The 72,089-nt window shown below is 34.5% G+C and overlaps 3 protein-coding genes across 7 annotated transcripts; 1 reads left to right on the top strand and 2 right to left on the bottom strand.

Annotated features, from left to right (window-relative positions):
- Positions 1–7,421: 7,421 nt before the first annotated feature.
- On the top strand, positions 7,422–27,531 carry LOC120086675 (FAD-dependent oxidoreductase family protein). The gene is made up of 9 exons (XM_039043430.2): positions 7,422–8,014; positions 8,104–8,253; positions 8,771–8,985; positions 9,107–9,171; positions 10,435–10,597; positions 18,034–18,199; positions 26,624–26,782; positions 26,881–26,969; positions 27,136–27,531. The coding sequence occupies exons 1-9, from the start codon at positions 7,624–7,626 to the stop codon at positions 27,226–27,228; spliced, it is 1,491 nt and encodes a 496-aa protein (XP_038899358.1). The 5' UTR covers positions 7,422–7,623; the 3' UTR covers positions 27,229–27,531.
- A 120-nt stretch (positions 27,532–27,651) lies between these two features.
- LOC120086674 (linoleate 9S-lipoxygenase 5-like) lies at positions 27,652–38,928 on the bottom strand. Of its 4 annotated transcripts, none has more exons than XM_039043427.2 (9): positions 38,643–38,928; positions 37,684–37,787; positions 35,663–35,894; positions 34,027–34,362; positions 33,267–33,352; positions 31,370–31,459; positions 30,676–30,977; positions 28,805–29,068; positions 27,652–28,734 (listed from the first exon to the last, which is right to left on the bottom strand). In XM_039043427.2, exons 1-9 carry the CDS (start codon positions 38,785–38,787, stop codon positions 27,960–27,962), a joined length of 2,334 nt encoding a protein of 777 aa, XP_038899355.1. In that variant the 5' UTR covers positions 38,788–38,928; the 3' UTR covers positions 27,652–27,959. The 4 variants fall into 4 exon arrangements, with proteins under 4 accessions (XP_038899355.1, XP_038899354.1, XP_038899353.1 ...); XM_039043426.2 differs by having other exon boundaries at positions 34,027–34,329; positions 37,501–37,787; XM_039043425.2 differs by having other exon boundaries at positions 37,501–37,787.
- An 8,124-nt stretch (positions 38,929–47,052) lies between these two features.
- On the bottom strand, positions 47,053–56,294 carry LOC120086896 (Polynucleotidyl transferase, ribonuclease H-like superfamily protein). 2 transcript variants are annotated; one of them, XM_039043711.2, is made up of 8 exons: positions 55,845–56,293; positions 55,316–55,446; positions 53,086–53,277; positions 51,437–51,549; positions 49,824–49,940; positions 49,352–49,466; positions 49,040–49,255; positions 47,053–47,922 (listed from the first exon to the last, which is right to left on the bottom strand). In XM_039043711.2, the coding sequence occupies exons 1-8, from the start codon at positions 56,159–56,161 to the stop codon at positions 47,267–47,269; spliced, it is 1,857 nt and encodes a 618-aa protein (XP_038899639.1). In that variant the 5' UTR covers positions 56,162–56,293; the 3' UTR covers positions 47,053–47,266. The 2 variants fall into 2 exon arrangements, with proteins under 2 accessions (XP_038899639.1, XP_038899638.1); XM_039043710.2 differs by having other exon boundaries at positions 49,040–49,466; positions 55,845–56,294.
- Between the last annotated feature and the right edge of the window lie 15,795 nt (positions 56,295–72,089).

Raw genomic sequence — 72,089 nt, forward strand, 5'->3', positions numbered from 1 at the left:
TTTTTTAATACAAATATTTCAATTTTGTATCAACGTAATTAGTAAGTATGCAAATTTTTTAATTTACATCTAATAATTAATAAGAGTTAGCCACATTAAATAATGTTTGTTCATCGTAAGAAATTATTCAAAGAGGCCATCATAATGTGGCTAGTAGTTTCCTAGTGTTATATATATAAGAAATAAGTTTAAAAAGTAATTATTTACTAATAAATTTGAATCCAGATCTAAGGTTCATAAGAGTCGACTATATTGAATAACTTTGTGAAAAATACTTAGCGGTTGTTTGTACAAGTGTAACAAAAAAACCAAAAAAACCAAAAACCAAATCAATCAAACTAGTCTATTGATTTGGTTTGATTTTTTTAGTATAAAATTGGACATCTTAGTTTGTAATTTGAGAAAACAAAAAAAATATATATATTTGTTTAGACCGATTTTTTATTAGAAAAACCAATGGAAAACGAATCTAACCGATGATATATATATACACTTTTAAAAATAAACTCTAACATTAGGTATCTTTTGATATTTTGATTATTATGGTATTTATATATTTGTTGTTTAGGAAAAAGACCAAAAAGTGCAAAGAAAAAAAAACAAAAATGTTTCCAATTTATAAAAAAACGAGACAAAACTTTAATTTAAAATTAGCAAAAAGAACCCATTTAAAACAAAAATAGAAATAAAAAGTTGAAAAAGTTGAAAAAAAATTAAAATTAAAAACCAAACCAATCATAAACTTAACCAAATAAAAATTGATCCTTTGGTTTTGTTGTTTATTGGATATTGGTTTTGATCATTTTTTCATAAAACCGATTGATTTTGGTTGGTTCAAAAACTGAAAAAACCGAACTGACTATCACCCCTAGCACACCAACTTCTTAAGTTGATGTAATCAATTCAAATTCAATAGTAAACACTAGTGATGTTTGCACGTTTATCAAGTAACTCTATCTTCCCATAATTTTCTATTTTTCACATTTGTAGAGAAGTTCATCTTTCTTTCCATCTCTACTTTTCAAATTTATTGAGAAACTCTATCTTGGAACTTTACACCCCAAATACAAACTTACCTACTCTAGTATATTAACTCCACTCAATAAGCCAAATAGCTTTGTATGTATCTTGAGCTACATCAATCTTTATGCATCTCTTTCAATAATAAAGAAAAAAAAATTATTACTTTTTTCTTATAACATATTTGACATGTGATAATTTATGATTAAATCTAGCCTTGAACTAAAATGGATGCAGAGTATTGTTTCTTAAACTAGTGTTTTATCATGTGCATAAATGCACAAGTGTTTTATTAAAAAAAAAAAAAAAAGTATGTAAAATTTTTGTAATTTGGATAAAATATTATTTAATAGATCTATAGAAATATCAGCATTTTATTCCATCACCTCTAAATATGCTTGGACTTGGTTTTGAGAAGTTAAAAATCAAATTTACAGTGGACAAATAAAATAGTTTTTTTAGTCCCGAGTTTTTAGAAATATATTTAAAAAGTCCATGTACTAATAAAACTATTAAATTTAATGAAATAAATGATGAAGTGGCAAGATGATTTGGAAAAAAAATAAATAATTTTAATTTATTTTTTTCAAGAGAGAAGATGAAAAGAAGAGAGAGAGAAAAAAATTAAAATATTTTTTTTTTCAAGTCATCTTGTTACTTTATCTTTTAGTCCATTAAATATAATAGTTTTATTAGTAGAGGGACCTTTTAAATTTATTCTTAAAAACTCCGATATTAAAATGACCAATTTGAAACATTAGAGATCAAATATACCTATTCCTAAAAATTAAAAACTCACGGATCAAATAGGTTTTTTTTTTTCCTAATAATAATAATTTTGGTATACCAAAATTTTCATATGTTATATTAAATATAATTAGATAAAAAAAAAATTCTTAAATTAATGATCAATTTATTTTAACTTTTCACCATCCATTCATTTAATCTTCATAGATTTAATAAAATTACATTAATTTATCTCATATCACATTCCTAATGGATTTTAGGTTACATTTTATTATTTTTAATGTAAAGTAAAAAAATACATAGGTCTTATCATGCTTTTTTTTAGAAAAAATTATTTATTTTAGAATGATTTCTTTAGCTATTTTTCCAATTTGAAACTATTGATTTTTTCTAATTACTTTATTTGTTAATTGAAAATTCTATAGATTTTTATACTTACTTTTTTCGTTATATAATAAAATTTTTCAAACTTAATAAAATTAATTTACTGATTTGATTTCATATTATATTTAAAGCTACTTCTTATAATAACTAAAGAAAAAATCTTTGCGTCGTTTGTAAATGAAGTAATAAAACGTTTTGTTTAATAGTTACAAATAGGTACAAGGTTATATGATCTCTTACCCAAACAAAATAATACAAGCAATACATATTTCTCAAAATAGATAGATCATCGATTCTTTTCATTTTCTCAATGCATATTTAAACAATATAGTGACCATAAAAAATTAAAAAGAAATAGTAACAAAAAAGGTCTTAGTTATATATTAATTTCTTCATAATAATAGATGGACAAAACACTCTTATTCAATTTCATCAAAATTGAGAAATAACGTCGCAATTTTAAGATTCGAGATAAAGATGTGAGATGTGTCTTATTTGCAACTTGAATGTAATAACGTTTTGAGATGCTTGGAAGATTGAAGAGACTTGAAAAACAATGTATTAAGAGAATAAAAAAGAAATAATGAAGCTTTTGGTGTTGGCGAAAAATGATGATAAAGAAAAACTCATTTTTATAGAAGTATAAGTTGAGAGTTACACAAATTTTATAATACTTAGATTATTAAATTTTAATTTTTCAAATAATTTAAAAGAACAAATCTTTAAGTGAAGAAAATTGTTACAGTCTTTGAATTTCTATTACACTTATTACTAATAATTAACAATTAATTTATTGTGTATTATATTGATAGCTAATATTTTTTTAGTTATTTACTATTTATAATAAATCTTGATGGAGAAGAAACTTTTTACATTCCAATATTTAAATATCTATTATACTAATTGTTCAACTAATCATGTATTATATAGTTAATAATTTTTTACTTACCTACTATTTATAGTTAAATTTTAATGGCATGTTTTGTAAATGAGTAAATTGAAGAAAGGAGAAAAGTTAAAAATAAAAATAAAAATAAAAATAAAAAAATCCTACATCTTCACATTTTAATATACTAGTTTTCTACACGTGCAAAGTACGTGATTTTTCAATTTTATTTGATCATACATTTATTTTTTTTTATATAAAAAATCATTGAATATAAATTCAACTATGATCTAAAGTAATATTGTATTGTTAAATAAATGTTATCAACCATAATGTAACTATAAAATAATAACAGCAAGCAATAAAGTTAAAACTTTTTTCCGTATGAACAATTCTTTTAAATAAAAGTATTTAAACATGGTAAAAAATGAGTATTTAAGATTTTGATTATCTATTCTAACGGTTCTTCCAATATAATAAGTTTTTATGTTTGAAATTTTTATTTTATTTATTTTAATTATGATGTTTATTTTAAAAAAAAATTGACATTTTTTTCGTACAAATGAGAGTAGAAAATCTAAATCACGGACCATTTGATCTTTAGCACATACTAATGTCAACTCTTTTCAACTTAATTATGATAACAAAAGATATTCTCTTTAGTTAAAAGATAATCTTAATACGTATGTTTATTTATGCAACCTTTTCTTTGAAAAAAAAAACAATTTGCAATCTTTAATCAAAAGATAGAATATATGATTATCTTTAAATTTTACACTTAAGCTTTTTTTAATATTTGAAATTTAATATGTCATCATGACTAGGAAAATGTAATTAATGTTGATGTTAACGTGGGTGTGAGAGTGTGTAAAGTATTATTTTTTTATTTAATATAATGTAATTAGTATATTTAATAAAAGAATAGCAACAACATATTTAGGTATTATTAAAAAAAAGAAGGTTAATTAAATTTGTTAAGAAAATATTTTATTTAATCACATCTTATAATTATTTTTTATAATCATAAAGTTGAGGGTAACTAAAATATAATCATAAGCGAAAGAGGATTTGGAAGGATTTATCCTTCGATTAGCACCAAAATTTCTCATTTCTTTCCTAACAATGAGTAAGAGATGTTCTTATTTAACTTCATTGAAATTGAGTTATAACATTACAATTATCTCAAGATCAGAGATAAAGATATTACACATATATCCTTTGCAACTTGAATATACCAACTAGTGTGGTTAAAAAAAAAAAAATCTTATATCCCGAAAAAACCCATCAACCTATTTCAACTTGTGCGGTTTGAGTTGAGTTATTAACTTCTTCTGACTAGGTTGAGTTTAAATAAATGAAAATTTTATGAGTTTAATTGTTTCATGAATCACCTAAAATAACTTAAACTAACCCAAAACAAATCAAATTTATTATTAACTTAAAATACTTTTTCTTTTTCTTTTTTTTGCTTTTGATACAATTAGATATATATTTATTTATTTTAGATTTATTTAATTTCATTAGTTTTTTGGATAATTATTCTCCAACAACTCTTAAAAATGGGTTTTTAATGCATTGAAAAGAGATCTTACATATAAATTGAAATTTAGTTGATAATCTTAATTTAATATATGAAAATAATTAAATCAAATTTTTATGTATGAACATTTTATTTCCTTTTAAAACAAACATTTAAATAAATGATCCAAGTAACTCGGACCAACCCAACCTAACTCAACCCAAATATTTAATGGTTAGGTTAGATTGGATTCATTTTTTAATGAGAGTTATTTGAGTTTAAGAAATTTACCACACGAACAATTGGGTTTGGTCTAAAAAATCTTTCAACCTAACCCACGAACAACCCTATAATAACAATATTTTGAGATGCTTTCAAGATTGAAGAAGCTTCGAGAAGAAAAAATAAATAATGAAACTTTAAGCGTGGGATTGGTGAAGAAATTCATTTTTATAGTAATAGAAATTGAATTTTACAAAACTCTCTGAATTCTAAAACAATTAATTTTCATTTTTGAATTTAAACTAAAGGGAACAATTTTTAGAGTAGGACAAACTTTTTACATTCCAACCCTTAATTTTCATTACACTCGTTATTGCCATTTAATAATTAGTTAATTAATTACTATATTAATAATTAATAATTAATTAATTAATTTCCATTTATACTCTTTAATGTCATATTTTGTAAATTATTAACTTAAAGAAAGGACCTCATTCTCTTGTACATTTGTTAAAAAGAAAAAAAAGTAACTTAAGGAAATGACAAAAGTGTCCAAAATGTTATTGAGTACTAATATTTAAAATTAAATTATAATTAAATTTAATATCTTCAGATCTTTAAGTTTATGTTATGGGTTGAATGCTTTTATGTTTATACCTTACATTAAAGTTAATAAAATCCCTATATTTAGGACATGTTATTAATCTCAACACAATTTAGTGGATATTATACGATGGTTTGAACTCTAGTAATTATTGAACTAAAAAATGCAATAGTGTTGCTTTCTGCGTTTTAAACACTATTTCATTATTATTGTTATTTCAATCTATTTTTTAAAAAATATTTTAAAATTTAAATCATATTTTAAAAACTATATCATATATGTTACTAAAAAATAGTTAAAAAATTACACGAAGGAAACCAATGTAATTTTAATTTAAAAAAACAAAAAAATAAAATTCAAGAAAATATGCGTGAGATTAAAACTAAACTGAACCAATTAAGAATAATAATCTGGTTAGCAATTCAATATATACTATGTTGACCAAATTGTTATAATTATTTAAGTCATATTATAACTTTAGTATATAAAACTTTAGCTAGGATTATGTCTCATAAATCGTTAATTTACAACCATATAAAATAAAAGTTCCACTTTAATATTAATTAACCTAGAAGAATTATGTTACATAATACTATTACTCTATGTTTTAATATCAATTCAAATCCCACAATATGTAAAATAAAAGTGATAGATGAATTTGTTATTTCCAATTTCCAATAGCTAAAGATTTTCATTTTCAAACTTAAATCGATGAATAAACTTTGACCAGACTTAAATATTGAGATTTTAGATTAAAAAATTGTAGCAAATCACAACATAAAAAATTGAAGATATTTAATCTAGATATATTAATATATCTCCAAAATGAATAACAAACAATAGTCGAGCATTTTTTTTTACATGTTAGGTCTTGATGTTGCTACATAAAAGGGGAAGAACTTCATTTTATAAATGCGTATAAATCATTGATTGAATGAATCAAAATTAAATTATCAATAATTAGAATAAAAATAAAAAAGAAAATATTATGCTAGCATTATAAATTAATCAACAATATTTTATGTTGTTAATATCTCGTTTTGACTCATGAATTTGTGACATACTAAATTCAATAATCACAATGCAAAAAAGTAAAACCTCTAATTACAAAATAATAAAATAATAATCCCCTAAACCTCAACTATAGGCAAGTAATTTTAAGGACAACTATTATAAATTTTATTGATATTAAAAAAAGTGTAACGGCTTGATTATTTATAAATATTGTAACTGCTTGTTAAACTTAGAATTTTTAATTGCTTTTAAATCAATAATAATAACAACTCAGTGTATGATTAATTTCAAGGAATTATGTTTCGGAAATTAAGGAGTTATATATTTCAATTTAATGTAAACATTAATGTAATGACATATTTGCAATTGACCAAAAGTAAAATGGGTAAAGCATATTATGGTTGTTTTTAAATATAGAAAAATGAATCAAAATATTTATAAAATATAGTAAAATTTTATAACTATCTATGATAGAGATTGATAATCACTGATAGATTTCTATCTACTAGACACTGATAGAAGTCTATCAATGTCTATCAACGTCTATTATTGATAGTTCTAAAATTTGGTTATATCTTATAAATATTTTCAACAGTTTTACAATTTGAAATAATTTTCCTATATATTATTAGATTTTTAATCGCTTAGTTCTTACTTTAGTTTGTAAGGATTGAGTGAAATTAATGTTAAGATTTCATGAGATTTTTCCGTATAAATAAACCGTTAAACTAATTGGAGACTCAATATTTTTATAAAATATAAAGTTTACATCATAAAGTATTAAAATTTGACATCTAATTTTGCTGGATTATTTTTATGTTAGGACTAAATGATTATAGTTTTAAAAGTACGAGAATTAAATTGTTACCTACTAAAATTTTATGGATTAAATTGTTACACAACTGAGAAAATATATAGAGACTAAATAATTGGAAATATAAGATATTTAGGGAGTAAATTGGTTTGATGGAGTAAAAAGTGTTTTGGAAACTTATTATTGTTATTTGAAAAGTAAATACTCTTTTAAGACGAAAAGGCGAGAAATGAAAAGTTGATGGAAACAGAATATGAATATCCTTAGAAATAAAATAAAAGTAAAATAATGGTGGAAAAAGAGCAGGATGAGCTCGAGAATCCGGAAGCAAATCCATGGAAGATGCAATAAATCAAAGAAGACGATGCATTGTTGAACTGATCCAGTAAGTTTTCAAACGAAGAATTTCAGTAATGCTTCACAGCAACCACATGGTTTCTTCTTCTTCACTGCGTTCCTGCCCAAGTTCAACTCCTTCTAGCAGGACCGCCATAGCTTCGTGTTCTACCAGACATTTCTGCAACTTCGGATTCAATCCAAAATGGCCGCCGATTAATCCTAATCGATCGAGAAATTTGAGTTTTAGTCATGATTATGGCTACAAACCGGTGAGCTTTTGTGCTTTCAAAGATGTGAAATCTTCGTCTTCAACCTCTCGTAATGGCAATGCTTTTGAGTTCGATGTCGTGATCATTGGTGCGGGAATTATCGGGTTAACTATTGCCCGGCAGTTTCTTATCGGATCGGACCTTTCCGTTGCAGTTGTCGATAAGGCCGTCCCTTGCTCTGGAGCTACCGGTGCAGGTGAAAATGTTCAGCATGAACTGTTAATGTTGTTCATTGTTTGTCATGAACGTTTTCTTAAAATCGAAGTGTATTCGAATTGGTTCCAGGGCAGGGCTATTTATGGATGGCGCACAAATCCCCTGGTAGTGACATTTGGGAACTTGCTTTGAGAAGCCACAGGCTGTGGGAGGGTTTGGCTGAGACCCTGCGTGATCAAGGCTTGAATCCATCGGAGGAACTGGGTTGGAGAAAGACTGGTACGAGAAATGATGAAACCAATTCTTTGAATTTGTGTAGATGTTCTATATTTGGCTTCTTTCTTTCGTTCTCTACAACTGTGAGTAACTTTGACTTTCACATCATTTACATTCTTCATATGCTGCCACAAAGGATTACACATTAGGTAATTACCATTATTTTGAAAAGCACTAGCCACTAACCATTAGTATACTTGCAAGTTGCATCTATAGAGCTGTTATGTCATTAAAATGCAGGGTAAAGAGATTAGTAAATTAAGTGTGTTCCCTAAGGATCTTCTGGGTTACTTTATTTTTATAAGGAGGAAGATAAGCTCCTGTGCCCAGAAAATTCATGAAACCTGGTCAGTAAATTTCTAATACAAATTCATGGAGTTCATTTGTGCCCGCCAACTACTTTAAAGACAAGATTTTAAGTTCTTAATGCACTTTTCTCTGAAAATTATGCAGTCTTGCATGAATTGTATGCCTGACGAGTGACTTGTTCTAATTCTTATTGTTATTGTTTCTGTTTTAGGGAGCTTGTTAATTGGTAGAACACCCGAAGAGCTTGACATGTTAAAGAGGAAGGTAAAGCAACTTTCTACAGCCGGACTGGAAGCTGAATACTTGTCTGGTGCTGATTTGCTTTCTATGGAACCAGCTTTGCTAATTGGGGACAATTGTGGGGCTGCCTTTCTCCCCAATGACTGTCAACTGGATGCACATGGTACTTCAGCATTTATCCAAAAGGTTTTGTATGAAAGTATTAATTTTTTCTTTCTACCTATCCATCCAATTATGCTAGCTTACAAAGTATTAATGTCAAGCTAACACATGCCTTCCGTTACTGATAGATATGATAAACATGTAGGCTAACAGACATTTTAAAGGAAGATATGCAGAATTTTTTCATGACCCCGTTACCGGCTTATTAAGGTTTGTTTTTCTTAGACAATCACACTTGGATGTTAACAACAAGAACAAGAAATATCGATAGTACTGATAGATCACCAGATAGTTGATGTTTGGCTACGATAATAAATATGCATATCAGAAATGGTATTTTCTTTAATTAATTGTTAAACAGAAACAAATAAGTTTATGAAATTCATTTAAGAAATCTTGAGGGTCTTAAAAATGCTAATAACATCTATTGAAATAACATTTCTACAGCATAACCATTGGAGTCTCCGATGCTACAAGATTTCTGAAATGAGAAGATCGTGACCATGGCCATTAACCTGGTTAAATTTGACACGTGATAACTTTGAGGAAACAGTAAAGTGACGTTAAATGTCAAAGTAGTGGTAGAGCTTTAAAAGAATAGGAAAAGAGAGTGGAGAGATAAAATTTGAGCAGGGTTCAGAAAATATTAAATAAGTCGGTAAGTTTTCAAGCTTGCTTAATCTTTGGATTTGGTCAACATATCATGAGTTTGAAACATTAAAATCCAAACTTAGCTATTATTCAAAGAACTCTCTGACCGTTAAAGATTTGGAAAGGTCAACTATAAGTATTGACAAAATTGAGAATGAACGTTCACCTATCCTATGATAATGCCAGTCATGTTGATTCGTACTATCACTTCATTTCAACTACTACTACTATGAACTCTTTCTTTGTTTTATGGCAGTGAAATTCGTTGCTGTACTTAGAACGTCAAACCGTAAATCTTTGAAACATACTCTTATGTATATGTATTATATAACCTTGTCAAGTGGGAAGCAGTAAGGATGCATTTTCTGGAGCAGTGCAACTGTTGAGCCAGTTTGCTTTGTGCTGTTATTCTGTTATTTAGTGTTGTTTTCTTAGAGAAGAAACAGGATATTATTGAAAGAAGAAATTGGTATGAACTGGTTTTCTTTGATAATGAATAGAATATCATGAAAAATAAGGAAAAAGTAAAACAGAAGCATGCTAGTCCCTGACCACAATCAGATGCTTAAAAGCGTGATGAGCATCTCTCAATTATGTTTTATAAGATAAAGTATAGCATGTCTTATGAGTTATCTTCTTAACAGCATACGGCAAAGAGCAATCCTCATTAATTTGTTTATTCAAATATTCAAATAGTTAAAGTTACTCTGGTTTCTTGTTAAAAAAGAGTCAAAATTTCCAAAAATTCTTAACTAATTTAGATAACAAGTATTCAAATTACATAAATTGACCACCATTTCTTTTAAACATTAATTGCTCAAGGTCTGGTAGCAGTGGGAAGATAGAAGCTGTTCGGACGTCCAAGACTACATTGTACAGTAAGAAGGCCATTGTTTTGGCAGCTGGTTGTTGGAGTGGAACTTTGCTGCGTGATTTGCTCAGGGAAGGAAAAACTGTTTTGGATGTTCCCATAATGCCAAGAAAGGTGTGGTCTATAGACATAATCTATCTTTTATTTGAGATGTTGTCATACCATATGCTGATCTTCTCTGTTATCGGTTGGTTCTTGTGATTTCATACTTGTAGTTGCTTCGACTGTGAATCATTATCATGCTAGCTTGATATATATTTACCATTTCTATTATAGGTAGGTTCTTATTTTCCTCATATAGTTTCATGTTAGGTTACCGCCTAACAATAAAACATGAAGAAATACAAGGAACACAAAGGTAGTGTTGAAATTATATTTTAGCCCTAAAGGCTTTTTTGTCTTTTATCAGTCTAGGGTTTCTCATTGTTTGATTATTTATACTTGTTCCTGTATTGTGTACTAGGTATCTGAATTAAAAATAAAAACTCTTATCGTGGTTTTTTCTCCCTGGTCTAGGGTTTTCCACGTAACTCTGGTGTTTTCTTTTCTTCCCTAACTTTTCAAGATGGTATTAGAGCATGGTGATGAGAACGTCGCTGGAATAGAAGAGATTCAGTCATCGACTCTAGTAGGGGATGGAACTCCAAGAGAAAATTTTAACAGTACTGAAATTAAGGCTACCGTCAACCAATATCTACGGTCATTACTTGGACCAATTTAGATCCAACCAGCCCTAATAGATCCAGCCGTCACTGCCGTCACCCTGCCGCTGCCATCGACGACTTCAACCACGCTGCCGCCGCTGCCGTCGAGACTCGACCCTCCGCCGCTAGTCCAGCCCAGATTCGCCAAGCGTCTGCCTTCGACGTCCTCTGTGTTCCAGCCGTAGGGTTTTTTAGATCGCAACCCCGATTCCGCTCCAGATCCCGCCAGCGGAAAATTTTCAGGTCAGTCGTCTTCCCTTCCTCCAGTTTTTTCCCTTCCGGCGTTACCCAGCTCTTCCTACCCTCCGAACACACTCGATCTCATTGGTCTCCACCCGGTCTAGAACCCATCGTGTCTTCCAAACCTTCCGAATACGTCCGATATGTCGGTCTACCAGAACCCACAACACCACTTGAACCAGCCGGTCCAGCTGAACCCGGTCCAACCGAACCCGGTCCAGCCGAACCCGATCCAACTGAACCCCTTACAGCAAATTCTTGTCTCCCGCTATTTGCCCTCTGGTCAGCCAGCTCCTCCCATTGGTTTTCCCACACCGACAGAAATGATATCTTCAGGGGTCTATGGGCAGAAACAACCTACAACGATTCATGGTGGGACTGTTAGTGTTCAACAGCAACTGGCCAACCTTCAACAGCAAATTTCTGCACTTGGGGCAGCCGTTAGATCTTCGGCCAATCCATCAACAGATTTTCTACCAGATACATACCCGGGGGTTCCGTTATGTTCAGAAAATCCGGTAACTACTTACCCTACTCTACCTTTCACAAACATTATGTCTGGGTTTGTAGGCAATTATGCAGGAATTTCTATTGGCGAAAAATTTAATAGACAAAATTACTTTTCTTTGTCACAGTCTGTGAGGATGGTTCTCGAGGGGCGGCACAAGTTCGGGTACCTAACAAGGGAAATACCCAGACCAAACCCTGGGGATCCTCAGGAACGGATATGGAAGGGGGAGGATTCTCTCCTTCGCTCAATTTTAATAGATAGTATGGAGCCTTAGATCGGGAAGCCTCTTCTTTTCTCAACTTCTGCTCGGGATATCTGGGAAGCTGTTCAAAAACTTTAGTCGAAGAGGCAGAATGCTTCACGTCTTTATACCTTGAGAAAACAGGTGCATGAGTGCAAGCAGGGGACACTCGACGTAACATCCTATTTCAATAAATTATCACTGGTGTTCGGAGCCGAATTTTGGGACAAAGACCAATGCCGTCCCTGATGGAAGTTTGCTCAGAGGTCAGATTGGAAGAAGATCGAACCAGCGCTATGAATGGTACAACGCCTAATACCCTGGACTTTGCTGCGTTTGGAGTCAAGTCATCGGGTTCAGAAAATGACAAATAGAATGGAAAGAACCTCCAATTTGTGAGCATTGCAAGAAACCATGGCATACGAAAGATCAATGCCGGAAATTACATGGCCGACCTCCAAATGGCAAGCAGCGTCCTCCGAATGACAAATCTAAGTCCGGTCGAGCCTTTGTTAGTGAAGCAATTGATGGTGCCCCTTCAGGGACGAGCCAGGTGGATCCAGGTATGGTCGGAATCGGCAATATTGCACAGTTAGGCACTCCCCATTCCTTTAGTTTCTTTGTTGAGGGAGATGAATCCTGGATCCTTGATTCCGGAGCAACGGACCATGTAACTGGATCATCTGACCAATTCCTCTCCTATTATCCAAATGCTGGAAATGAGAGAATAAGAATTGCAGATGGGTCATTTGCCCCCGTTGCAGGAAAGGGCCACTTATCCCCAATTCAAGGACTGATTTTGCATAATGTCTTATATGTGCCAAAAATATCGTATAATTTGCTATCAATCAGTAAGTTAACCAAAGATTTGAACTGCAAAGTTATGTTCTCACTGGATAATGTTTCGTTTCAGGACCTGAGCTCGGGGAAGATGATTGGCACTGTCCGGCACAATAGGAGGCTCTATTTTCTTTCCGAAGATGCTTCTTTTAGGAGTTTATCTAGCACTTTTTTACTGTCTTCTCTTACTATTTCTAAAACTGATTTCTTATTATGACATTTTCGTCTTGGACATCCAAACTTTCATTATATGAAATATCTATTTCCCATTTATTTCGTAACGTGAATGTGTCATCTTTGTCATGTGATGTTTGTATCCGTGCTAAGTAGCCTAGGGCGTCTTTTACCTCACAACCCTACAAACCTTCCTGGCCCTTCCACCTGTTACATAGTGACGTTTGGGGCCCTTCGAATGTCACAACGGTATCAGGTAAACGGTGGTTCGTTACCTTCATCGATGATCACACTCGTCTTACATGAGTGTTTCTTCTTACAGACAAGTCTGAAGTGACGACGGTCTTTCAACAGTTTTACACTACCGTCGAATACCCAGTTCAATACCAAAATCGCCATTCTTTGAAGTGACAATGGGCGTGAATTTGATAATTAGACCCTTCGTGAGTTCTTAAACTCTAAAGGAATTGTCCACCAAAATTCTTATGTCTATACACCTCAACAGAATGGGGTGGCCGAACGGAAAAATCGCCACCTCATTGAAGTAGCCCGACCCCTCATGATACCTGCATCCCTACCTTTGTATCTATGGGGGGATGCTGTTCTTACTGCAGCTCATCTCATAAATCGGATGCCCTCCTGCGTGCTCAAATTCCAAACCCCCTTAGAACATTTTAAAGAATCCATCTCGTCCATTCGCCATTTCCCTGATGTTCCTCTTAGAGTTTTTGGGTGCATTGTGTTCGTCCATAATCATGGTCCTTACCAAAGTAAATTTGCTCCTAGGGCCCAAAAATGTGTCTTTGTTGGGTATCCGCTCCATCAACGGGGCTACAAGTGCTTTCAGCCTTCCTCTCGAAAGTATTTTGTCACCATGGATGTCACATTTCTGGAAGACAAGCCATTCTTTCCCGTTAGTCCTCTTCAGGAGGAGACTTCGAGTGAAGAGGCTAACACTTCCACTTACTCTGTTCCCTTAGACTTGTTTTCCGAACCTATCCCTGAAACAGAAACAAATGAACCTATCCTCCCTACAAAACAAGTGCCTTGGATAACCTACTATAGGAAGCATCTCCGAAAGGAAATAGTTCCCGAAATTGTTTCCCCTGTTGCTCCGCCGGAAGGTGTTCAAGAGTTAGAACCGGAACCGGCTCAGGTTCAAGGTACCCCTAGTCATAATGACAATGAGTATGTTGAAGGTGATATAGGGGACTTAGGCGAAGTCAGGGATGATGAAAGTGAAGTCAGGGATGATGGCAGTAATGAAGCACCCAGTGGTGCTCAGGGGACTGAAAATGAACAACAGTTGGGTATAGATCAACAGGTTGACAAGACCAATGAGATTGAGGTTGATGCTACCTTGGATTTGCCGATAGCTCTGCGAAAAGGTACTAGGTCGTGCACTAAACACTCTATGACAAGCTTCTTGTCTTACAGTAACCTGTCTACGAGATTTAGAGCTTTCACCAGCAGCTTGGATAATGTAATAATTCCAGTTAATGTGCACAAGGCTCTGGAAATTCCTGAATGGCGAGGTGCAATTATGGAGGAAATGCGGGCCCTTGAGATTAACAAAACGTGGAATCTAGTTAGTCTTCCGAGAGGTCACAAAACCGTAGGGTGCAAGTGCGTTTTTACTGTCAAATACAAGTCAGATGGAACTCTCGACAGATATAAGTCCAGATTGGTTGCAAAAGGATTCACTCAGACGTATGGAGTGGATTACTCAGAAACCTTTTCACCTATGGCAAAACTTAACACTATTCGTGTCCTCCTTTCTGTGGCTGTTAATCAAGACTGGCCTCTCCATCAGTTGGATGTGAAAAATGCATTCCTGAATGGTGAACTGGAAGAAGAGGTTTATATGAATTCACCTCTAGGTTTTGAAGCACAGTTTGGCAATCAGGTGTGCAAATTAAAAAAATCCTTGTATGGACTGAAGCAGTCCCCTAGAGCTTGGTTTGATCGATTCACCACCTTTGTTAAATCTCAGGGGTTTGTTCAAGGGCATTCAGATCACACCTTGTTCACTAAGGAGGTGTTTGATAAATGGGTATGAGTTATTGGGTTGGGTGGGTATTTATTACCCATGTTTGTTGAGCCCATAAAGAAAACCTATGGGTTATTAAAACCCCCTTTTTTACCCACTCAAAACTCCCATTTTTTATCCCCTAAAAACTAACCCTAAAAATCAATATATTTTCATTTCTTTCTCTCTTCCCTCATCTTTGCCATTTGAACCTATGGGTTATTTAAACCCATTTTTTACCCACTCAAAACTAACCCTAAAAATCAATATATTTTCATTTATTTCTCTTTTCCCTCATCTTTGCCGTTTGGATCCAGATCTGATTTTTTTTTTTTTTTTTACGTCAAACCTTTGGATTCTATTTTCATTTCTTTCTCTCTTCCCTCATCTTTTCCGTTTGGATCCTTCAAATATACTATCCATATTATATAAAAATAAACTTTATGATATGTGAAATAATAAAGTTAAGTTAGCAAGATTCAGTATATATACATACAATATACCAATTAGTAATTGGGATAATTACCTTCAATATATATACATACAATATACAATATACCAATTAATTGAGGAGTAATATGAAATATATTTTGTTAGTATGTTTTATCGATTGAAGAGAATTAGAATTATTACAGTTTTTGAAAAGAATATATGAAAAATAATATATTATGTTCTACAAATTGAGAAAAAAAATTGAGATCGTCCAGTTTATGTCATAAATGATTTGAGAAAATACGTATATATTTGAAAATTAATCAACAGTAGCAAAGCATAAAATTAAAAAATAAAAGAATGAAATAAAAAAACAAATAGAAAAAAATAGAACTAATCTTATTCACAAAAAAACTGCATCAGATCCTCCAACTCAACTCAACTCTGCACAACAAACACAGACAATAATTACCAACTCAACTCAACTCTGCAAACAAACACAGACAATTTAACTCCCTAGATAATTTAACTCTCCAAATAATAATTACCAACTCAACTCAACTCAATTCTCTACTTTTATCACATACCAAACACACCCTGAAGTCAGCACCAGGAAAAATAGTGGTCTTGATTGTTTATGTTGATGATATTATACTATTAGCAGATGATTCAGTAGAGATTGATAGGTTGAAATGACGAATGGCAGATGAGTTTGAGATCAAAGATCTCGGTACCTTGAGATATTTCTTAGGAATGGAGGTAGCAAGATCAGTAGAAGGGATCTCAGTGTCTCAGAGGAAATACACACTCGATTTGTTGAAAGAGACTGGAATGACAGGGTGTAAACCTGCAGATACACCTGTAGAAGCCAACCTCAATCTGATAGAGTCAGCAGATGATGTTCCTGTAAACAAAGAGAGATATCAACGGCTTGTGGGGAAACTGATATATCTGTCACATACCAGACCTGATATATCATATGCAGTTAGCTTGGTCAGTCAGTTCATGCAGGCTCCGTATGAAAGACACATGGAGGCAGTCACACGGATCCTGAGGTATCTGAAGTCTTCTCTTGGAAAGGGTTTGGTTTTCAAAAAGCATGATAAAAGGTGTATTGAGGCCTACACAGATTCTGACTTGGCCGGTTTTGACAGATAGGAAATCTACCTCAGGATACTGTACCTTTGTGTGGGGAAACTTAGTTACCTGGAGAAGTAAGAAGCAAGGTGTCGTGGCTAGAAGCAGTGCCGAAGCCGAATACAGTAGGGTTGGCAATGGGGCCGGGGTGGGGCGGGGGAGGGTCCCCCGTCCCCGGCCCCGTGGGGGAAATTCCCCCCATCCCCGCCATTTGAAGGCGGGGACGGGGGCGGGGATTCCCCGTTGGGGAAACGGGTCCCCGCGGGGCCCCATTCCCCATTTCCCGCGGGGATTACCCATTTTTTTCTTTTAATTTTTTAAGTTTGGGCTTGACTTTTGGGCTTAAATTTAGAATTTATATATTCAATATTGGGCTCACAACACTTATAAGTCTATAGTATACATTATAAACATACATATAAATAAGTTATTTTATATATTATAAATATATATTTATAAAATATTAAAAATCTAACTATATAAAATCGGGGTCGGGGTCGGGGCGGGGATACAGGGCTATGAGCTTGGGTATATGTGAAGAGATTTGGTTGAAGAAGGTTCTGGTAGATCTACATCAAGAAAGTCATGACTCGACGAGACTTTACTGCGATAAAAAGGTTGCCATTAATATTGCAAACAATCCGGTTCAACATGACAGAACCAAACACGTTGAGATTGATCGACACTTCATCAAAGAAAAACTAGATAACGGTAGCATTTGCATTCCTTATGTTCTGTCTAGCCAACAAGTTGCGGATGTTCTCACCAAAGGGTTATCCAGACAGACTTTTGACACCTGTGTTAGTAAGTTGGGTCTCATTGACATCTACGCCCCAATTTGAGGGGGAGTGTTGAAATTATATTTAAGCCCTAAGGGCGTTTTTGTCTTTTATTAGTCTAGGGTTTCTCATTGTTTGGTTATTTATACCTGTTCCTGTATTGTGTACTGGGTATCTGAATTAAAAATAAAAACTCTTATTATGGTTTTTTCTCCCTGGTCTAGGGTTTTCCACGTAACTCTGGTGTTTTCTTCTTCCCTAACTTTTCAAGAGGTAGTAATATATTGCAATATCAAAAGAAGCAAACATACTCATAATCCTAATATATCCATACCTAAGGCTCTCACAGTTCATTTCATTAACCTAGAACATGAAGTGATTGATTACTATTGTTGTTTTCTCTGAAATACTTTCCATCTCCTCTAAAGGTTGGTTAGGACTAAATCTCTATTTTTCATGGCAGGGTCACTTACTTGTCATAGAGAATTTTAATTCCCTTCATGTTAATCGTGGTTTGATGGAGGTGGGCTATGTTAATCACCAAGCTTTAACTTTGGCTAAAGATTTTGAGCAGAGCTCATCCGTTTCAATGACTGCCACTATGGATGTTCAAGGAAATCTAATACTGGGTAAAATATGAAATGTTGTGACCTCAATCTTAAAATATTTTAATTTTTTCTCCAGATTCTTTCATTGCTGCCAGAAAGTTTTTTCTTTCCTTCCTTTTTTATCTTTCTTTATGCATCCATGTATATGTTTGTTCTAATGTGTTCAATCTTGCTGTTCCACATAAGCTAATAGAATTGCATCATTCTATACCTTATGGTGTCTTGCTTGAAAAGTGAGGATAGTCTTGAAAATATGTAAGGAATAGGTTTTATTTCTAAAAGGATGAATTATAATGCAAAAAATTTGCTTATGGGATTCTACAAACGAGTGGAATGGCTTTATGTTTGAGGATGGTGTTATTTTTGGAGAAATAATTATTTTCTTTTATTATGCAATGACCCAATGGGTAAATATAATACAAGAGAAATTCTAACTAAGGGAACTAATTATAAAAGGAAAGGACATCTAAAAATAATTAAAAGATTTAAATTACTAATTCAAATGCAACTATATTATATAAAAATCTACAAGTTTCCCTCAAGCTGGGTTGTATATGAATACAATCCAAGCTTGGAATTTAATTCATCAAAACTTCTCCTTGGTAAGGCTTTGGTGAGAATGTTGACAATTTGATTGCGAGATAGAATATAGTTTAGTTCCACTATGTTCTTGACTTCTTGTTGACCTTCTCAAATATGCAATGCCAATCTATCTCTATATGTTTCGTTCTGTCATAATGTACGGGATTCTTTGCTAAGTTGATTGTTGCTTGACTGTCACAAAGTATTTTAAATGAATTTTGAGTTTTTATCCTTAGTTCTTTCAAAAGCTTATGAATCTACATCCCTTCACAAATTCCCAAAGCTAAAGTTCTCGATACTTTCTCCAAGTGACTAAGTTGCCTCAAACAGTAGAGTAATATCTAGATGTAGATCTTCGATCAGTTAACTCCCGAACCCAACTAGTATCAATATAAAGTTTTACCATTCTGTTTGATGACTTGTTAAACAATAGCCCATGACTTGGAGCACCTTTCAAGTATCTTAAAATCTTGTTAACAGTCCTGAAATGGTGTTCATGTGTTGACTAACAACGGTCACAGAATATGATATGTCTGATTTGATATGTGACAAATAAATTAACTTTCCCACAACCACAAGCCTTTGATACATGCCCTAGTTAACTGGACAAATCTCTTCACTTTGGTCTTGACCTAGATATGGATCCATAGGTGTTTGAGTAGGTCTACACCCAAAAGATTTCCAATCTTCTTTAGCAAGTCTAGAATATATTTTTGTTGAGAAATAACAATGCTATCTTTAGATCTTGCTACCTCCATTCCTAAAAACATATCTCAAACTTCCTAAATCCTTGATTTCAAACTCAGTTGCAAGCATCTTTTTCAAATTAATGATCTCTCATAGACCATTTCCTGTAATAATGATATCATCTACATATACAATCATGATTACAAATTTGTTGTTTGCAGATTTCACGAATAAAGTATGATCTGCTTGACATTGATGATAACTACTTTGATCATAACTGTATCAAATCTGTCAAACACGAAATGAAGAAGACTATATTTACAAAACTGCCTAATAATTGATGCTTGCAAAGAGGCATTAAATCTCCTCACCCCACTTCTCGACCTCTCTAATACTGCTATTGTTCCTTTGAATCCAAATACTCCACAAAGCAATAAAGAAGCTTACGTGCCACAACACCCTTGCTCCTCCTTCTCTCCTTAAAAGGGAGGATTCAAAAACACCTTCTTCAAGGAGTGCCCAACTATATTTTAGGCCAACCAACAATGAATGAACAGTTCGTAAATTGACAATCCCATAGCAAATAATTGAGATCCTCCTCATGCCTTGTGCAGAGAATGCAAAATTGACAAAGTAAAATGTGGAAAAGAAAAGGGATATTGGGGGAGAAGAGAAATGGATCATGGCAGCTAAGGCATAAATCCTGTCGAAAATAGCCTATTAACCTAGGGGCATTTTCGTAATTTCTTTTACCCTAGGGCTTCCCATTGTCTATTTATTTAGTTTGTTCTCTTGTACTTTGCGTATCAAACCAATAATAAAAAATAAGTCTCAATCGTGGTTTTTTTCTCCCTATTCTAGGGTTTTCCACGTAAACTGTGTGTTCGTTTCTCGTTTTCTCTTTTCATCATGGTATCAGAGCAAAGGGACAAAACCGTAGCAGTCATCGACGAGAATCAACCACAGTCTTCTTCAGTAGCCTCCGTGGGGATCAGTGGAGCCGCAAACGTGGATATCACAGCTACCGTTCAGGTAGCCGTCGAGCGTTACCTCCAAGCCGCGCTACCTCATCTTATTCCAGCCGCCCTTTAGATCCAGCAGTCGTTCGAAGGCCAACCGAGTCGTCCGTCCCAAATCGGAGCTTCAATCGGTGGTCAGAGCCGTTCGATACTTGAAGCCCAGCCGATCAGAGTCGTCCCTCAGCAGACCATGCCGAGCCCAGCCGATGAGTTGTACCCAGAGGTCACGGCTGGATACTCCCGATCGCAGCTTCCACCTGCGCCAAACCTAGTCGACGGACGATTTCAGGGATTTCTGGCGCACTCTCTTCAGTCGCAACTTCCAGTCGGGATTTCCAGTCACACCGAGCCCAGCAACCCTCCGTTCGTGGGAGCTTCGTTAAGCCGTGCCGAGTCTGGCCCTTTGATTCCTTCCGCACCGGCTGATGGTCGAGGTTGGGCTCCCTCGGCTGACTCCTTCCAACTAGTGAAAGTGCCTTTTCCCGGTGAACAGAAAGGTCCAGCCGCACCAAGTAGTAGCGGTGTGGCCCAATGCCCTAGCGAGATTCAGTGTCGTTTCGCCTATCTCTAACAAGTAGCAGACTTCGGAACAGTTTTTGATACGAATGCACAACCAGGATTCTTTGCCAACCTACCAATCTACTTTGAGAATCCAGTAAACTCTTTCTCTGTTTTACCCAATACCAATTATTTGTCTGGCTCGATGGGCAATTCTGCAGGGTTCATCATTGGAGAAAAGTTGAATGGCCAGAATTATTTTTCCTGGTCACAATCAATCAGAATGGCACTGGAAGGGAGACAGAAGTTTAGGTACTTGACGGGGGAGATACCAATGCCCAATGCCTTAGCGGTGTGGCCCAATGCCCTAGCGAGATTCAGTGTCGTTTCGCCTATCTCTAACAAGTAGCAGACTTCGGAACAGTTTTTGATACGAATGCACAACCAGGATTCTTTGCCAACCTACCAATCTACTTTGAGAATCCAGTAAACTCTTTCTCTGTTTTACCCAATACCAATTATTTGTCTGGCTCGATGGGCAATTCTGCAGGGTTCATCATTGGAGAAAAGTTGAATGGCCAGAATTATTTTTCCTGGTCACAATCAATCAGAATGGCACTGGAAAGGAGACAGAAGTTTAGGTACTTGACGGGGGAGATACCAAAACCTGAACTGGGTGACCCTCAGGAACGTATCTGGAAAGGAGAAGACTCCTTGTTACGGTTAGTTCTTGTTAATAGTATGGAAACCCAAATTGGCAGACCATTACTGTATGCTGCAACCGCCAAGGATATTTAGGATGCTGTGCAGAAGCTTTACTAAAAAAGGCAGAATGCATCTCGGCTGTACACTCTACGCAAGCAGGTCAACGACTGCAAACAAGGGACCATAGATGTAACGTCCTATTTTCATAAACTATCCCTGTTATGGCAAGAGATGGATCTTTGTCAAGAAATAGTTTGGAATTGTGCACAAGATGGGGCTCAGTATTTGAAGATTGAGGAAGCTGATCGGGTCTATGACTTCTTAGCTGGATTGAACTCTAAATTCGATGTTCGAAGTCGAATATTAGGCCAATGCCTTATACCCTCTCTCATGGAAGTATGTTCAGAAATACGGCTGGAAGAGGACAGATCGAATGCTATGAACAACCCCGTTAGCACTTCAACTAAGGCTACAACCTTTGCTACAAAATCATCCGACTCTAATGGCGATAAGAAACCCACTCCTGTTTGTGAGCACTGCAAAAAGCGTGGCATACAAAAGACCAGTGTTGGAAGCTACATGGACGACCTCCGAACAGTAGACGTTGCCAGTCACATGACAAGTTAAACCCTGGACGTGCTCTAGTGAGTGACTCGGCAAATGAGAATCCTCAGCATCAACCTCCAGCTGACAGTAAGACCAATCTAAGTGCAGTTGGGGTCAGTGCCATTACGCAGTTAGGTACAGTTCAATCTTTTGGCCTAATTAGCATTAATGGTAAAAATCCATGGATTATTGACTCAGGGGCTACAAATCATCTTACTGGCTCATCTGATCAATTTCTTTCATACTATCCGAGTGCTGGTAATGAACGGATTAGAATTGCAGATGGGTCATTTGCCCCTATTGTAGGGAAAGGACATCTGTCTCCGTTTGAGGGTTTGGTGCTGCGTGATGTGTTGCATGTTCCTAAGATATCGTATAATTTATTATCTATCAGTAAAATTACAAGAAGTCTGAGTTGTCAGGCAGTTTTTTCACCTGACTCTGTTTTATTTCAGGATCTGAGCTCGGGGACGACAATTTGCACTGGCCAGCACGATAGAGGGCTCTACTTCTTGACTAATGATACTTCTTCTAGGAATGATTATAGGACCAGTTTCGTTTCTTTAAATTTTTCTACTTCTGAGAATGACTTTTTGTTGTGGCATTTTCGCTTAGGACATCCAAATTTTCAATACATGAAATATTTGTTTCCGCATTTGTTTCGCAGTATTAATATATCTTCTTTAAACTGTGATGTTTGTATTCATGCCAAACAGAGTCGTGTCTCCTTTCATTCTCAACCTTACAAACCGTCCAGACCCTTCACCCTAGTTCATAGTCATGTCTGGGGTCCTTCACCAACTACCACCTCCACAGGAAAACGTTGGTTTATCACTTTTATAGACGACCACACTCGGCTTACTTGGGTCTTTCTTCTCACTGATAAGTCCGAGGTGTCGTCAGTATTCCAACAATTCTATACTACTGTGGAAACCCAATTTAATGCGAAAATTGGAATTCTGAGAAGTGACAATGGGCGGGAGTTCTTTAACGCCTCTTTCTGGGACTTCCTCACCTCTAAAGGGATTATCCACCAAAGCTCAAGTGCTTACACTCCTCAGCAGAATGGAGTAACCGAGAGGAAAAATCGTCATTTGGTGGAAGTCGCCCGTTCCTTAATGCTGTCCACATCTCTTCCATCTTACCTATGGGGAGATGCTATTCTCACTGTCGCCCACCTAATCAATCGAATGCCTTCCCGCGTCCTCAAGTTTCAGTATCTGTTGGATTGTTTTAAAGAGTCATACCCAACCACTCGTTTAATCTCAGATGTTCCACTTCAGGTATTTGGTTGTATTATCTTTGTTCATTCCCATGGTCTAAACCGCACGAAATTCACCCTTCGTGCTCAAAAGTGTGTCTTTGTTGGGTATCCTCTCCACCAGCGTGGGTATAAGTGTTACCACCCATCATCTTGCAAATATTTTGTTTCCATGGATATCACCTTTCTTGAGGATCAACCGTTCTTTCCCTTAGCCATCTTCAGGGGGAGAACTCTAGTGAAGAGACTAACTGGTCCATATATGCAGTTCCTTTAGAGTCATCTCCTATTACTGAACATGTCGGCCTTGTCCTTCCTACCAACCAGGTCCTATGGATAACATACTATAGGAAGAATCTCAGGAAGGAAACAACGCCACCTGTCGCATCTCTGGCTCCGATCCATGAGTCAGACCCAACATCAGGTACGTGTATTCCTGAAACTAATGATATTGATACTTGTGCAGAGAGGAAAAAGGCAAAGAAGGTGCTGACAGTACCAACTAGGGAACCATGACAGATGGAGAGATAGCTGAAAATAATAATCAGGAAACAATTCCGGAAAATGAGAATAGTACTAGAGATGGTGATGATATGGAGGGAACCTCTAAAGATGAAACCCTTGTTGAGCAGATGACCGATTACAGTGGAAAACTTGACAAGATGGAAGATTGTGATGCATCTCTCGATCTTCCTATAGCCCTGAGAAAAGGCACTCGATCATGTACGAAGTACCCTAGGCACAGTTACATGACTTACAGTAATCTGTCACCCAAGTTCAAGGTCCTTACCACCAGTCTAGATACAGTGATGGTACCGAGTAGCATACAGACTGCAATGGAAACTCCTGAATGGAAGGCTGCAGTTATGGAAGAAATGAGGGTACTTGAGAAAAACGGAACGTGGGATCAGGTGATTCTACCCGAAGGGCACAAAAGAGTTGGGTGCAAATGGGTCTTTACTATAAAATATAAGTCTGATGTAACGATTGACCAATACTAGGCCAGGCTGGTTGCCAAAGCCTTTACTCAAACCTTTGGTGTGGATTACTCCGAGACATTCTCCCTCGTAGCTAAGCTTAATACTATCCGGGTATTATTGTCAGTTACAGTGAACAAGGATTGGCCTCTTCATCAACTGGATGTAAAGAATGCGTTTCTTAATGGAGAACTTGAAGAGGAAGTCTACATGAGGCCTGCCCTCGGTTTTGAGAGTCAATTCAAATACCGAATGTGCCGACTGAGGAAGTCTCTATATGGGTCGAAACAGTCTCCGAGGGCTTGGTTTGACAAATTTACCACTTTTGTTTGTCAAAGGACAAGGATATACCCAAAGGCACTCAGATCACATACTATTTACAAAGAAGTCAATTTCAGGGAAGATTGCAGTTCTCATTGTGTATGTCGATGATATTGTGCTTTCTGGTGATGATGATGATGAAATTATGAGACTTAAAGCAAAAATGGCCAAAGAATTCGAGATTAAAGACCTTGGGAAGTTGAGATATTTCCTCGGAATGGAAGTGGCTCGATCAAAAGAAGGGATTTCAGTGTTCCAATAGAAGTACACTGTTGACTTACTCAAAGAAACAGGAATGATTGGTTGAAACCTGTTGACACCTCGATTGAGTATAATTCAAAGCTTAGTAATACAAGTAACAGTGTCCCTGTCAACAAAGAAAGGTATCAGCGATTGGTTGGGAAATTGATCTACTTATCTCACACGAGACTTGATATATCCTATGCAGTTAGCGTTGTCAGTCAGTTTATGCAGGCTCCTTATGAGGAACATATGATAGCAGTTGAGCGTATTCTACGATATTTGAAGGGAATCCCTGGCAAGGGCTTGATGTTCAAGAAGTCCAATAAACGATGCGTTGAAGCTTACACTGATTCTGACTGGACAGGGTTTGTTGTCGATAGAAAGTCAACATCTGGGTATTGTACGTTTGTCTGGGGTAATCTGGTGACTTGGAGAAGTAAGAAACAGAGAGTTGTGGCCAGAAGTAGTGCTGAGACTGAATATCGGGCCATGAGTTTAGGAATATGTGAAGAAATCTGGTTGATGAAAGTGTTGTCAGATCTTCATCAAGACAGCGAGCTTTCGATGAAACTGTTTTGTGACAATAAGGCAGCAATAAGTATTGTAAATAATCCAGTTCAGCATGACAGAACCAAACATGTTGAGATTGACAGATATTTCATCAAGGAGAGACTGGACAATAGAAGCATATGCATTCCCTATGTCCCTTCAAGTCAGCAAGTTGCAGATGTGCTCATAAAGGGGTTGCTCAGACAAAGCTTTGATTATTGTGTCAGCAAGTTGAGCCTTATTGATATTTATGCCCCAACTTGAGGGGGAGTGTTGAAAATAGCCTATTAACCTAGGGGCATTTTCGTAATTTTTTGTACCCTACGACTTCCCATTGTCTATTTATTTGGTATGTTCTCTTGTACTTTATGTATCAAACCAATAATAAAAAATTAGTCTCAATCGTGGTTTTTTCTCCCTATTGTAGGGTTTTCCACGTAAACTGTGTGTTCGTTTCTCATTTTCTCTTTTCATCAAATTCAAATGCCCCTCCCTCCCTCCCTCCCTCCCCAAGAAGGAAAAGGTTTAAAATTAGTATAGTTCTAAGATCTTGCTTTCAATTTTATCTAGGCACTTCCTCTCATTGTAAGAGTTTGTTTCTTCTAAATATTGTAATCCTTTTCATTACTTAAATGAGAAGTTTCTTTTTTCAAAAGAAAAATAAGTAATCTTATTTATTATTTTATCTAGGCACTACGGACAGAAAGAAATCTCAGAATCTTCCAATATAAGAAGCACTACTGTTTAGTTCTTTTTTGTCTTCTCTTGGTGTAAATGCTCTCCCTTTTTCATCATTATATTTGTAGGTATACTAACAGCTCTCTGATATCTTATTGAGCTTTGTTTTTTTATCTTATTGAGCTTCGTTTTTTTTCTTCTTTTGTTTTTAACTCAAACATTGCTTTTGTACTTTCATATAATCAATTTCTTATCAAAAAGAAAAAAAATTATTGCAAGAAATTTGAATTCTCATTGCTAATTGGTCATCTACTTTCAGGGAGCAGCCGTGAGTTTGCCGGTTTCAACACTGAAGTGAATGAATTCATAGTTGCTCGTATATGGGAGAGAGCTTCGGAATTCTTTTCTACGATGAAAGAAGTCTCTTTTTCAGATATCAAAAGCAGCAGTAAAGTGAGAATAGGTTTACGACCATACAGTGAGTAATCATGTCACTTGTCACTTACATTAAGTTTCGGCTGTTGAATTTTCATGGTCTGGATTATCTTATCTTCCTGTATGAGTTTATACCCACAGTGCTTGATGGAAAACCAGTGATCGGGCCTGTTCATGGTTTATCAAACGTGTTCCTTGCATCTGGCCATGAAGGTGGAGGACTTTCAATGGTGACTCTCCTGTCTCTCTCTTGTGGAAAACTACTGATACTCCAAAACCACCCATCTAATGCATCATAGAGACCACAGAAAAATCATGGCTCTATTGTACAAATGACAAGTTGTCAAATTATGTTCCGTTGATTTTATTATCTGACTTATCTTTGTTAACATCCAGGCACTGGGAACTGCAGAAATGATTGCTAATATGGTGCTGGGAAGTCCTGGGAAAGTTGATCCCGCTCCTTTTTCGGTACAAGGACGATGCTAATAAATGCTTACAACTTATGATCCAATAATGCTATCCTTAGTGGCTCCGGTCTTCATGTAAACCAATCCCTTTTTCCCCTAAGAGCCGCCTTGTAGTTGAAGGTCATCAACATCGTAGCAACTCAGAAGTCCATGTTTTTAACATTCTGTACCTTGACTTTCAGAATCTGTAGTTTATTTGTTCGAGAAAATTTCCTGAATTTGTGGGGCTTAATGCATAAAATTTTTATAATCTTCTTGGTTTACTGTATAAATTGTAACTCATTCAGTGAGGTTAGAAATGAAAGTGATACATGATAAACTATTGCTAGCTGGTCCTGATTTGATACGAAACTCACTAAATAGTTGGAATAGGTAAAAGAAAAAAAAAAACCATCGGCTGCAGTTGATGATCCTATCAGCAAGACTTAGGGGGCATTTGAGCTGACTTTCGAAAAAGTTACTTTGTAAAAAAACACTTGTGTGAGCATTTTTGGAGGAAGCACGAGTGATTCTCCTTCTAGTTGTCTAACCAAACAATTGAAAATTTTGAAAAGTAATTATATTGGGCTAAAAGTACTTTTCACCCTCCCAACAGTTATCCCAAACTCACCGTTGGTTGATTAATTTTTGAAGGGTCTGCAATAACATAGTTAGGCAGCAGACTTCTCATATTTAGAAAAGGTTGATGATTAATGAATGGCTTGCCCATATTTCTGATTGAACATTCTATTTGTAAGTCATGCGGCTGCATCATATAGATATGCTGTTTGGAATCCCTTTGCCTGCGATCCCTCCTTTTGGATTAAAATTTGATGTATCAGGGAACAAAAGTTTGTAGGGGATCTTGGCCGGTCCGTTTCTGTTCTTGCGGTTGGGATCTCGGTTTCTTTCTTCTATTCTCTTCTCTATATTTTTAAGTTCTTTACTGAACTCACTGAAGCTATATCGAGCCCTTGCATTATCTGTCCAGTTGTATGGTGACCTCCTTCCCAGGTACAGTTCATCCTTTGCGTGATGTGAAAGGACCTTTGTCAATGCAACGCCAAGTGCAGTTTCAAACTTTCCAGGTAACATCTCGAGATAATATTTGTCTGGATCACTCAAGAGTTTAGCATATTCAACTGTACCTTCACTGGGAATGAACTTGTGACAGAGTGTGGGACGATTAAGAGGGTAACTGGCGTATGCATATTGCCCCGAATTCACTGCAGCATGGAGTCCAGTTGCTGTCCATATGAGAGTTGTTAGGGCCTCTACCAAGTCTGATAGTGTGGTCATTTCATACCACCCAGACTCATGGGACTTGTCGCCATGACCGACATTTCTGATCTCAGACCACCAAGCTTGGAGTTCTTCATCAGAATGTACAGAGTCATCATCTCTATAAAAGATTGAACAGAAACTCTTCACCCATGTCTTGATTGCAGTCCATATCTCAAGGCCATCTTCTGCATATGGATAGTCAGGGAAGATGAGGCGAACTCCGGTCGGGTTTCCCGGATCTGGATCTCTTACAGCCATATTTCTATGAAACCAGAGCAATGTTCACACAGGTCTTTTATCATGAAAGGAAAAGCTTTGTTATTGTTGTTTACCTTTTCAGCAGGTCTGCTGGGAGACCATGCTCGTCGAACCGCCACTCTTTGTAAAGCTCGGAAGATAGTTCCATGGAGTACTTACCAGAAAACAATATCTTCTCAAAGATTCCATCAGGTCTCAACAAGAAGCTCCTAAATAGTGAGTTGATGTGTAGGGTGTCTTTGAAATGAGGATTCAGCAATCTGTAGATTGGATGCATAACACTCAACTGTCTGCGAGTGGCAATGATGAACGGCTCAACAACTGCATGGGTATGTAACCTAAACATTTACACAACATTGCATGTCATGCCATTTTTACTTTCACAACATAAATTAGTGTAGGTATAACTGGATACATATTTGGTCAACAAAATCACAAATCAATTTATTGACTTAAAAAAATTGAAAATCAAAAGAAAGGCTCATTTTTGTAAGTTAAAAGGGTAAATTACCATTCTAGTTCATACGGTTTAGCTAAGTCTTCCATAATACATTAGTACCTCTATGGTTATCTGTTACAATTTTCTTAGATGACATGCTTCCTTTCAATGTTGCAAAGAAAGATAATGAGTTGAGAATCTAGGTTTGTGTAAGGCCCCTAATTAAGAATACATTGGGATAATTAGTGGAATATCAGTATGGGTATTAAAAGGGGAAAATTAGTAAATAGTTAGTAAGTTGGTTAAGGCTTTTGATTATAAATAGGAGTGGGGTTGGGAGGAGGGTATGAAGAATTTTGTGTGAGGATTTTCTAATTGAAAATTTGGGAGAGGATTTCTCAGCCCTCTAGAATGTGCCGAGTATTATTTTGTTACTATTTCTTTAATATTTTAATATATTTCCATTGCTTGATTGTTCTTGAGTCCATTCCTTGTTATTGAGTTTGTTCTTATTAGAGGGATCCTAACAGTTGATTGGACCAGAGTCTGAGTTGGGTTAAAAATAAAGAAAATCAGGTAGGTTTTAATTTAATCCCTAAAGGCCCCCCTCATTTCTGCCAACCTATTCCCTATTCACCTGAAAATTCACCCAATTATGTTTTGTTTTGCTTTTTCCTTTTTGTTTTTTATTTTACTTCTTTTATTATTTTACAGAACTCAAATATTAATATACTTTGTCAATTATATGCGAGCTCATCATTATCCGTACTTAGACAAGTCACATTACAGAATTATTAACCTCCGGTAACAATGATGGTTTAAGATATTTAACCAAACTATAAGCTCTAATATAACTATGGTTAAATTACAAGTTTATTCCTGACTTGAGGTTTGTGTCTATTTAATCCCTAAATTTTCAAAAGTGCTAGGTTTCTAAACTTTATATTTTGTGTCCAATAGGTTTTGAACTTTAACAAGTGTCTAATAGGTTCTTAAACTTTCAATTTTGTGTCCAATTGATCCCAAGATTTTTAATTTTATGTTTAATAGGTCCTTGACCTATGTGATCTTAATAAAAAAATAAAAAAAACCATGGATCTACTAGACACAAAATTGAAAGCTTGATTTTATATTAAACATAAAATTCAAAGTTATATCCAACGAACTAATTAACTATTAAATATTTTTATAGTTTAGGGACCTATTATATACAAAATTGAAACTTCCTAGACTTATTAGACACAAACCTCAAAGTTTAAGGACTATTTGTTAAAACTTGGACTAGTTTGATGCCAAGCTTGAAAAGGGACTAAGATGGTGGTTTAACCTAAATTAAACAAGCAACATGGAAAGGAAAAAAAAAAAAAAACCTACTCACTAAAAAGACTAATAAACTAACAGTCTTTCGAGTTTTTGTGGATATATTTGTAACCCAACAAAGGAATAGTTACTGTCTTGTTATCAACACTGAACTCTTTAATATATGAAATAGGTGATGTGTCTCACCAATGGCTGACGAGTTGATGGTAAACGGAGTCGTTGGCAGCGACGTGAGCTTTGGCAAGCTGCCACAGGGCTGCTTCCAAGCCCTCAGCTGCTGGCAGGTAAACCCAACTTATCTCTTCTCCTTCAGCTTCAGAGTATGGTAAAGAAAGTTCAATTGCCAAAGGCTTTAGTGTAGAATCAGACCTTAAGAATAGTAGGGTTCGAGATGCATAGGCAAATACATCGCCACTGTTTATTCTATTCAGAAATGGCATTAGATAGTCATGATGATCCAACATGAATATCCTTCTGTCTTCTATTGCCTATATCATTTCAAAACACTAAAAAGTTTCAATATTCACAAACATGTTTATTTCTTTTAGAAGAAGATTTTAATGCTTAGAATTTAGACTTAGTTTGATATTAGTAAGATAGGCAGTAGATAAAAGTTTTAAGTTTAATGTCTCTGAACTTTTTAAATAACCATTTTCTATATGTCCTTGTTATTTTCTTGTCACCTCTTTTCTTGCTATTGTATTATAAATCCTAATTAATATAGTATACACCTTTTTTATTTTGATTTTGTCTATTTATATATTAAAATTTGACATCGTACCTTTGCAATAATGCATTTGCTCGAACAATTAAACCTTGTTGATTTAATTGATGATTGAAAGATTTAGAGGAGCAAAATGAAGGGAGATGATATGTTTACCTGTTGAAGGGTAAGACCATCTAGGTTGTGTTCAATATCTGGTGCTTTTATTGTACTAACCACTTTGGTTTTGCTTTCTGGTGGAAAATTCTGTCCAAGTAACAATATTGTTACAACATTTTTTCCCTTCAAATTTCTCAATATTCATCAACAGTTAAAATTATTTTTAAAATGAAGTTTAAGCTTTGAACCATAAAAAAATACAAAGGTCAAAGTACTGAACTGTATTTGACTTTCAACTTTGTTTCTAGAGTCCTGTTTAGTAACCATTTTGTTTTTTGTTTTTGTTTTTTAAAATTAATCCTATATACACTACTTCCATTTCTAAATTTCTTTATTTGTTATCTTTTTTTCACCAATGATTTAAAAAACAAAGCCAAAGTTTGAAAACTAAAAAAAGTAGCTTTCAAAAAGTTTTTGTTTTTAAAATTTGGCTAAGAATTCGATCGTAAATCATTATAAGAAATGTTGATGAAAAAGACTTAATTTTGAAAAACAAAAATAAAAAATCAAATGATTACCAAAAAGTGTCTAAACTTTTGAAAGTACAAAATATAAAAGAAAGAGAGGGGAGTAGTTAACCATGGTGTTTATTTTAGTTTCTTGATTCAAAAGACAATTATGTCTTTAGATTTCAAATTTTAAGTTTATTTTTAATCTCTATTGTTAAAAGTTTAGAATTTGATTCGAGTATAGCTTTAACTAGTTGATACTTTACTTACCTCCCTTATATATGCAAGAGGTTGAAATCCCCTTCCCTTATTTTGAGCTTAAAACAACGTTAGAAACTTGGGTAGATACAATATTCTATGTAAAAATATCAATTTTATAATTTGATGTTAAACAACTTTTAAAAGTTAAAAGTTTGTTAAATTACTATCGTGTCTTTGAATTTTGAAATAATATGGTTTATAAATAACCTGAAAAGGTTAAATAGGTTAACCGTGAAAAAGTGTTTTTATAGGTCATTTTAACTTTAAATATTTTGTCTATACATCATTGTCATATTCAAGTTTTTAAAGAATGAACATTCCTATTTAGTATACAACTGAATTTTGTGTCTGATAAGGTCACAACTTTTCAATTTTATATCTAATAAATTTAGGGAATAATACATTTTTGGTCTCTAAATTTTGGCTCTAGTTTCTATTTGATTTTTAGGTTCTAAAATGTTTCGCGTATAGTCCTTTAAGTTATGAGTTTTGTTTCAATTTAGTCATTGAATTTCAAAATGTCATAATTTTACCTTTGAGATTTGAGTTTTATTTCAATTTGGTTCCTAAATTTCAAGCTTTTACATTTTTAATCTCAATTTTTTATTAAATACTCGTTTTCAATTATTGGTATTTATTTTTATTAATTAATTAAAAATAATTATGAAGTGAAATTTTAAATTTAATTTTAAAAGTGATAAGAATAGTGAAACTTAATTAATTATAATTCTTTTAACGATTTTTAATTTATTAATATAAATTAACTCTAAAGACAAAATATAAGTAATTAGTGAAAAATCGAGGTAAAAAATGTAAATTTTGAAACATAGGGACCAATTGAATCAAAACTCTAACATCAAGATAAAGTTGTAGCATTTTGAAATCTGGGGACTAAATTAAAACCAAACTTAAAACTTAAAAGACTAAATGTGTAACATTTGAAATTTAGAGACTAAATAGAAACTAGACCCAAAATCTATGGACTAAAAAGATATTTTTCTTATAAATTTATAAATTAGAATAATAAGACCAAAATTAGAGAGTTCAGGGATTTGTTATACATTTTTTTTAAAAAAAGTTTTATTAGAGACTTTTTAGGTGCTATTTTTATAATTAAAGAACTAAAGTTGTGAATTAACATTTTTGCCCTAATTTATAAGCCAATACACAAATGGTTTACATACGTGTAAGCATGTGATTCGCACAGGATTAGTTCCTGCAAGCATTTGTCGTGCGAATTCATCATCATCCATCCAGGCATGCTCATTTTCTGAAGGTAAAAAAAAGAGGACTATTTATTCTAACATTTCATTGGAAAATTGTTTTAAATTAAAAAAAAAAACGGTTGAAAATATTTTGCTATATTTGTAAATATTTTGGTTCAAAACAACCCGTTTTCATATATTAGGAAAAAAATATTATGCAACATTTACATTTTTATTTCATATTATTGGTAATTCATGACTAGAGGAAGAAAGGGGAAAAAAACCCAAAAAGCCGAAGAAATTGGAAAATAAAAATGTAATGATTTTGTTTTCTAAAGTATGCTTATTTGATATCAAATCTGATTTTATGTTTTCAAATATAAGTCCTTGATTTGAAACTAAAGAACAAAGTAATTGCATGAAATACATTATTATTTTCAAATTTTAGTTATACTTGATAAGAAAATTCAACATAAGACAAGAATTTTTCAAGTTCTCGGTAAATAATTAGGTTTTGAAAATTAAACTTATAAACACTCATTCTATCTCTAAATTTTTTTTGTTTCGTCGTCTACTTTTTACCTAAGTTTCCAACTCGTGTATTAAGAAATATGCAAATAATTGTAAAAAAATGAGAGAAAATGTTTGTATTAATTTTTAAAAACAAAAAACGAAATGATTACGAAAAGAGACGTTGGAAAAGTCAAATAAATAGCAAAAGAAAATGGGAAGAAATTACCTCTGAGAAATTGAGGAAGTGGATAGATGAAGGGATGTTTTTGAGAAAGAATATGTTGGAAAAGGTTTTGGGGGAGAAATTTTTGGATTTGAAGTTTAGTCCATTTGTCTGCTTTAGCCAAGTTGGAGGGTTTTTGGGCCCAAAAGAAACAGTGTAATTCAACAAAGGACTTGAAATGATCAATGTGGGGTTGACAATTTAGGGTTTTTAGGATTGGAATGAGGAATTGAAGGGCAGCTTCCACTGTGTTTGAAGCCAATTCTTTCACTTTGTTGTAGCTCATTCTCTCATCAGCAGCTACATCTGTCTCCAAATCCATTTTCTCACTTGAACTATCTTTAACATTAGGGATTAAAAACAAAAAAATGTCACTTTTTAATCAAATTTCAAATATTTGTCGAGATCGAGAATGACAAGTGTACTCTTCATTGTTTTTACTTTGTTTTAAGATACATCTTTTTGTGATTTTTGAAACAACGGTTTTAAATGGAGCGTTTGAGCAAGAAGTGAATTTGTTGGTTAGTTTTAAGAATTTTTTAAACCTAGTTGGGTAACCATTTAGATCTTGATTTTTTTTTTAAAAAAAAAAAAAAATTAAGTCTATTTCACCCACATTTCTTACCATGATTTGCAGTACAATAATTGAATTCTTAGCCAAATTCCAAATTCCAAAAACAACTTTTTTTAGTTCTCAAAATTTGGTTTGGTTTTTTTAACAATTGGTGAAAAGTAGATAACAGAGTAAGAAACTTGGAGGTGAAAATAGTGTTCATAGGCTTAATTTTAAAAACAAACACAAAAAAAAAAAAAATGGTTACCAAACCACGTTTTGGTTGTGGGATCCACAATATAAGTAATTAAATAAGTTAAGAATTAACATTAGTTAGTCATGAACCCACTATTTCGTTTGGACAAATAAGAGCAAAGTTAACAACCACGCTCTTCTCAACTTCTACTCCTTGTCATAGTGTTTATTTACATAGTCAAAAGTGATTATGAAACTTGAAATACATTTCAAAATGCTTTCATAAAATGAGCCTATTTAACTTTATACATATATATATATAACAAGAAGAACATATAAAAGAGTAAGACTTGTTTTCATGTCAGCTAGCTGAACCTCCTAGTAACTTTCTTATATGATTTATTTATATTTAATAAATAAATGAATCTCACTAATATTTTTTAACCATGATGAATGAACCATCTTAGTAATTCAATAGGGACTTCTACCACTCCACATATAGACAAGTATTATCTCTTATAAAAAAAAACGTATCTAATCTAAAATTACCCTATCAAAACTCATCGTTAGATTTAAATCTAAAAATTTAGGTTCCGTTTGGTAACTATTTTGTTTTTGAAAATTAAGTCTATAAATACTACTTCCGGCTCTAAATTTCTTTTCTAAATCAAAATTTGAAAACTAAAAAAAATTAATTTGGCTAGGAATTCAACCATTGTACTTTAAAAAGATGTAAACCATTGTAAGAAACATGAAGGAAACAAAAAATGAGGTGGTTATTAAACGGGCTTAAGCAATCATCTTTCAGTTCATTTGTTAATATTATTTTGTACCTCTAATTAAAATAAAAGGACAAAAGAAGAATGAAGAGATGATGAGAAATTTATTTACCTTCATTAGAAGGATGAAGAGTTCTTAATCTACGAGGATATGGAAGAGAAGAGGATCCACCAATAATAAGTCTAGAATGTTCTTGGGAATTTCCAACATGGTTGTAATAATCATACTCATAAATATTTTCCCATTCCTCCATTATTTCTCTTCTACCATCTCCTCTTACCTTTATTAGCTCCAATTTTCTTAGCTCCATGAGAGGACTTGGTGTTTGGCTTGGAATGTAACTCTAACCCACCCACAAAAGAAAAAAAAAAAAAAAAAAAAGGTCATAGGGGTAATTACAAATACAGCAATAAAGTCTAAAGTATTAATAGATATAGCACAATGTAAAATTATTTGTAGATATAGCAAAAGAAAATTTTAGATTCAGCTTTCGGAGTCTATTAGTGATATACTATGTCGCTAATGGAGGTCTAGCAGCAATAGAAGCGAGTCAATCACTGATAGGAGAGTCTACCAGGGATAGAATCTAGCCATATCTACAATTCCTTAGAAAAATGGACATACACTTAATAATTAGGGTTGTTTTCAACTAAAGAAAAGTGGGTAAATAGAAAAATTTCACTATCTATCAGTAATAGACCATTACGATAGACATCTATTAGTGTCAGTGATAGATATCTATCGCGGTTTATCACAGTCTACCACCGATAGACAACGACATTTTACTATATTTAAAAATATTTTTAGCAATTTTACCATTTAAAATTATTAACCTAATTATTAGCCTCGAAAACATTATCCTTTGCAATTATCCTTATATACACACACAAATTATACATTATACATGAAGAAAGAGTAGCAATATCTTTAATTAAAAAAGAGTCCACAAGTACTTTTTAAAAGAGAATAGTAATGAAGTATTGCTCTTTCTCTATATACTTTAGATTGGTTCTACATATTCTTAGATTCATTCTAATACTTCTTTTTTTTTTTTCAAGAAGATCATTTCATTGTAATTCTTTCTAAGTGAATCCAAACCAATTTTATCATAGTTGATTAAGACGTATATCATGGATCAAGAGATCAAAAGTCATATTAAATAAAAAATTAAAAAAACTATTATCTAAAATATCATGTAAAATTAAGGAATTGTGAATTTGTTTTAAGTTAATTAATTCGATTAATAAACTATATATTCATGACTTGTGATGACAGTAGCGAAAATGTTGTGATTAACAATAATGAATAAAATAGACTCATTACAATTTTTTTTTTTTTTTTTTTTTTGTTGATAAATTATTTTTCAAATAGTTATTTAAAATAATATTTATATATACTTTCAATGTTTTTTTTTTTTTTTTTTTGCTCTATATTATTTCTGAAGTATAAGAATATTTTTTTAAAAGAAAATAAGCATATTTGTTAAATACAAGTGAAATGGGTGCAATATTTTTTTTTCACAAAATAAATTATATTATTTAAAACATTGGCAACACTGAACTAATCAATTTGAAAATATAAGATATAAAATTTCGTTAGATGAGGAATATACTAAATATACAAAATCAATTTAAATTTATAAAAACAGAATTAAAAAAATAAATTAAAACTCAGTAAAGAAGTAACCGCTGATCCTACAATAATCAATTTTAAAAGGTAGTAAAGAATATATTTTAAAAAGAAATATGCATATTAAAAAAGCGATTTTAACATATTCAGCATGCAATCAATCTTATCAAACACTCAAAACGATCGAGATTTTCAAGTAATTACTTTTAACGCTCTCATAAGCCATCGAAAACCGACTAATAACAAGAACCAAATTGGAAAGTATAGCTAGTTACCATCTTAATTAAAACCAAAAGTTGAAAGGAAAAAAAAAAACTCACAGTGTTTGAGAAGAAAAGATAATGAGAGGCATTGAGGTTGATTGGATAAACCCAAGAGTTGCAATCAAAATGGATTATTTGGGAATGGTTTGAAATTTGGAAAAAAGCTGATCTAAGGAAGAATTTATGCTTATGTTGATTTGTTATCAAAAATGCTCCTGGAATTCCAAACCATTTCTCAACCTTCAACTTTACTTTATAGCTCGAGATTTTTGATCCATCACTCTTTTTCTTGCTTCTCCATTCTTCTAATTTCGCCTTTTTACTCAACTTTTCATTTCCTGTTTCTGTTTCACGACGAACCGAAATGAAATAAAGTACGAGCATAACAGAAATGGTATCGTAAATACATTCTTTACTAACTCGATGAGGTCAAAATAAATGTTGAAATTATTGATGGTAGTCACTAACATTAGAGTGAAAAAGACTTGGGTGGAAAAAATAGGTTAGATTATAAGTCATCTTTTTGTACTTTTTTTTGTAGATCTATAATGTCTTTGAACTAAAATTTGCAGAGTTGCAAAATTTTTGGATAAAAAAAAAAACATAATAGACAAATAGTTTTTTTTTAGTTTGAAGTTTTCGTATAAATGATCCAAAAATTGATGAGACTCTGAAAATACAATTTCACATTCGGGAAAAGTAATAAGATTGCGAAATTTTAATAATGGGTGAGAATCTGTGCTTTTATTAGAATCGTGATGCATCTTAAAATTGCGTTTGGGGTGAATGGGTTCTATGAAGAATTTAGCATCGGGTGGTGCTTTGTGACTTAAAACAAAATGTTAGTTTTCATTGTTTTCAGAAATTTGAGTCGTTTGAGATTAACACAATTAAATTTGGGTCATCCGTATAAGAAATTTTTTTTAGTTCAACTATTTTAAGAGTGTGAATTGAATCAACCTGTAAGTGGTAATTGGTATCTTATTATAATAGCTAAACACAACTGCTAAGTAAATTACGTACTACACAACTTTTAAATTTAACTCGAGATTAACAAATTAGATAAATGCATCAATTATCATTCTAAGTTAATGACTCGATCTCGACTCTTCTAAATTGTTTGAACTAAAACAAAAGTATATAATTAAAGAAAAAATGTAAAAAGTCTGAAGAAGAAGAAGGATGGAAGGAAGGCTCACTAGGATCAAGTTCTGTTGCACTATAAATCTGAAGAGAAGCCAATTTTGCAGGTCCCGATTTCCCAAAATCATGAACAATCACCACTACTCCTTTGATCCAACAATCTTCACCAAATTTCCTTTGTTTATTTCGATCCATCGCCATTGATTTCTATGAACAGCACGCAAGGTGTTTGTAGAAATGCCTCGCAGAAATCGATCGCCAAAACAACAAAGGTAAGTTGTTTTCGCTTTCCCTTTTCGGATCTGATGTTATGATTTTGCTTTGCGTTTCGAAATGATTGAATCAATCGATTCTTTTCTTCTGTTTTCAGCAATGAATCTGATCCTTTCCGTCTCTCTCGCTTTCTTTTCTTTTGCACACTACTCTATGCTCTGTTTCGTATGATTTTTTAGGGTTTTACATTGTAGAGTTTGTTGAAAATCATGAATTCACTTTAGATTTTTTTCAATGTTCTTTGGTGTAATTCATCAGTTCTACACTCTTTTTGTTGTTCTTTTTGAATTTGAGGATGGATGATGCTGGGTCAAAGGGAATAGAAATGAAGAGAGTGCCATACAAAAATTTGAAAATTAAGGAGTATTTTAATTGGTAAAATTAAGACTTTAGTCTACTTTGTCATTCTATTTTGTGTCTAATATATTTTTGAATTTTGAAAATTTTGATGGATCAAAAAAATATTACACACAAAATTCAATTCCAAATACTTATCGGACACTTTTTATAACTTACAACAGTTAGGATAAAAAATTGAACTTTTGACCATAAAGAAATAGAAGAATACATACTAATCGTGCTCATTTTGGCACATGTTTTATACTTGAAGAATCTAGATATTGAGTATTGTGATGCTATTTAAACGTACATTATCCAATCTTCTTTTAGTACATTTGAGATATGAGGATTTGAACCATAGATTTCGTAGCTACTAACACTTGTATGTCAATTGATTCATGCAATCTTCTTATAAAATAGTTTTAAAAAAATTAATTTACAACCTTGTTCCCTTAACTTGAGTATAATTTCAAATTGGTTCCTGCAATTTTAGAAATTTTAGTTTAGTCCATGATTTGATTAAATTAGATCTCATAAATGCCTCATAAATGGTCTTTTACAAATCCAAAAGACACATCTATTAACTTCTTCTATTTTTTGTTCTTTTGCAACAAGCCGATCACAAATTATAAAACATCTTTAGATACGAGAAAACCAGACCATGCGAGGCGAAAAGAAAGCAAAAGAGAAGATTCATGCTCAACCATTCGCAAAGGGAATGTGCCAAGAAGTTGTAATTTCTCCTCGCATGGAAAAAGAAACAACACAACCAAATCAAGCACAAGAGACCTTGCTTCTTTAATGAAAAAAGAAACATATAGAGATCTGAGGAGACTTCATTGATAAGATGAATTACTTCCAAATAGTTCGACTCAACCCAAATATTACTCACAAAAATGTGTCAAATACTACTTAGACCTTTGCAGATTGCCATAGTTTCATTTGAACTTAACCCAACTAAGAAAAATCAATTTTATTTAAAAAAACATTACCATATATCCAAACTCAACTTGATTCACTCTGCACCCCAAAACACAAAATTTTCGGACTCAATCCAACTCAGCATCTCTAACACAAACAATAATTACCAATTTAACTCAACTTTGCACTCCAAACACAGACGATTTAGCTCTCCAGAGAGATATGAGGAGACTTCATGAATAAGATGAATCACTTCTAAATAGTTGGACTCAATCCAAACATAGCTCACAAAAATGTATGCCATAGTTTCAAGAACCTTGACCTTAAAGCATCTAGAGATGTCATATCCTAATGCACATGACCAAATGATCACAATGCACCCAAGTTTTTTATTTTTATTTTTGAAAATCAAGCCTATGAAATTTCTTCATTTGTTATTTACTTATCACCAATGGTTTAAAAAAACTAAGGTAAATTTTGATAACTAAAAAAGTAAGTTTTAAAAAGTTGTTTTTGTTTTTGTAATTTGACTAAGAATTCAATGTTAAATTATTGTAAGAAATGAAAATGAAATAGATTTAATTTTCAAAAACAAAAACAAAAAATTAAATGATTATTAAATGGGGTTAAAAAATTAGAATAGAAATAGTTCCGTCACTTTACTCCGTTACTGAACCCTTAAAAAAAATCAAAATTACCATAATACCCCCATAGATATCTCTCGAATGCAAAAGGAAAAACCCTAATTCCCCAGCCTCACTCTCCTATATAACAAATTAATCGTAACTTCTCCACTCGATAGTTCCTTCAGCCTCCCTTCAATTTCAATTTTTCTTCCAAAATTTCTTATGCTCATCGAATAATTTCCTTCTACTCCGATCTTATTATGAATCTCAATGTATGAAGGATTCGCAGTGGAAAAAAATCCAAATCGAAAAGCAAGTTCAGCTTCTTGATTGGATCGGTCCATCGATCCAGCCAAAATTTTACTCAAAACCTTGCGATATTGAATTCTCCAGCATCACTCGTCTGAGATTCCTGCCTTTTGGATTCTCAGGCCCTTCTAATTGCTGGTACATTTTCGATTTTCCACTGGTTCTTCTGTTTTTTGTTATTTTTGGTACAAATCGTTCGGTTTCTTGTTCGATTTTTGGCGTTGGAAGTTCGGTTTTTTATTTAAGTGGATGAAGCAAACGCACTCTGTCCCAGAACTGATATTCATCAACTCAATGTTTTGTGGCAATTTCTTCGTTTGCGAAATGAAATCGATTCTTCCGACTAACTCGCCGGAGTGATCTCTCTTGTTTAATGGTCATTATTGGCACATGGTTGGCTTACATTTTTTTTTTCTTTTTGATATTCTGATTAGATTTCTACTGTGATTTTCAATTTTTTTGTTCATAACCTTTGATTTTCAAATTCATTTCATCTGGTATATTTTGTTGTCAACGGTATAAATTGATTTTGTTTTTCTTAAAATTATCTAGTGAATTTTTCTCATTTTTTTTACTAAAGAAAATCAAATTTTATTCAACACGATGACAACTGTTGCTTTTTTTAAACTTCATTTTGTATGAACAAGTGACAACTTGGAAGTGCTCAAAAGAAATCCCTCTCATAAATCATCAAGCGAGAGTTCAATGGATCGAATTATATCAATGGATTCAATTACAAGTTTAGTTTGTGTTTGATTGATTCTTGAAATTTCTGATTATCATTTTGGTCTCATACATCAAATTTTCTTCCATTTTAGTTCTTATATTTTTAATTGTACAAAATTTTCCTTCAAAGTTAGGGATCAAAGAGAAATAAACCAAAATTAGAAACACTACAATTGAAATAAAAAACACCCTTCAATTTTGCCAAAACAAAGAAATTTCACTTTAAAGTTTTAGCTCACAAAGAAGGAGAGAGTGGCCAATTTGATTAGAAGGTATGGATCACAAGCTTTTCTAAAGAGTCAATAACCCTCAAGAGCAACATTGTTGTCAAAATTTTCTTAGAGAATATGTATTTATTCAAAGGAAAAGAAAGAAAAGAAAGCAAACTCAAGAACTCATGAACAAGAGTACTTCTTGTGAATTGCACCAATGAATTAAGAAGTTAAACCTAAAATATATATGAAATTTGGACTTCCCCAAAGGAGATGGGTAGGTTTTTCTAAATAGAATATAGAAAAAAAGAATTTACCTCCAAACTTTTGGGGTGTATTAATTATAAATTTTCTCTAATAACTTCAACATGGATTTATTTTCAATTTAGAGTGAAATAGTAATGGGTTAACAAATATCACTATAATCAAATTAGGGTTTCTTGACATTTAAAAATGGTTGTAATTAAAATTCATGATAGTTATTATGTCATTGTTGTATCTTTGTATAGTAATGAGTATTAATGATGGTTTTGAAAAATGTTGTTATTGATAAGTAATTGTCAATAATGAATAATTATTGACAATTATAAATTGTCAATCTCAAGGTTACTTTTAAAAATTATAATTTGTCATCAATTGACTAGAAATTGCCTAATTGTTGTGTTATGAGTATTGATAACAGTTATGAAATGGTAGAGATTTGCATTTAGTTAGGTGGGAGATCATCCATGAAGGCTTGTTTAGAAGAGTGTGGTTATACAATAAAGCCTTGTTGGCCAAATGGTTGTGTCATATCTCTTTCAAACCCAATTCCTTTTGATGTAAGAATATTGTTAGCAAATATAGCTCTCATTTTGAGTGGTTGGCTGGGGGATTAATGGCATGCATTCAAAGAGCTCCTGGCTTTTGTTGAGTTAGTTCATTGTGTGGTGGGGGAGGGGAAGGATATCTATTCTTGAGAGGATCCCTCAGTGGGAGAGGCCTCTTTGTGCCTTATTTCCTAGATTTTTTCATTTGTCAACCCCCAAAAATCACTTTGTTGTCGATTTTCTTGTGTGGTCCTGGGGTTCTTTGTTTTCGTTTGGGTTTTGTCACCCTCTTTCCTATAAGGAGAAGTTGAGGTGGCTTCTCTTCTTTCATTGCCTAAAGGTCACTCATTTAAGTGTGGGAGAAGGGGTATGAGAGTATGAAGACCCAAGAAGCTTCCCTTACTTATTGGGTTGTTCTCTTATATTCTCCATTCAAAGACAAAAGAAGATCTGGTGTTGTAAGTTCGTTAATTCTATTTGGAAGCATTTTCTTTAGATGTTTGGCTATTCATTCGTTTGCCAAAGGGACGTTAGTGCTATAATCAAGAAGTTCTTCTTCCATTTGCCTCGTAGAGAGAGGGTCATTTTTTATGATCAACTAGGGTGTGTGCTATCACACTCCTAGGTTTACCCTTTTTACTTAAAAGGAGGTGTGAAGATATCTTGACTTGTTTTGTCCACAAGTTATAAAACCAAGTAAACAACTTAACTTGGAAATTAATTGACTCAAACTTTATAGTTCGTATAATTTGTTTGCAAACTCCAAACCCAACTTCGGAAGACTAATCCTATGGTGTGGCAGACCTCGTCCTTATGTGGCACTTAGAACTTAACTCTTATCATTACCTAGACGACAAAATATTTGGAAAACGTGAGTTGGGAAGTCTTTTATGAAATAATTTTTAATGTAAACCAACTAAAGAATACAAAAAATATCCAAATAAGTTCCAAAACACAAACATCAATAGATACACGATAGTAACATCAACAGGTGAACATTAGTAAGGCATGATCACAAATAAACCCAAGAGTAAAATCTACACAAACCACATCCAAGTTTCGAAAACCATAAACCTTGTACCTGAAACCTTTGTTGAGGTAGAGCAAGCTCAATACACCCAATGTCGAAAACCTCCCTTGAGGAGAAGTACCAATCTCGAATGCATGGAGAGGTAGAATGGAAGCATAAAATGATATCCTTGGACAATATCTTGGCACATGAGAGGTTAACAAGTACGGAACATCTACCTTGAGGAGAGTTGCACCAAGCAATCTTAGGAAAAGCACTGGGACGCATACCTTGAGAAGTATGAGAGCACTTGGACGCATAGTTTAAAAACTTAGCCAAATTTTCAATCCAATATACTATGCTTCCAACTTGGCATTCTGACCTTTCTCCACCCACACTTAGGCAAATTCTCCATCCTAGTCAACCATGTGTAAAAGTAACTCTTGTTAGGCGTAAAATCCTTGGCCAATTGTCAACCCTCAAGATTCCAACCCTAGTCTTCTCTCATGTGTCCAACCAAGTTCTCTTAATACTAGATGCATCCAAGGGGTATCCATTTGTTCTAGCATGCATTCATTGTGTCATTCCTTGGCCCAATTATGGGCCCAACCATGCTTCCAATCTTAGGATGATGAGTTGATATTGTCCATGCTTCCAACAAAGATCAAATCCAACATGAAATTATCTTATTCACACTATGTGTCCAACCTAACCTCTTCTACTAATATTTAACCAATTTTTACTCCTCCTCTTCTAGTCCAACACATGATTTAAACACTTAGTCAAATTGTAACTCCTATATACTATGCTTCCAACTCTTGCATTCCAACATTTCCTATTAATACTTAAACAATCAAAATTTCAGTTTGAGTTTCCAACTGAGTATTCTTAACTCAAATGATTTTTTTTTTTTTTTTTTTTTTTTTTTTTTTTTTTTTAATCTTTAAACTTAAGTGGAGGGAAAAGAAATTGAGGGGCTACATGTGCGATTTTGTGGGTCTTGTAGGGTGAGCGAAATGGTAAGATATTTAGAGGGGTGGAAAAAGACCCTAGTGAGATTTGGTCCTTTTCTAGGATCCTTTTCCCGTTTTCTTGTTATTTTGCATAGTTGGAGTCCCTTCTTGTAGAGGGAGGTACCTTTTTGTGGGTTTTGATTTTTTTTTTCTACATGAAAATTTTTTCTTAGTGAAAGTCGTAGCCTCTGTCAAAAAAGATATATTAGCATTATATATTTGAGAGTTATAATTGCAATAATTTTCCTTTTTCAAACCTCAAATATAATAAACGCAATTATTTCACGGTTATGTCCTAATAAACATGCATGTAGGAATTAAGGACCTATTTCGTTTCCTATTTCTTGTTTCTTGTTTCTTGTTTTCTACTTTTTAAGAACTAGAAATATGAATATGTTTTATGACTATTCTTGTTTCATGTTTCTTGAAAAAAGAAAACATAAACATATTTAATGTCGATTTCTTGTTTCTTGTTTTGTTTTCTTTTTTGTAATAATATAATATAAAAAAGATATGTCGTACATTAAATATCGAAACAAAAACTATCAAAAGTTTATACGATCTAATACAAATAAGTCTCAATGCAAATCTAAAAACAATAACAAAAAATTTTCAATTGTTGTCTAAATTTGATCGACAATGTTATCTCTCACTCTAGCTATTTAAATTATTTCGATTAAAAATAATATCAATGTCTTAAATTATTTCAACTCACATCTAACTCAATTATACAACTATGCAAACTGTATAGCAAACTCTGCTTATCTTCAACGATTATTCAATCTAATGTAATCGTGAATCATGCAAGATACTATTAGTGTAGTTTTTGCGTGTTAAGTGGGTAAGGAGACATTTGTTAATAATATTTGATTGAGTTTGTAATAAAAAGACGTATTAATGTGAAACGATTTATATGTTGTAAAATTGTAACTAGTTTTAAATGCAATAAAAATAAAAATAAAAATAATATACAAACCTGCCTATTGCAAAATTTAGAATTTGAAAGTAAAAAAAATAATAATAATGATGATTTACATACTAAAATTTTGAAACTTCAAAAAAAAATAATATTGATCAAGAGAATTTTAAAAAAAATAAAAATAAATTAATATATAAATTAAAAATTAAGAAAGACAAATAAAAAAAAAAAAAAAAAACAAATGCCTTCCATAGTCGAAGTCACGACCCAATAAAGTATAATGCAATTCAAAGGCACCTCCTTCCAATCGGCCATATGTAGGAGTGTACAATGTACATAGGTTGCGTTGAAGATGTTTTGTTGGATCAACTCAAAAATTCTTCCAACTCACTCAATATTTTGTGGAAATTTCTTCTTTTGTGAAATGAAATTCATCCTTCCGACTAACTCGTCGAATGATCTCTCTTGTTTAATGGTCATTATTGGCACATGATTGGCTTACATTTTTTTTATTTTTTATTTTTGGTTCTTTCTGATATTCTAATTAGATTGCTACTGTGAATCTCATTGAACTTTCTTCCATATAATTCTTTTTGTTCATAATCCCTAATTTTCAAACTCCTTTCATCTGGTATATTTTGTCAACAGTATAAATTAATTTTGTTTTTCTTAAAATTATTTAGTGAATTTTTCTTTTTGTCATTTTTTTTCCTAATGAAAATCAAATTTTATTCAACACGATGGCAACTTTTGTTTTATATGAATGAATGACAACTTTAGTCCGAGTCTCCCACCAAAATTCACCTTTTTTAAAAAAAAAAAATAATTTGATATATTCATATATAATTTTTAATTTTAAGAATAAATTACGGTCAAGATTACCTTTTTAATCCTCAAAGTTAACGCTTTCTACTACACAAGAGAGATGAGAATTGCACTGTGAAATTCTCATATTTTCATTATGAAGGATCACCCTTATGTATATAGAGATATCCCTAATTTAGGAATCCGCAAAAGAATAAAATAATACTTTTACTAAATGGGCAGGATTGGGCTAACTTTAACAAATAAAATTCCTTTCCTTCAATTCATTTCTCAAACTTTTAGTCTGTCTCTTTTAAAACTTAATGACCAAACAGACATCGACCAAAAGTATATTTTACCAAACAATAGTCTAAATTGATATACTTACCAAAGTTCAACTTTTAGAAGTTTAAATTGCTTAGTATAAATTGATATTTTCCTCTATATAACTTGAACTCATCCTCCGATTCATGAATCTGGTGATGTAAGTTGATTAAAGCCACAAGTTATTTTATTGCCCTAAAATAGGCAACAGTATGTATAATATAATGGAAAGAAAAATATTCCATCTTCATAAACTTAAGACTTACTCTCTCAGGAATGGACCAAAACTTCAAGGTATATCATGGGTGCCAAATATCAGTTAGAAAATAGGAAGAATCACTCCAATATTCCCTAAACTATCTGAATTTTGGCAACCTAATCATGTCTACAATGGTTTCAAAGATCATTCAAATAAATCAAAGAATCATTAGAGTAATTGATGTCTAACCGCACGGTTTCGGGTTCAGCTTCCAAAATGGAATGATGTTCTTCTAACATGGCTCTCTCCAAGGACTCGGCTAAATCTGCTTCCCATAAATCCAATCTACAGACTCTCTTATAAGTTTCATAACCTGCTGCTCTTAGCCCTTCTGATACCATCTCTCTTAAAGATCCCACTATGCCATCACTATTTATTGCATCAAGGAAGGTCTCGGATAATCCCGGTTGCCAGAAAACAACAATGGCGCATTTCTTGTCCACAAACCGAACATCAAACTCTTCACAGAAAACTTCATGGGAACCTTCAAGTGCAGTTTTCAGCAACCGAGCAGTCATCCCATCTCTAAATCCCCACAAGAAAATCAAATGCCTACAGCTAACTTTTATAGCATTCTTTGCCCAGATCTTAATGTTCTCGTCCTCAGGTTTGTGGTGGTAAGGGGAGAATGAAGAAGAAACATTTGCACACTCATCGAGCATTGAGGCCAAACGCTTGTTGTTGTTGGATTGGACACCATCGAGATCAATTTTAAGTACAGAGCAGACTTTTGCAAACAAATGGCATAACCATATAGCATTATGCCCATGAAACTTGTGATCATTTCCTGTAGCTGCAATAGAACATTCAAAAGTTAGCAGAAAGCTTTTTTAGTCTAGGGACCATGATGGTGATCAGTGCTCTTAGAGATGCAGGGCTTGTAAAAGTGCAAAAGTTCAATGGAGCCTAGATGCACAACAAAATAGCGAGACTTACGTGGATACTCAATAAGTGACAAACACAACTAATTCACTGACAAAGTAAAAAGGGATGTAATGAAAAAAGATTTTTTTTTTTTTTTTTTTTTTGGCATATTACTTCTGTAAAACGAAATAGATGGAACCTATTTTCACTGATTGGTAAGACAAAAGACAATCTAAAAGAACCAAGGCCTAACAAAAGACTTAGTAATGTCGATCTGTAAAGAAACGGGTGTAAACATACAAAATGCAAATCACAAATTTAGTCCAGTCCGAACTTTCAAAATACAAATTTAATTCCTAAACTTTGATAGTTTGATACATTTTTGTTAACTTATCTTTTGACAGTTTAATGTTCCATAAGATTTAAAATTCAAATTTATTTATAATAGATCAGTTAGCTTTTAAAGACTTTAAATTTGTTAGGAACCTCTTAGACATGAGATTGAAAGTTCAAAGACCTATTACATATAAAATTGAAAGTTTAAGAGCCTATTATACACTTTTGAAAGCTTAGAGACCAAATAAAAATAATATTCAAAGTTCAGAGATTAAATTTGTAATTTAACGAGAAAAAAATGTCTTCAGTACTTGATCGAGTGAAAGCACTTAACTTAGGCACACCCGTGCCCATGTCCTTGTCAACATACGTTTATTAAAACAACGTAGGTAGATTTAAGGCTGTCTCTCTCTCATTCTCACAAACACTCAGTGAAGAAGTGTTTTCCACTGTATCAGAAAGTACATATTTGGAATGATTTTGAAATTGTTAAAATCACTCTTGTCAGAGTAAAAATCACTCCAAAACACGCTTTTAATCACTCAAATCAATTTAACATTTAATTTTACACTTTTCAATGCAATTTTCATATCATCAAAACTGATTTTGAATGATTAAAAACACGTTTTATAGTGATTTTAAAAGCGACAAGTAATTTTAACCATTTCAAAATCACTCTCAAACATAAGAAGTTGGAAAAGCTGTCAAACCTTCAACAGGGATATCCAAATCAACAGGTGCATAATAATGATTCTTCAAGTAAGAAAGAGCTGAAGTTATACTGGTTGGCTTATTAAGGCCACCAATCTTGCTCATCAAATGCTTTACATCAAGCACTCGTGGGAAAACCAAATGCAAGGAGGATGCAAACTCATCTATATTAGTGGGCAGAGGAGCAAGGAATTTAGAATGAATAAATGTAAAATCTGCATCCAAAACAAAAGCATTAGAACAAAAATTAGAGAACAAAAGAAAAACAAAGAAAAGAAAACAACCAAAAATAAAGAATATGAGGTAAACACCATTAAGAGAACTGTAGGAGATAATAGGTTTCTGTGAAGCAGAAATCATTTCTATCACCTCTCGAAAACCACGAATTTTCTTGTTCTCTTCCTCTTCAAGATTTTGAAGCTCCTTCTGAACAGTGAACAAAAAAAAATTTACAAGTTTTACAGAGCTGGATGACACATTCTAGCAAATCCATCTAAAATTTTGCTTTATACAGTTAACCCATCAGTCTAATACATGGAACCATAACTCTCAATTTTTGGAAGTTAAAACCTTATTCCCATTCTGTACCATATCTTCATCTTTGTTCTATAAAAAAAATAAATAAATTTAAGACATACATATTTTTAGTTATGCCAATGCATAGGTCAGTTGAAAATGATGAGAGGATCAACTGAAGCACATGAACTTCTACAAAGAGCTAGCAAAAGAATCGATAGTTTAGGAACTTAGAATGTGGAAATCCAGTGAAATATATACTGGTACCTCAAGCAGAATCTTGTCTTCTTTTGAGCTTGTCAAAATGGCACGAATTGCTCGAGTTCCTCCACTCTTCGCTGGAATCACCACAGGAACCAGGTCATCAGAAAATTCCATCAACAGCTACATAAAATACAGAAAAGAATATAAGTCAACACATATAGTCCTCCTGCAGAAAAAGCAAAATGTATAAATACATCGTTCTGCATGAAGCAAAAGTTTAGATCATTACAGTAAAAAGGATCACATTAAGAATAAATTTGAATACATATGTTCACTCTTAAATTTAGTCATTTAAGATTTTTTCCCCTGATAAGAAACATGACTTTCATTAACAGGAGATGGTCATTTCAGAATGACATTATAGTTTTTGCTTGGTACATTGTTATGTACTTAGTGTCATATTTTGTAATTTCAAAGTTCATGGGTTTTTACTCCCACTACCATCCTTGTTTCCCATTGTTTCCTCATCTCTCTCTCAGTTTTTCCCCCAATGGCTTTCTTTGGGCCATGTTGCCTTCTTTAGTGAATTATGAAAGATTGGAATTATAGGTTGAGATCTTTTTTAGCAATATCTAGGGAATTATTAAGGGTACTATGAGTATGAGGATATTAAGAGGGTATGCGTGTCATTATATATTAATTAAGGGAGTTGGTTAGTAAAGAGTCGTTATGAAATAAATAGAGTGGGTAAGAGGGGTTTAAGGGAGGTAGAATTTTGGAGGTTAATTTTCGAAGAGTCCAAACCTTGGGTATTGTAATTTTCCTTTAATACTTGCTATTTCAATCAATTTCTATTACGTGACAATGTTTCAGAATAATGAGACTTAGGTTTTAGTTGATTCAACTTGCAAAATGTGGGGATATAAATTGATTTCTTCCCAATAACTAAGTAACCAACCAAAACAAGTCATAGTACATACTTGATAATGATATTACATCAACTTAATCCTTTAATTGTGATAGTTATATCTATTTACTCCCTAGACTATAAATAGAGTTGTAATTAGCTTTGAACAATGTAATCCTATTGTATCAACATGGTTTAGTTAGCATGACATAGCAGACAAAAGATAAGCGGTGACAGCTTGACAAAATAGGGTGGCATGGTCTACAAAAAAAAAAATTGATATATTGCTTTGAAAATGCCATGTAGCAAGTGTCACCTTTTTTTTGGACCATGACCAACTATCCACTTTTTTCAATTGTTATCCATCATATCATATCAAATCAGCCAATTTTTATCTGGTACCAGTATTAATAGCAAAAATTAAATAGAATAACAATTAAAGTTCATGGATGCAATGGAAACTATTTAAGCCAAGTCATTAAATAGACAACCATAAACGTCCATGTATTAATCAGTAATTTTTACCTTAAATTACGTTAACATACATGATAAGCTATTTTATTTAAACAATGTGTAATATATATGTAAAGTTACTAAAAATAACAACATAAATAAAAAAGATCAAAGATGTATAATTCTTAATTACGATATGGGTTTGCTCAGGAAAGGGATATTTCTGGAAATGTACAATGTACAAGATAATATAGTATAGTTTAAAAACATGCAATACACATGTTGAATCACTCATAAGTTGAAAAGATCAAGTTACCTCTAATACAAGTATAACTTGTCGTTCACTACAAACATCTATAGTCATAGATGGCCTTGATCCATACTGCTCCCTACCAGGGATGAGCTTTTCCAACAAACTTAGCAGCCCGTCTAAATTACGGAAACATTACCTTTACTATTTCAGGAAACAAAGAAATAAAAGTGGTTAAAAAAACACTTTAGTTCTTTGACTTTCATAAAGTAACAATTTTGTCTGAGCTTGAATTTGTAACAATTTAATGGAAATTTGTCAGAAATAACCTCCTCAAGTTTTTATCTTTCAAAACTAGCACCTTTTTTGAAAACTCGTTACAGTAATTTTTCTCAATCCATCTCGCCCGAAATCGACCACCGAGATTTACATAAAAATTTAACTTTTCTAACTTACCGATTGCTTTGGGCTTTCCCGGTAAAATCCAAGGTAGTTAACATCGAGATTCTATCAATTTTTCTAAATATTATGTAATTTTTCCAAATTTTATATCAAATATTACCTATTTTTCAAATCTTTCAGCCCAAAGATCAAATTTTGCTAAAAATTAAGATAGATTTGGGAGATCTCGATGTATCTCGGGCAAACTTAACACCGAATTCTATATTTTGGGTTTTCTCAGTGAAATCTTGAGTAGATTAACACCGAGATTCTTTATATTTTCCCAAATCTTAATTTTTTATTTGCAAAATTTGATCTAAAATATAAAAAATCACAATGCACTTGATCCATTTAAAAAATTGTAACCGGTAAATTCATTTGTAAATTTATATATTCATATAATTGTGAAAATAGAAATTAGGGCAAAATTTTGAAAATTATGTAAAAACATGATATAAGATATGGTAAAAATAATCTAGTTTGGAGAAAATTTGAAAAAATATAAGATTTGGTATAAGTTTTGGAAAGATTATATAATATTTGGAAAAATTAGTAGAATCTCGATATTAACACTACCCAAGATTTCACCGATAAAGCCCAAAACAATCTATAAGTTAGAAAAAGTTAATTTTTTAACTAAATCTCGATGGTCGACCTCGCTGGAGATTGACTGAGAAAAACTAATTTAACTATTTTTCAAAAAAGGGTATTAATTTTGAAAAGTGAAAAGTTGATAGTGTTACTTCTGACAATTTCCACAATTTAATCCACGTTCTTTCAAATTTGTAATAATTTAGTCCTTGAATTTTATTACGTAACAATTTAATCCTTATACTTTCAAATTTATAACAAATTAATCCCTATTGTGAAAATCTCATCAAAATTAAGTGCCAACTTTTATTACATAGGATTACTCTTTGTAGTTTATAAACACATTTGGTCCCCAGTCAATTTAATGATTTGCATAGCAAATAAATCTAATTTAATTTTAACAATATTTTTCATGATAGGAACTAAATAGTTGCAAATTTTAAAGTACAATACAAGGACTAAATTGTTATAGCCTAAAGTCAAGGACTAAGTTCTTACAAGTTTGAAAGTATAGGGATTAAATCATTACAAACTAAAGTTCAGAGCCAAAATTGTTAATCTAATAAAAGTTCAAGGACCAAAAGTGTTCTTTAACCTAAATAGTTTAAAAAACGAGAGAGCAAAACGAAAAGAAAAAACCACGACGAAATTGTTTTATAAAGCAAGATTAAGTCAAAACTTACCACTTTTTTTTGAGCTTGAATTACATGCATCTTTCCAGTTCTTTACACGTGATTTAACCCGTTGAACAAAAATGGAATCGGCAACTGACGGTTTAGAAGAAGATTTCGCAACATTAGTATTAGATGTTAGAGTTGGACAGCCCATTCGAACTTTTGCTATGAACTCTTGAGCTCTAGATAAGTATGATATGCCTGAAACCAAAAAGAGGGAAAAGACTATTAGAAGTCAAAGGCGAACATCTATTCGTGGAAGAAGTGCTGTTATAGGGAAAAGACTATTAGAAGTCAAACTACAATATAGATGATAGATTCAGCATACAGATAAACAATATTCAAGTTTATTTTTCCCAAAAATCAAGCGACAAAACAACCAGAAAGCAATAAATAATATTTGGGTTGATAAAAATTACATGAAACAAAAAGATCTTAAGCAATCCACCAACAAAAAATTGGAAGACTGGCGTTCAAATGTATAAATACTATATGAGCCATATGAATCTCAAAACAAGATGATTTGTAGGGAGAGTTGGGTGGCATTTTCAGCATCTGTGATTGTAATCCTAGCTGATCTTTAGTTGGGAATTTTGATGTTGAGAGTTTTGCCCGAAGAAATCTTTGAGATTGAGAAGTCAATCAACTGGACGGATGCAAGCCTACCAAAAGTTTCTTGAGAAGTATAGTCTTTTTTATCCTCCCCTCATGATGTCAAATTACTCTATCTAATTTGTGTACTAATCTCCCTTTTTTCTGGAAACGAAAACAAGGCTTTTTCATTGAATTGATGAAATAAGTCTAATGCTCAAAGTACAATGTAACAACTAAGGAAAAAAGAAAATACAACATAGAAATCGGAGCAGCAAGAACAAAATAAAAGATAAAAGAGACCAATCCTTAAACAACAATGTTTTTAAATGCCCAAGGCGCCTTAAGGCACAATGGCTCTCTGGAACCTAGGCGCAAGGCGCACAAAAAAGTGCAGGCTTTTTTTTGTGAGGCGCACTATATATAAAAATATTACATTAAAAAGAGAGTATAATTGAAGTGGAAATATGGAAAAAAGGGACCCAAAATACAAGAAAATTTGCATTTAGGTTTGGTAAACTTGATCCTTTTAGTTAATAAAGAAGGAAAATCCTTAATTAATACTATTTTTTAAAAATAATTGAAAAGCCCCAAAGTGCAAGGCTTTGATCCTTGGGGCTTCACAAAAGGCGCGCGCCTAAGGCGTGTCTTATTTTGTGAGCCTTGCTTTTCCAAGACGAGGCGCCATACCTGCGCCTTGGGCCTAGGCGCGCGCCCAAGAGGGCTTTTTAAAACACTGTTAAACAACACCCAATAAACAGACGAGCATTCCTCTAGCAAAGTACAAGACATGAAGCTTGAGCGTCATAAAGATTTGAAAGCAGAGGAGACTTGAGAAGGAACTCATAACCCGTTTCTAGTCAGCTAGATATGTTTTTGCTCATAAAGGGCAGACAAAATATTTTGGGGATATCAAGCCATTGGATTCCCATGGATGAATCTGACCAACAACAGGTCGTTTTGTAAGTCAGATATAAGACGGAGTCCTTGTCATTTCATATTTGGAAATGTGTGATTAAAGAAACCTTCTTTCAAGTCTTCCTACCTCGACTAATAGTCAGATGATATGGTTGGGAGATGGGAGGCATTTAGGTTTACAATAAGATTGAAGTCCCTAAAGTTCAAGCCTAAAGGATGGAACCTGAGGGTCTTCAAAAGTTTTTTTTAACGAAAAACAGGAGATTACTAATAAGATAAACAATTTACATGGAGTCTGTGGGGATTTTGAGTGTGGAAGCATCGGAGGAGTTAATTAGATTGAAGGGGAATTTTGAGACTTATTCGATCAGAAGAGACGGCCCAGACACAAAAATCCAAGATAAAGTGGATTAGTGAAGGTAATCGTGAGACATCTCATTTTCATTTTAGGAGACTTAGGAACTTAATTTCTTCTCTTGCCCTATGTAATGGGAACAGAAATTCAAGGGCCAGTGGGATTGAGAATGTAATTGTGGACTGTTATCTTTCCTATGAATACCCCTCAAATTCATTCTGCGCCCTTGCTGAAACCTTGGAAGGAAGGTGGTTTAGGGATTGGAAATCCGAGTATCTGAATTCCTCCTCTATTAGTTATGGTGTCTCTCACAAATCTCAAGTCTTGTGGTCAGTGAGAGTGAGACAGAAGTAAATTGTCCAAAATAAGGCTTACCATCATATATGCAAGCATCAAAGTCAAAACCTTCACGAGCCATGGATGTTAGATGTGAAACTTGACATGAAAAACTGTAAGAAGGCATCCCAATGTTCAGTTCATCTCTGGGGAACAAATGAAAGTTGTACCTACACCATTGAATGAAACAGACTTTCAGCAATCAAATTTGTATCAATCACCAAATGATAAAGAGAATTCGAATTTAGACTTCCAAATGATGATGAACATGCAAACCATAAGCAAAAACCATTATCAAAATATCAGCCAGAAGCCATTGAACATCCCATTACCACCTTCCATTACAAATCATACTCATCTATGATTAACACAAAATATACTCCTCATCCCTACTCCAGATTCCAATGAAAGAATTATCGCTCAATTCTAATTTTCAAGAAGAAACCAAATTGATTGCAAGTGCAGAGAAATATTCATCAACATAAAGAAACACCCAGTTCCCAAATCCTGCCCTAGAGTACAAAACTCCAAACATCCGAACATGAAGATAAGCGGCGAAGGGACTTACGGATGGGCGATTAGCTTGGATTCCCTGACAGAGAAAGGGCAGAGAGCGAATTGAAGGATCTGAAACTTCTCAGCGGCGTATTTGGTTTTGCAATAGGCGGTATCGTAGGTGTCGAACGGCTGAAGGCGGTGCCAAGGAAAGGAAGAAGAACCCGTGTTTTGAAGAGAGAGTGCGATGAAGTCGGAGTCGGAGATGTGGTTCTTCAGCTCCCCCAAGCAGCCATGGAAGTCGGAACTGCGAACTTGCCTGACACTCCATTGACTGGTAGTAGTATAGAGGCGTCTTTGCAACTGGACAGATGAGAACCGAGACGCCATAGTTTCCCGTTAAGATCTCACTCAAAATTCATGGCGGTCTGGCGGGGAATGACGAAATGAATAACGAGCTCTCTTATATGCCGAGTGTCACAAGTAGACTCTTTCCCCACTGGTGCAAACAATAGTGGCGGCACGCAAGTGTCCACGCACCAGGCAAAGACAAAGGGGCGACTTAGGAGGACAGTGCATCCGATGCACCATGTTAAGCGGGCAAACGTATCAGGTTAAGCAACAAGAAAGAAGACAAATATCAGTGTCATCGACGGTATATCAGTGAAAAGTTCAGTAGGGGCCAAATAGACCCCGGGCCATTACCATGAAATTCAAGGTTCAGTCTCGAGTTTTGACGAGCGACTCTGGTATTAGATGCATATTGAGGAGATATACAAATACTTCGAATTTCGTGTCAATCATAGTTTAGATGAGTACTCTATGTTAGCAAGTGACTCATAGTCAAATCTCTCTACAAGGGTGTCGAAGTAATTTAGCTCATAATGTACTATGTGGGAGGTGTCAGACCCCCAAGATTCGAAAACATTTGGCATGGCAGGAGGGCCATGTCGAACAAGCGAAGAGCACCCTAGGGCTAACTAGAGGTTAGCCAAGACAAATGCCCAAGGTATCAAGGGCATGCGAGCTGGCGCATCAGGCTAACTGGAGGTTAGCATGTCACTGGGCATGGTATGGGCAGGCAGCCCACACCCTGTGCTTAGAGGTCAACACAGGCACTCGATGCGCAGGAGGTGCACACAAGAGTCCCAAGGCGTGCGTTCAAGCTAGGGCGAGCAGAGTGAAAGAATTGAATCCTCAGCGAAAGCGAGTGATCGCCTTGTACTAATTGATTTTGTTTTGGAAAAACTCAAAAACGAAGAAACAAAACAGAATTAGGATAATTATTAATTTTACACAGCTATTGCGTTTTGTTTGATGCGATGACTTTTTGCCTTATGTCGTGCTCTAAATCCTAAATAAGATGAATATGTTACCCTAATGCAATATTTTCTCTAACTAGATCCAAGTGCAAGCCTAATCAGAGTACCCTTGGTGAGATCTAAGGTCGATCACAGGGTCATATGACTAAATGGTGATGAAATGATTGTTTGATCTTGACGCGATAGTTTGAATGATTGTTTGATCTTGACGCAATAGTTTGCTCTTTAAGTATACGATGAAAGTAATGTTCACTACTAATGGGTAAATTACACGATCAATGGAATGAATGATGATGTGTGTGCGTGCGATGACAATTACGAGTATTAAATGAAGCAGCGTGCATTGAGAATGGATAAAAATATCAATGATTAGGCAGGGCTTGAGAAAGGTCCACTAACATTTTCCTAAGCAATGCATAAGTCATGCATTCATGCGATAAACTTCTAAAGTAATAAACTTCACCTTTCAGTGCTTTGAGCCACAATGCCCTATCTCTAGAATGTATAAGATGAGTTTTTGATTGCGAAAAGTTAACATAATTTCTAAAGTCACTTCTATCCTTGTTTAAAGAGCTCCATAATCTCTTACTTTCTCAAACAGTTGATTGTTTCCTACTAAGACCAATCTCTCTATTTGATCTCAGTATCTCATTTTGCACGCGTTAAACAAGATGAACGCCTACTCATGCACATCTTAGTAAAAATGTTATTTTATCTTTCTCAACTCATTAAGAATTTAGTTGTTCATGCATATGAAAAGAGACATGGATGGATAGGATATGGAAGAAAGTGCATTCGTATTAAGCAAAAAGGATTTTTCAATCTCTATAGATTTAATACAAATAAAGATGACAAGAAGAATGTATTAGAATTAAAAGTGTCAAGTTGCAGGTCACAATTTCTTGCGCTTTTTGGCTCTAGTGGTGGCGGCTTCACTTAGGTTGCAATGGTGATGGAGGTCTCTCTCTTCTTTTTCAGATAAGAACACTGCATTCTCACTCAAAATTCTTCAAAAGGAAACTTGAAGGAGTGGTGGTTATGGCAGAATTGAGGTGAAAATTTGACAAAGCTTCAACCTCTTTTGATGGTGGAAGTTCTCCCTTCTTTTCATTCTCTTGATGGGCTATTTATAGGCGTCGAAATGGAGGTTTTGCAGCCTCTTTCCAATGATGGTCTGATACCTTTACATTTAATTCCATGTTCTGTTGCACTGGTTAACTGTGTCACTGATTCATTGGTTTTGTCGTGGTTGTCTCAAATTAGCTGCCCACTTGCATCTTTTGATTTAACTTCCACTGCCCACACGTTTTTCGTCTTCTATCTTTTTATCGCATGATATTCCATCGTCGTGCTTTTCTGTATGCAAGATTGGATGCTGAGCTGATCAATGCATTTAAGGTTGCAGCTTTTACTCTTTTGGTCGTTTTTGCTTGATTTCATTCAAATCCTACATTCAATAATGAAAAATTTTACAATTTTCAATATTATAAGCTTTGTAAACATATAAATGCAGAGAAATATTATTTGCATGAATTTCATATTAAGCTAATGCCTTTTTCTCTAATTTATCCTAATTATTCTAAGTAAAAAAGTACAATAACTTATATTTCTACAAGTTATCACACCCCCAAATTTAGAATAATGCTTGTCCTCAAGCATGTATTTAAAGCCTTGGTATATATCTCAACTCAAAATGATGCATTAACTTGACCTCTCAACATGCTCCCTAGTTTGATTTATTAGATTGGCATTTCGCCTCAAAGTTATTCACTTTCCTATGGAAATATTTCTTCAAGCTTATTCCTCAAAATTCCCTTACTCATTTCTAGGAGTTCTTATTTCTCTTTTCAGAAATAGGCTTATGGTTCAAAAATATAAAACTTCTTTTTATTACCTTTGTTATTTTATAATCTTTATTGAATCATGCGTTGATTCGGACCTCTCATCTTCATTTTGGCTTGCCCCCACGGGTGTCATGCGAACATCCAACTACAAGCAAGTGCTCTTCTCAACTTTACTCCAGCCTTGGTTATATTTCTTTTCATTTTGATATAGGCGTTGGAGTTTGCGTTGATCATGGTTGCCTACCTTCGTTTTGGCTTGCCCCCACGGGTATCATGCGAATATCCAACTACGAGCAAATACCAATCTCAACTTAACTCTTATCAGGCAGGTTTATCCTTGCGCTACAGCGGAATTATTATTTTCAATTTTTTTATGGAAGAAAAAGAAGTTTATAAGATTGAACACATTAGTTCAAACCTCTCCCACCCCCAAATTTAGAAGGCAGTAAGGTCCTCGTTGCTGAAATTGAGTTATGAGAAATACTTAGAAAAATTTTGTAAAAGAGGCTTGAGGTAAATCTTGCGTGCATATTAAGTTAACTAAATTTTTCCTAAGGCAAAATATCCTAGAACTGAGTTTTCAATGCCAAATCTAAGTGTTGGTGAGCAAAAAATTTATCATCGAGGTCATATGCAAATGCACCAAAATAAAGAGGAATACAGAGACAATAAATACATACAAGCAACAAACACGAGGAAAAATTATGAGAAAAGTGAATAAACTTGATAATTCATTCAAAGCAGATAATGTATACAATGTGTTGATAAATTACAAAACTTTGAATGAAATTACAAAAACGAACAACACCCCCAAATTTAGATTCCTCCCACGTTGTTGTTATCATTGGGTGCAGTGGGAGGATTTTTATCATTGAGGAAGTGAAGGGGATACTATAGTGTTGGTGGGATGGTTGGAGCAAACACGCGTTGAACAAAAACATCATGAATATAATGCATCAACGTGTTGAACTGTGTGATTAAACGCTGGGCTTGCTTTTGCACAAAATCACGGAGCTCAACCTGATCAGGGAGAAGTTGTTCTTGTTGTTGAACTTGGTATTGCATAACTTCTTTTAAGCCATCGTGCTGATGCTGAAGGATTTCCTACTGGCTCTAAAGCTCATCTTATTGTTTGAAAATATTGTTTAATGACTCTTGTTGGGATTGGTGTCCTAATTCTCCCGGAGTCTCGTAGTTTGTAAACTGTAAACATTGTTATGAATAAAATAAGAGTTATTTTATTTTGCATTTACTCATATCCAATAAACAAAGCTTCATGGTTATTGTATGAAAACTTAAGCATGTATATGAGATATACAAGTGGATCATGCCTTAAGTGATAACCTAAAAAGATCTGTAGTATAAGGATTAAGGAGGGATACCGGATCCTTGTGACACTACGGATATGGCCCACTTTGTAGAGGTTTACAAGTGTTGTGAACTACTACAGATGGTAGATCCTGACCATTCATGTGGAGATATGCGAGCGGGGGTGTCCTATACAAAGAGTTTATATAAGACCGGATCACGAGATGACTAGTCTCTTAATATAACGTCGTTGATACTTTATACTTACATCTCACCTAAACGACCATAGGTGACATGATCTTAATCCTGAGTGTTTTGGGAACTCCAGCCTTTGAGGGTGGTCCTTTGATTAGTATGAGTGAGAGTGGCCAGATTGCCAACTGAACAAGCCTACCTTTTTGGGGATTTGTCTGATTAGGGAACTGGGATCTCAGTTACACAAGATGGAATTTACTCATTCCCTGAAGCAGGGGTAAGTAGGTAGATTGCTCCCTTAAGGGCTGATTCCAAGTCTTAAACATAGTGGCCACAACTTCTTTTTGGAAGAGAGGACTCAGTCATAGTAGGACTATGGCTTATGTTCATTAGAGGGATCAATAGTACTTAAGGAGTTAGATGTAACTACAGGGGCAAAATGGTAAATTAGCCCAGCTGTACTTACAAGCGATCTGTGAAGGGTTATCGCACTGTTGATTGGTTGATATGGACACAAAATATATCTGTAGTAAGGAAAGTGCAGTTGTTGGTCTTTAGTGGAGTGCCCAACAGTTAACGGATGGTGGATCCCGTGACTAAAGAGTTTAGTCAGTTATTCACGTACCGTTGAAGCTTCAAGCTATAGGTTCATAAGGTCCCCTTGGTAGCTCAATGGATTCAAGTTGAAAATCAGTCCTTGGTGTTGATTTGAAATGTTCAAATTGACAAGAGGAAATTCAATTATATATGATATAATTGGTATGATGCATGAGATACATCAAGTGAAGGATTAATGTAAATATGATTTATATTAAGTACCATAAAACAGAAAAAGAACTATGGTTTGTATGTTTCATGAGATTAAATATTAAAACTATAGGTTATAAATATGATATGGTAAGTTGGTTATCATATTTATTTATAATAATATTAATTATTTGATAATTATCTCTTTTTCTCTACTAACCAATTGAGTGGGAGGTTATTGGTGGTTTTATGGTAACTATGAGATAAAAAGAAAACTAAATTTAGAGAGTTGCTTAATTCGAAAAAACTCACGGAATGTTGTCGAGTGAAATTGTTTCATTAAACGATAGCTCATGGAGAGACTAAACAATCGTGGAGTGTCAATATACGATAGTTCACTCAGCTGGTCGTAACTAAACGATCGTAGGGCATTTATATGATAGGCTGCCTTTTTCTACACGATTGAGTATTCGTCTATACGATAGACACTTCCTATCTCCCACTTGCTCAATCGTCTACACGATTGTTGTTCCTCTAGTCTCTTTCTCTAACCAAGTCCATACAGAGCCCACAACTCTTAGATTCTCACATCGAGAATACCAAGGTAACCATTGTGGTGGTTTCCTCACTCAACTCGACTGAGTTCGAGGTTTTGGAGGTCGTTCGTTGTATGTTCGCATTGTTCATGTGGTGGTTGCTGTTAATCGTGTTGTGTTGTGGTCATTGTGTTGAGCGTTCATGTATTGATGTCTTGGAGACTGAACGAGCATTCATGATCGAGGGAGTTTGAAGAATGAGTCTTCAAAGGTATGTATAATCTATCCCTTGATTATCTTGTAGGCATGCTGTAATTTCTAGTTGTTGCATGACCAGTTAGTTTCCGTTTGTGTACTATAATTGTGTATATTCAATATCGAATGGAATTGTGAATGATCCTTCCGCTGCTCATGAAAATCCTCATGTTTGATTTCCTTCAACTCTATGGAGAACCCCATTATCCAAGTGGTTATAGAGCTATTCCAGCCTTCAGTATCTTCATCATCAGGCTTTTAGAGAAGGCTACGTTGAAGTATATCTTTCGCAAGTGGCAGCCTTGTACTGGATTCCCCAAGAGCCGCTTGAGTCTTAAACAGTTGTTCTCGATGTAGCCAAGATTCCCATAATTCGTTCTACTATGTTAGGATGTTATCTTGCTGCATTGCCAACTGATCAATTGACTGACTTAGAGGGCATAGAATTTTTTGTTAAAATATCTCTAGGTCATACATGTCGATCTCAACAAAGTCTACAACGAGGGTTTCTCAGACTCAGAGTCCAATCATCGTGAATACGTGCGAGGAGGGAGACACATGCTGAAATGACCTCTCATGATCCCGAGTCACCTCGGTGTGGATTTAATAGGGAAGAAGCAGTGTAGTTTTTTTTTTTTTTTTGGAGAAGGTGATGGTGGAGTCCTTTCTCTAAGTTTGCTAAGAGGAGTGGAAGGTATTCTGTTCAGGTCAACAGATGTAGGCTTGGGACATCCTTCTCGTTTCTTCTTGTGGGGGGAGAGATAGTCTCGATCCTCAAGTTATAATGCGACGGAAAAGGTGTCCGGTCAATCACAGCAATTTTGACCTATGACCTTCATTCGTTGGCAAAGAGAGAATGTCGAGTTCTTTTACCTTTTCTTCTTTGATAACTGACACTATAATTTCAAAAGCTCTCTTTACCAGTCTTCTCCCTTTTTTGTTGTGTTGGTTGTGGTGAGGGAGGGGCTTGCGATTGATAGGGTCGCTTGTTTATTTTAACAGCCTCAACCACCTCAGGTTAAAGTGGCGAATCCCTCAACAACCATCAGAGGGTGTTATTAGTGATGATTCCCTTCACATGCACCTTCAATTCATCTTCCATCAAGCCCACCCTAATGCATAGCCTTATCACTGTGAATGAAAATAAGAGTTGCCCTCTCAGCCTGTGGAACACCTCCTTAATTTGGGCAGCAATTATTCGACCTACGTCCATTGAGATGCATCATGTGATGCAGAAAATTGCCATAACTCTATCCCTTGAGATGGAGTGGTCGTATGTTCTAGGAGTCAATTTCTTCTTGACAAAGTATAGCCACAAGTTTCCCTCGTGAGTGATATAACTTTGGGCCAACATTTTGATTCCCTTATGATAGATTTTCCAACTTGACCCAAGCTTGGTCACCACCCTCAATGCATTCTCCATTTCCTTTAGTGTTGATTCTTCAATTATTCTATTTCCACCAGCCTCTGGGTTGTTAGGTAGGTTAAAAAGTTTGTTTACCCTCTTGTTGCTAAAAGACACTCTGGTGCCATTAAACTTGACACGGTGCTCCACTTTGTGGGCTGAACTGTTGTAAAATGCATGCATCACTGTGGGATTGAGCGCTTGGGGGCCTTCGTAGAATTCTTGCCATCCAAAGCGTCAATAGTGTGATGAAAGGGGTAGTGGGTGTTGATAATTTCCTATAACTCGCAATTCGTGTTAAACATTTTATTTATCAATAAAATATTATTGAGTAACTTATTCGATAAAGTTGCTGATTTTGCATTCTATTATGAAAATCCAATAAACATATTCATGGCTATAGTCTGAATACTTTAACTTTATGTAGTGACATAAACAGGATCAAGTTAATAGTGTATAGCCTAAATGATCTAATAAGTATATGGATGAAATTGGGTATATCATTTTGGTAACACTATTGGATGTAGCCCACTTTGTAGTTGTTACAAGGAGTTGTAAAGTGTTACAAACGATGTAATCCACAAATTGTTCATGTAGGGACATATGAATGGGGGCATCCTATGCAATGAGTTTGCATATAGACTGGACCACAAAAATAGTCACTTTTCTTTATAACGATCGTTTACTGTTAAAACTGACTATTTCATTATTAAGTAACCGAGGTTAACTCGATCTTAATCCTAAGCTAGCTATGAACTTCTGTTTGTTCGGGATATCCTTTGATCTGTATAGGTGAGAGTAGTCCAACAACACTGCTCAATAAGCCTTCCATTTTAGGGATAAGATTGGATGAATAGCTGGGGACATAGCCCTACAAGATAGCATTCACTCCTACCCGATTTAGGGTTAGCAGAAAGGTTGTTCTCTTAAGTACTGATTCCAGGTCTTGAACAATCGGGGCCTCGCCTTCTCATGATAGAGAAAAGACTTGATTCATAGGTATTATGAATAAAAAATTGTTCATTAGAGGGTCAGTAGGAACTTAAGGAACAAGATATATTCACAGGGGTAAACGGTGATCTTGACTCAGCTGTGATTACAATCAACTTGTGAATGATCGACTTACTGATTATGGTTATATCAAGTGGACATAATATATCTGCAATGAGAGGAGTTCAATTATGGACTTTAGTGGAGTGATCCATTAGTTAACGAATTGAGGTTAATTCGGTATAATGAGTTTAGCCAATTAATCTCGGATCGTTGGAACCCATGATCTGTAGGTCCGCGAGGTCCCCCTACTAGCTCGTAAATGGATAAGCTTTAGAGTAGCATGATAAGTTAATTTAAAATGTTCAAATTAGAATTAAACGGAATAGGAGAATTTATATTTAAATATGATTTAAATATATGAAGGTGGATTTGTGTAAAAATTAATTTAATATTTGATATTAAATTAGTTAGAATTAACTGAATTATTTAAATAATTATTTATTAATTTTATTAAAAAATTAATTTATGAAATTAATTTTATAAAATAATAATATTTTCAATTTTAAAATCAAATTGATGAAAAATTGGAAAATTGAAAAATTTGCACAAAAATGGAAAAATGGATTTTTCCATTACCATCTTCAAATAGCTCACACAAAACCGATTCACATTCTCTTCAATTACTCCCAGCATGAGCTGCATCTCATGCAACCATCTTCTTTGCATATTAACCTGCAATAAATAAAGAAGATTGAAGTGGAATTGAGGCATGCAATCAAAGAGTTTTTTAAGAAAAATTCGAGCTGAAGAATTGTTCTTCAAAGTGGGTTATAGCAGTGAGCTACTCTCTTTGTTTCCATTCTTCAAACTCTTCTTCAGTCCCACAACTCATTTTAAAGCTCCAAGAGGATAGTGGGAAAGATCTTGAGGTGGTTCACAGTAAGTTTCGGAGAAGACAACAACTAAGAATCAAGATCTCGAAGAGTTCTACAAAGATATGACTTCAAACCTTCTTATATTAGATGAACATGCTATAGTTTCTGCCAAAATTAATGAATTATAGTGCTTATTGATCCTTGTTACTTCCATTGTATGCTGATACATTCTTACAGTGGGGTGCTTTCAGGGAAGAACCCCATTTCTATTAGTATAGAGTCAAGTGGCGACTTTTCCTTCGGCGTCTCTTCCCCTTCAAGCTTTGTTTCCCCTTTTTCCTTTCTTCTTTTCTTAGGGATATCAGGCACTCTGCTATTTTCTGCCACCTCTCTCCTTTTTACTTTCTTCGCAGGTTTCTTAATCAACGTTTGCTTTTCCACACCTTCCTTAGGCTAATCTCTTTTTTTCTCAACATCCTTGTTTTTCTTTTTCTCCAAGTCCTTCCTTTTTTTCAACTCCAACTTTTATAGCACTCTTATTGATGCGTTGAGATTTTAATCGCCTTTTTACATCGCTTTCATCGTGCATTTCCTGTTCCAGTTCCATTGCGGCCCGTTCTATCTTGTCCATCGCTTGTGGCTCATACGCCCTCTTTTTTGTTGCTGCCCCCTTTCTTCAATTTTATCATCGCAGACCTCTCTTTGAAAATTGGTCGCCACAATGAGATCTTGGGCATCATCTTTCAACTTCTGTATACCCGCTTTCACCTTCTCCTTCTTCTTAGCCAATTCAGCCACAATCCGATCGATAGAGAATTCGGAGAGAACTATCTTTTCTTGCATTCCTGAGGTACGTCCCACTTTATCCAATTTGATGCCTCGAACAAATGGTTTAGGGCCTTTGTTTTCCTTTTTTTGCAGGGGAACCTCTTTTTCCTCCATTTCTAAATCTATACGGTCAACGTCAGATGCAATTGCCTTGTCTTTTTATGTTTCTTCTTCTAAGCTCTTCTTCTTTTCTGACCTTGCAACCAACTTTCCTTCCTTAGTATTCTTCTTCTTTGCCTCTTGCTTCTTTACAGGCCCATCCTTAGTGTGAAACTGGCTCGGTTTACTTGATGTGCACGCTTCAGGGCCACTCGCCACATGGACATGCTCTTGTAGTGACACTACACCTTCCTTCTTAGCCACTTTCTTACTTGGCTGATTTACAACTTGTAAACCCTTAAACCTATTTTACTATTTAATTACACTAAAGTCCTTCTAATTACACTTTAATTATCCTAATTATATGTTGAAATTCTTGTAAGCATGTGGTTATAATGTTTGTAGTAGTGAAAATTATATGGAGGTTTATGAGTATGCGTGTGAAGTAGATCCACACTCATTGTCTTCCCAATCCTTGTGATTCTATGAGATTTGATCTAGGACGGCCTTCACCTCAGTGATATTTTTCTATAGTAGGCCATCTTACGCTGCAGAGTCAGTTGCAGTTTATGATGCTTCAGTGAGTCCACCATAAAATATTTTCATTTGCATGTAATCTGATAAGCCATTATGCGGGCATTTTTTAACCAGTTTCTTGAATCTTTTCCAAGCATCGCTCAATGTTTCCCGATCCTTTTATTGAAAGTTGGCGATGTCTCGTCACCTCTTTGCATTCTCAGTCAGGGGGGAAAAACTTTTTTATGAATTTAGCCAACATCTGCTCTCATGAAGTGATTTCACCTGGTTCCAGTTCATATGTCCATTTTTTTGCCTCATCCTTCAGAAAGAATGGAAACAAGAACAATCTGATTTCCTCAGCGGTAACATTTGGAACCACAAACATGTTGCAAATCCCAAGGAAGCTCTTTAAGTGAGAATGAGGATCTTCTTCGGGTGTGTCTCCATAATGTCCGACTGTTTGAATCATTTGCAACACTACCGACTTTATCCCAAATCTGGCACCTTTGGCTAGTGGTTGCAAGATGCTTCATGAGAATTCATAAAGGTTGGCAGAAGCATAGTCTCAAATCAGTCTGTTATGATCATTTTCCAGAAGTATGGGATTGGCAAGTGTTAATGTGTGTTGTTCGCTGCATCATTGCCTTCGTTATTAATCACATTTGATGCTACTAGGCTATTTGGTTGATCTTGAAAGAACTCTTATTAAAGAGTACCTTTGAGCGGAAGCAAGATCATTCCAAACTCATTGTGACAGAATTACCGCATTCACAATCAAACAGACTAGATATGCATTAACAACAAATTACAGGCATGCTTTGAAACTTTAAACAACAAGAGAATGAAATACATACCAGTTGAAGAATCCTTCTTCACCGAAATCTCGCTCTTGTCAACAGTCTGCTCCTCTCGCTCTCGCTGAGAACATCCAAGTAAATCATCCACCAAATCACGGTTGTCTACCAACGAACGGACTCCTCACGAACACAGCAGCAAGGAAGACACCACCACTCGGAACCCTTGGTATTCTTGGTGTGAGAATCCAGAAGGTGTAGGCTCTTTTGGATTAGGTAGAAGGAATGAAGAAAGCACAATCGTATTCCACGACCAAGAAAGTGGGAGAAGTCGGGTGTCTATCGTATAGACGATGCTTGATCGTTTAGGTAGAGGTACACGATCGTTTAGTAAAAGGGTCGTGATCGTATAGACGATCATTTAGTAAATGCTCGGGCGGCGATCGTTCAAAAGAGCTAGACGATTGTTTAGCAAATCCTATGCGATCGATTAGTAAATCGCACGCATGTATATGATCATTTAGAAACATTGAGCTATCGTGTAGACTGTCGATTTTCTATGCGATAGGCAGTATATACCACTCGTGAGCAGATGTCTGATCTCACTTTTGCAAAATGAAAACAATTTTTATTTTATTCTTCAGTTACGAGAACTGAATGCAACCTCCCACTATCATTCAGTTATGGAGAAAAAGCCGACACAATTATCCTATAATCATTTAAATTAAATAATAAATATAATCATATTATATTCATTAACATATGGTTTAATATCACATCAAATGTAACATATGAATCATAGTCTTTTCTCCTCCACTAGATAAATCATATTTATATCATTTTCCTCCAAATAATGTATCTCATACATCATGTCAACTATATCATATATAATTGACCCATTTAATCATATCATATATAACGAACTCCCTTTCGTCAATTTAAACACTTTAAACTGACCCAAAAACTGATTCTCAACTTGAATCCATTGAGCTACCAAGGGGACCTTATGGACCTATGGCTTGAAGCTCCAACGGTACGTGAATAGCTGACTAAACTCTTTAGCCACAAGATCCACCATCCGTTAACTGCCAGGTATTCCACTAAAGACCGACAGCTGCACTCTTCTCACCACAGATATATTTATGTCCATCGTATATAACCAACCAACAGTACGATAACCCTTCACAGATGTGTTGGGGTTTGTGCCCTAAAGTCTCGTGTCCTGTAATTTGTAAAAAAAATTGTACAAATTCTTGTGATGTATATATATGATATTTACTTCACCTCTTGACTTTGCACATTTAGATGTTTTTATTTTACCACAAACCAATAAACTAAATATCTCTGGTTGTCTTTATGTAACTTAAGAATGTGTATAGTGACATACAAGTGGATCATGTCTTAAGTGACAACCAAAATGGTTTGTAGTATATGGATATAGGAGAGAAACCTTATCCTGTAACACCACAGTCGCGGCTCGCTTTGTGGAATAGTTACAAGTATTGTGACTTGTCATAGATGGTATGATCCTGATCATTCGTTTAGAGGACATGTGTGTGGGGGCGTCCTATACAAAGAGTTTGTATAAGACTTGACCATGAAGTTTTAACGTCTCGTCATATAACTCCGTTCATGATAGAGACTTCACTTCACTAGGATGACCATAGGTAACATGACCTTAATCTTGAATGAGTTAGGAACTTCTACCATTGAGGGCGGTCCTTTGATTGCATGGGTGTGAATGGCCAGAGCACCGACTCAAACCTACCACTTTGGGCATTCGTCTGATTTGGGAGCTGGGAACTTAGCTTCACAAGATGGAGTTCACTCCTTCACCCGAAGCAAGGGTAAGTAGATAGATTGCTCTCTTAAGGGTTGATCCCGGGGCTTGAACGAACTGGCGCCACATACCTTCTCATGGCTCGAGAGGTGTTCACATAGTAGGACTATGTTGTATTGTTCATTAGAGGGATCAGTAGTATGTAAAGAGTATGATATAACTATAGGGGCAAAACGGTAAATTGGCCAGCTGTACTTACGAGCATCTGTGAAGATTCATCGTACTGATGATTGGTTATATCCAATGGATATAGAAATATGTCTATGGTAAGAAGAGTTCAACTGTTAGTCTTTAGTGGAATGTCTGGTAGTTAACGGATGGATACATTAATTTGGAGGAAAGTGGATATAAATATGATTTATATCTAATGGAGGAAAAATACTATGATTAATATATGATATTAATCCATAGGTTATAAACATAATGTGATTATATTCATTGTCTATTAATTAGAGGGTTAAGGGATAATAGGTCGGCGTGTCTTTTGTTTTCATAATGGATGAGTAAGTTGAAGAATCTCTTTGAGATGCTTAAATAGCTCACGGTGTGTTAAGCATTGAATGTGCGGACATTGTGTTGAAATGTGTCATCGCTTAGCAAAACCTATGCCTATACGATAGTGCTTGAACGACCGCTCACCTATATGATAGTGTTGAGCGATTGCTTAACGCTTACACCCACGCACACTATTTACTAAACGATCGTTTACCTTTTCCTAAGCGATCGTTTAGCGCCCGATATTTACTAAACGATCGTATAGACGATCGCTTAGCTTTTCCTACACGATCGTTTAGACGATCGCTTAATTTTTCCTACACGATCGTATACTTCACCTAAACGATCAAGTATTTTGTCTATACGATAGACGAGCCATCTCCCACTTGCTTGATCGTTGTATATGATCTCCCTTCCTCTTTCCCTTTACCAAATCCGAACAAAGCCCGCCCTTTGGATTCTCACTCCGAGAATACTGAGGGTTCTGAGTGGTGGTGTCGTCTCTGTTTCCTTCTGTTCGTGTGGAGACTGTTCGAGGTAGACGATTGGGATTATCTGAGTGATAGCTTATCGTCTCAGTGAAAGCGAGATTTGTTGTGAAGAATAAGTCTTCAACTGGTATGATCTCTCGATCTCTTATTTATTGTTCCTTTGAGCATGCCAATAATTTAGCATTATGGATGTATGTTAGTTTGTTTGAATGTATATGTGGAAGTTCTGTCACAATTAATTGGAAAGATTTGCTTCCGCTTATAGGTACTCTTGAATAAGAGTTCCTTCAAGATGCTTGTAAGTACAGTTGAGCCAATTTATCATTTTGCCCCTATAGTTACATCTAACTCCTTAAGTACCACTGATCCCTCTAATGAACAATACAACATAATCCTACTATGTGTGGACACCTCTCGAGCCATGAAAAGGTGTGTTGCACCATATCGTTCAAGCCCTGGAATCAGCCCTTAAGGGAGCAATCTATCTACTTACTCTTGCTTTGTGGAAGGAGTGAATTCCATCTTGTGTAGTTGAGTTCCCAGGTCCTAAATCAGACGAATCCCCAAAGTGGTAGGTTTGAGTCGGCGATCTGGCCACTCGCACCCATGCAAATCAAAAGACCGCCCTCAAAGGCAGGAGTTCCTAACTCACTCAGGATTGAGGTCATGTTACCTATGGTCATCCTAGTGAAGTGAGATCTCTGTCATAAACGACGTTATATAATGAGACTATAACACTTCGTGGTCCGGTCTTATGCAAACTCCTTGTATAGGACACCCCCGCTCGCATGTCTCTACATGAATAATCAGGATCAGACCATCTGTAGCAAGTCACAACACTTGTAACTATTCTACAAAGCAGGCCGCATCCGTTGCGTTACCAAGATAAGGTTTCCCTCCTATATCTATATACTACAGACCATTTTGGTTATCACTTAAGGCATGATCCACCTGTATGTCTCCACATACATGCTTAAGTTACAAATGATAACCAGAGATCTTAGTTTGTGGTAAAGCAAATAAAACATCCAATGTTCATAGACAAAAGTGAAGAAAATATCATATATTACATCACAAGCGTTTGTTCAAAGCTGTGTTTACAAACTACAGGACCCAACAAGAGTTTAGGGCATCATCCCCAACAGTCTCCCACTTGTCCTAAAGTGAGTGGGGTGTACAAAAAACTAGTACAAATTAATAAACTAGGGCATTAAGGCCCAGTACAAAAATATCTCCCACTTGCCCTAGTCCAACCGCGGGCGGTCCCGTAGACCCATGCTCTGAAGGTGACCCTAAAAAACTGTAGTCGTGAGAGCTTTTGTAAACGGGTTAGCAACGTAGTGCTCCGAAGCGATCTTCGTGACTATCATGTCTTCTTAATGCACGATCTCGCAGATGAGATGTACTTTCGCTCTATATGTTTGTCACGCTTATGACTCCTGGGCTCCTTGGAGTTCGCCACAACGCCATTATTATCACAATAGAGGGTGATGGGCCTAGACATGTTTAGAACAACTTCCAGATTAGTTAGGAACTTTCTGAGCAAAACGGCCTCCTTAGCAGCTTCATAAGCCACTACATACTCGGCCTCCATCGTGGAATCAGCGATGCACCCTTGCTTAGTGCTTCGTCATACTATTGCTCCTTCGTTAAGAGTAAAAACTGACCCTGAAGTGGACTTCCTAGAGTTCTTATCAGTCTGAAAGTAAGAATCCGTGTATCCAGTAAGGATAAAATCCCTAGTTCCATACACGAGCATGTAGTCCCTCATT

The sequence above is a fragment of the Benincasa hispida genome, chromosome 9, assembly GCF_027475165.1.
Source record: "Benincasa hispida cultivar pf3 chromosome 9, pf3_genome.v1.1, whole genome shotgun sequence".
NCBI lineage: Eukaryota > Viridiplantae > Streptophyta > Magnoliopsida > Cucurbitales > Cucurbitaceae > Benincasa > Benincasa hispida.

Coding starts and splice junctions, on each gene's coding strand:
- LOC120086896 (XM_039043710.2), bottom strand. CDS start 56,161: ATGGCGTCTCGGTTCTCATCTGTCCAGTTGCAAAGACGCCTCTATACT. Junction 53,278..55,315: donor TGATGCTTGCATATATGATG/GTAAGCCTTATT, acceptor TTTTGGTTTCAG/GCATATCATACTTATCTAGA. Junction 49,467..49,823: donor AAGACAAGATTCTGCTTGAG/GTACCAGTATAT, acceptor TTCACTGTTCAG/AAGGAGCTTCAAAATCTTGA.
- LOC120086675 (XM_039043430.2), top strand. CDS start 7,624: ATGCTTCACAGCAACCACATGGTTTCTTCTTCTTCACTGCGTTCCTGC. Junction 18,200..26,623: donor TCAAGGAAATCTAATACTGG/GTAAAATATGAA, acceptor ATCTACTTTCAG/GGAGCAGCCGTGAGTTTGCC. Junction 26,783..26,880: donor AATAGGTTTACGACCATACA/GTGAGTAATCAT, acceptor TTATACCCACAG/TGCTTGATGGAAAACCAGTG.
- LOC120086674 (XM_039043425.2), bottom strand. CDS start 38,787: ATGGCGATGGATCGAAATAAACAAAGGAAATTTGGTGAAGATTGTTGG. Junction 34,363..35,662: donor TCTTCATCCTTCTAATGAAG/GTAAATAAATTT, acceptor CTAATGTTAAAG/ATAGTTCAAGTGAGAAAATG. Junction 31,460..33,266: donor TGCGAATCACATGCTTACAC/GTATGTAAACCA, acceptor TTACTTGGACAG/AATTTTCCACCAGAAAGCAA.